At 35.9% G+C, this 72,089-nt stretch overlaps 5 protein-coding genes across 5 annotated transcripts; 3 read left to right on the top strand and 2 right to left on the bottom strand.

The window, feature by feature from the left end:
• Positions 1 to 20,386: 20,386 nt before the first annotated feature.
• On the bottom strand, positions 20,387 to 23,062 carry LOC142621776 (transcription factor BEE 3-like). Its single transcript, XM_075795135.1, has 6 exons — positions 22,621 to 23,062; positions 22,400 to 22,516; positions 22,176 to 22,241; positions 22,000 to 22,068; positions 21,810 to 21,887; positions 20,387 to 20,913 (listed from the first exon to the last, which is right to left on the bottom strand). Exons 1-6 carry the CDS (start codon positions 23,008 to 23,010, stop codon positions 20,818 to 20,820), a joined length of 816 nt encoding a protein of 271 aa, XP_075651250.1. The 5' UTR covers positions 23,011 to 23,062; the 3' UTR covers positions 20,387 to 20,817.
• A 15,091-nt stretch (positions 23,063 to 38,153) lies between these two features.
• Positions 38,154 to 43,694, top strand: LOC142638429 (uncharacterized). The gene is made up of 8 exons (XM_075812468.1): positions 38,154 to 38,558; positions 39,470 to 39,514; positions 39,653 to 39,782; positions 40,332 to 40,401; positions 40,526 to 40,574; positions 41,205 to 41,302; positions 42,852 to 42,990; positions 43,196 to 43,694. The coding sequence occupies exons 1-8, from the start codon at positions 38,202 to 38,204 to the stop codon at positions 43,340 to 43,342; spliced, it is 1,035 nt and encodes a 344-aa protein (XP_075668583.1). The 5' UTR covers positions 38,154 to 38,201; the 3' UTR covers positions 43,343 to 43,694.
• A 3,977-nt stretch (positions 43,695 to 47,671) lies between these two features.
• LOC142628611 (uncharacterized) lies at positions 47,672 to 48,208 on the top strand. Its single transcript, XM_075802673.1, has 2 exons — positions 47,672 to 47,817; positions 48,022 to 48,208. The coding sequence occupies exons 1-2, from the start codon at positions 47,672 to 47,674 to the stop codon at positions 48,206 to 48,208; spliced, it is 333 nt and encodes a 110-aa protein (XP_075658788.1).
• Positions 48,209 to 56,787: 8,579 nt separating this feature from the next.
• On the top strand, positions 56,788 to 59,716 carry LOC142637532 (small ribosomal subunit protein eS7-like). The gene is made up of 6 exons (XM_075811773.1): positions 56,788 to 56,912; positions 58,119 to 58,203; positions 58,300 to 58,373; positions 58,460 to 58,583; positions 58,978 to 59,160; positions 59,363 to 59,716. The coding sequence occupies exons 2-6, from the start codon at positions 58,129 to 58,131 to the stop codon at positions 59,480 to 59,482; spliced, it is 576 nt and encodes a 191-aa protein (XP_075667888.1). The 5' UTR covers positions 56,788 to 56,912; positions 58,119 to 58,128; the 3' UTR covers positions 59,483 to 59,716.
• A 1,428-nt stretch (positions 59,717 to 61,144) lies between these two features.
• On the bottom strand, positions 61,145 to 61,585 carry LOC142628604 (uncharacterized). Its single transcript, XM_075802668.1, has one exon. It carries the CDS (start codon positions 61,583 to 61,585, stop codon positions 61,145 to 61,147), a length of 441 nt encoding a protein of 146 aa, XP_075658783.1.
• Between the last annotated feature and the right edge of the window lie 10,504 nt (positions 61,586 to 72,089).

The following is a 72,089-nucleotide window of genomic DNA, read 5'->3' as shown; positions in this document are numbered from 1 at the left end:
AGGTTTTATTCGCTTATCTTGCCGTGGCTATTCATGCGGTGAGTCTAGTCCTTATAAGGAATGAAGATGGAGTGCGAGAGGCCGATCTACTATGTTAGTAAGTCCTTGAATGAAGCCGAGGTGCGCTATTTGCCCTTAGGAAAAAGCACTTCTGGCTGTAGTCCACGCCACGCGCAAACTTCCTCATTATTTCCAATCTCATCTTGTGGTTGTTTTGACCCGAGTTGCCGCTCAAAGGCTGTGTTGCGTAGTGTGATTATTCGCGAGTGGCAAAATGGGGAACCATTTTGGGAGCCTTTGATGTTAAGTACAAGCCTCGCACCTCGGTGAAAGGTCGAGTCCTCGCGATTTGGTGGCGAGTTTGCCTTGAGCCATTGTTAGAAGAAACTTCAAAGGTAGCGCACATGGGTGAAAAATCGGTTGGTGTGATCACGGCCGTATCGCCCTCGGCTTGGAAAGTTTATGTGGATGGAAATTTTGCTAATCATAAAGGGTCTCGCGTTGGACTTGTTCTAATGTCCCCCGAAGGAATTGTCTTTGAAAAATCTTTGAGATTGGCTTTCTCGGCTACTAATAATGAGGCCGAGTATGAAGCGATCTTGGTAGGCATGCGAATGGTACATAAGATGGGTGGCAAGGAAATCCATGTGTTCTCGGACTCTCGGTGGTGGTCGGCCAAGTCATGGGGACCATGGAGGCTAGAGATTCCGAATGCGGGAATATTTGGCCCAAGGTCAGCGTCGGCGAGTCGAATTCGACTCCTTTGCCTTAGTTCATGTCTCTAGGAGTGGAAATACTCATGCGGATTCTTTGGCTACGTTGGCAACATCCTCGGCTCAAGGTCTACCAAGGGTTATTCTCGTTGAGGATTTGGTAGAACCTTCTCTTATAACATTGCTAACGCACCTCGCGTCCATCTAATAAGGCCTGGTCCTAGTTGGATGGATTCGATCATATCTTTTCTCAAAAATGACATCCTTCCCGAAGACAAAGTTGAAGCGAGAAAGGTACGTCGAAAGGCGCCGCGTTTCGGTTGTCCGAGGACCGGAAGCTATACAAACGATCCTTTTCGGGACCGTATTTGTTGTGTGTACACCACGAATCAGACGAGAATCATTCCTGGAGGAATTGCATGAAGGAATTTGTGGGAGTCATCCTGGGGGAAGGTCCTTAGCTCATAGAGCCCTTACTCGGGGTTATTGGTGGCCCGATATGCAGAGGGAGGCTCGGGACTATGCCGAAAAGTGTGATCGATGTCGGGAGGTTCGCTCCTAATATCCACCGGCTGGAGGGGTTCTTAACCCTCTGTCTAGCCCTTGGCCTTTCGCACAATGGGGCCTGGACATTGTCGGGCCATTTCCGAGAATCTGCGGCAACAAAAGATGGTTGCACGTGGGAACGGACTATTTCACTAAATGGGTTGAAGGCGAGCCATTAGCCAATATCCGAGATGTTGATTCAAGAAATTTATATGGAAAAACATTGTTACTAGATTTGGTATACCGCACACTCTTGTCTCGGACAACGGCGTTCAATTTGACAGCAACGCCTTTAGGCAATATTGTGGTGACATGGGTATCATAAATAGATATTCTACCCCGACTTATCCTCGAGGGAATGGGGCCGAGGCCGTTAACAAAGTCATAGTCAATGGGCTCGAAGAGGTTGGATGATGCGAAAAGGCGGATGGGTAGAAGAGCTCCCTCATGTTCTGTGGACATATCGGACCACACCACGCGGGTCCGTGGAGAGACACCATTTTCTATGACTTATGGAGCCGAGGCGGTGATACCACTAGAATGCGGTTTTCCTACTCTAAAGACAAGTTCTTTTAGCCAGAATAACAGGGACTTTTGGAGAAAGATCTTGATTTACTTGAGGAACGGCGTGAGGCGGCTATGGTCCAATTGGCTTATTATCGGCAAAAGCTAAAACGAGGATATGATGCCCACGTGAAGCTAAGGCCACTTGCACAGTGATCTTGTATTAAGGAAAGTTGTAGGCAACTTCTAAGAACCCAGCATGGGGTAAACTAGGACCTGGCCCCGGGAAGGCCCACATCGCATTGTTTCAATAGCGGGCATAGGGTCGTATAGGCTAGGCTGACCTAGATGAACGAGTTGTACCACGTCCATGGAATGTAAATAACCTTAGAAGGTATTATTATTAATCAAATAAGCTTTTGTCAATTAATATTTTAAAGTTATGGCTAGCTCTTATATTTGGAGTTACAATTATTGAGAATCAAACGAAACTTGGTTAAGTGTAGTCCTCGGACCACAAACCTTGTGGAAATTGATGTCTTGTCATTTGTTAAAACAGAACCTTAGTTATGCCGGGTCTTCGGACCTCACTACTTTGGGAAAATTAGCATTTGAAGTTACAATTTTTGAGAATCAAACGGGAAACTTGGTCAAGTGTAGTCCTCGGACCACAAACCTTGGGGAAATTGATGTCTTGTCATTTGTTAAACGGAACCTTAGTTATGCGGGTCTTCGGACCTCCTACTTTGGGAAAATTAACATTTGAAGTTACAATTTTTGAGAATCAAACGAAACTTGGTTAAGTGTAGTCCTCGGACCACGAAACCTTGTGGAAATTGATGTCTTGTCATTTGTTAAACGGAACCTTAGTTATGCGGGTCTTCGGACCTCCTACTTTGGGAAAATTAACATTTGAAGTTACAATTTTTGAGAATCAAACGAAACTTGGTCAAGTATAGTCCTCGGACCACAAACCTTGTGGAAATTGATGTCTTGTCATTTGTTAAACGAACCTTAGTTATGCCGGGTCTTCGGACCTCCTACTTTGGGAAAATTAACATTTGAAGTTACAATTTTTGAGAATCAAACGGAAACTTGGTTAAGTGTAGTCCTCGGACCACAAACCTTGTGGAAATTGATGTCTTGTCATTTGTTAAACAGAACCTTAGTTATGCCGGGTCTTCGGACCTACTTTGGGAAAATTAACATTTGAAGTTACAATTTTTGAGAATCAAACGAAACTTGGTTAAGTGTAGTCCTCGGACCACAAACCTTGTGGAAATTGATGTCTTGTCATTTGTTAAAAACGGAGACCTTAGTTATGCCGGGTCTTCGGACCTCCTACTTTGGGAAAATTAACATTTGAAGTTACAATTTTTGAGAATCGAAACGGAAACTTGGTTAAGTGTAGTCCTCGGACCAAGCGAAACCTTGTGGAAATTGATGTCTTGTCATTTGTTAAACGAGAACCTTAGTTATGCGGGTCTTCGGACCTCCTACTTTGGGAAAATTAACATTTGAAGTTACAATTTTTGAGAATCAAACGAAACTTGGTTAAGTGTAGTCCTCGGACCACAAACCTTGTGGAAATTGATGTCTTGTCATTTGTTAAACGAACCTTAGTTATGCGGGTCTTCGGACCTCCTACTTTGGGAAAATTAACATTTGAAGTTACAATTTTTGAGAATCAAACGAAACTTGGTTAAGTGTAGTCCTCGGACCACAAACCTTGAGGAAATTGATGTCTTACCATTTACAAGTTACAATTTTGAAGAATTAAACGAAAGATTGCTTAAGATTTATCTTCGGACTATGACTTTGATTAAACTTAACTTCTAGATTATGCCTGGATGTTAATACCTTACTTGTTTATTAACTCGGATCTTACAACCTACTAAAAACGGTGTTATGCATTATAAGGGCTTAATTGTTATATGAAGTCCTCTTTCCTTTTTTAATCGAGGTATTATTCAAAGGAATTAACCATGTCACCTTGTATTAAATCTTTAATAATATACGCATGATTATGTGAAAGTTATGACTATGCAATCCTTGGAGTTAGATTTTTATGCTGCGAGAAACTTCGATATGACTTAATGGGAAAACTTTTGTAATAAGTACATAAAGAATAAAGAAAAAAGCGGACACAATCCAAGTGAAAAGCAAACGAAATTGTTCTTCATTAATCAAGGTGAATATACATTACAATATATAATTCAAAAACAAAAAAAAAATGAAAAAAAAAGAAGCCCCAAAAGCTAAGTCCTAAGTTGTTGGAGGAGGATCTTCTTTGAGAAGTACTAGTGCCCTCGGTCTTTCTCAACTCCGGCTCAAAAGGAGTCATAACTTGCTTTCCTTTATCCGCTGTCTTTGGTGGAAGGACGTTGGGTTCCCTATCTGGTTCAAGTCCCTCTGCATCCACCCCTCCTTCCTTTTCTTTATTGGAACCGAAGAAGGTTCCCGTAGGATCAGGGAATTTCTTTGTGGGACCATCGAGGTAGGACAGGAAGAGTTGTCTCGGGGGTAGGAGTAGCGGCGGGAGCCTCTTCAATCTTGTATTTCTAGGGGAAGCCAAACGTTCTCGGACTTCCTCAAATCCGAAGGCGGGGAACTCTGCTACGTTTAAAGCTTCCCCCATATTTTTTGACCTTATTCGCGGAATAACGCCGCGAACTCCTCTGTCAGCTGCTCCTCGGTAGTGGCTACCCCTTCATCAAAACTTGCCTGCTTCGCAGCTTGAAGAGAGAGTTGGAAGGAGCGGCTTCTTCTTTCATCGGCGCCAATTGCTTCTTCGGAATCAGAGCACTCCTTTTGAGCTTGGGAGAGCTCTTCATCTCTTGCATGAAGGAGCTTGCGTCCTTCTATCTGGGTCTTCATTGTCTTCAAGTTTGACTCGACCCCATTCTTCTCTCTCCTCGGCCCGCTACCTCAGGAGTCGGCTTTTCGTTCTCAGCAAGGGCTGTGCCCAAGGACTTCTCGGTCTCCACCCTAATTTCGAGCTCAGCCCTGGCTACTTTCCGAGCGTCTTCAATAAACTTTTCAGCTACAAAGACCTCCTGAATAGCCTGTAAAAAAGCATGATGGAGTTATGAATAACAAAAACTAATTTACTTATAAATATTGTTAAAAGGAGAAACACTTACCGGTGCTAAGTCTCTTTTAGAGAGAGGAATAGTTGTGGTTGGCCCATCTTTTCCAAGGTCTCCATGTCCTTGGGCGAGAAGAGGGCGTTCTAGGACCTCGGCCGGGTGGTGGGCGTGGCCTTGTTGAGCTGCCCTTATGCGGAGCCCGACGGGGAGATAGGAGCGCCGTCCGGCCTTAGATCGTGGGACCAAGTGGCCGTTGCTCGGTGCACTACGGCCTCATCCTGATTTCCCAAGTTCGAGGTTGAACGGGCTCTACCCTTGCCTTTGTCCGGCTTCGCTGTGGGCCGGTGGGAGTTGTTGGCGTGGTTTCTTGGGGTCTTTAGTAATCGTCCCCTCATTATCTCCCTTCCTCTTCTTCTTGGGATCCTCGGTGGCGGTTTTGGCTCGGCTAGAGGAGGAGGAGGAGGTAAGGGTTTGGGGAACTTGGGACGTCCTCTTTTCTTCTTCTCTGCAACTTTGGCAGCCCTATTAGTGAGAAGACCCTCCATTCGTCCCATGCCTTCTACGGATTCGTCCTCGGGAAGGGCAACTACAAACCTGCGATTCAGGAGGGCCTCGGTGGCTTCTTCCTCCTCGTCGGAAAGTACCACGAACTGGTTTCCGCGAGGTCTCTCGGTGTCTTCAAGATGGAATTGGTCTATCTCGTCGTCAAGAGTGTGTGAAGAAGACACCTCCTCTTGGAATGACAGTTGTTTGTGAGTGTATGGCGAGGGGGATTGCTGCTATCGGCCGGTTGTACAAAATAGTGTCGGAGCGTCGGGAGGTCACGGTCGTCCAAAAAATGGGGCCGAGCTACGTTTATCCTCTTCCGTCTTCGGTCGCGGCAATAATGGCGTCCTCATCTCCTGAAAGTCTTTGGAAAGGGGGGTGTATCCTAGAATGAGATGAGCAGCCGGAGTTGTAGGTCGCACTAACGAATACCTCGGAGCGAAGTACTCGGTTTAGATCGGCAACGTTACGGTGACTTAGACGAGGACGCACGTGTTGCTTATGCAAAAAAGACATCAAACAAACAAACCTGGTCAGATTCACACAAATATTTAACGAATTTAAGTAAATACAAATACGCATTTACTTGTGTGTGTGTTAGGAGAAGTTGTGTTGTGGGGAGATTAATCCTATGGTGTCGCACCTGGATCCCCCAACGGGCGGGCAGTGGAGGCCGTCGTGCCGGTTCCGGACACGATCGGGTAGTCGTCCTTCATGCCTTTGTTTGATTTGGGCGGACGGAGATTAGCCTAACGGTGCTGACCGAGATTTCATATAATAGCCTACCTTAGAGAGTTTGTGGGACTCGTAGGAACACGACATCGTGCCATGTGAGGTTTAAACTCATCTGCTCGTTTAGAGCATCTACACTACCTAAAGCTCTAAAAACATTTGGAAGGCATTGGTCGGGGCACAACCGGTGGTTGCGAAGATACTCCCTCATTACGGGTTTCATTGGTAGGGTCATCCCACCCTCCTATGAAGGCTATCATAGGAATGATAACCTCTCCCTCTTTCCTAGAACCAGCCACGAGCATTGCCGGGCAGTATTCTAACCCTACGTCGCTAGGAATATGGTATTTGGCTCTAAAGCCTTCCATCCCGGCGCGGTATCAACTAGACACTTGAATCTTCCCATTACGGAGAGACGATAGACTAAACTTTAAAAGGGAGAGTGATTGTATTGGTAAGCGAGGAGGTGTCCAGGAGAAAGGTCAAGACTAGAGAGAGCAAGAACTTACAAGGTTGAAGGTACGGGTTTCCACGTTTTCCTGGTGAAGAATGATTGTTGTTGTTTTGATGGGATTGATCCTCGATGACTTAAATGAAGGCGCGGAGTTCCCGAAGCGTCACGACGTGCGAAAAGGCGGCCTCGAAAATTATGTCTGTCCCGCCTAAAATTTCGTGGAGTGGAGAGAACCGTTGGATGCCCATCTCACCGTTGAGCGTGGGGAGACAAAGAGTAACTTACGGTAATAAATGCGCGCGTTTTCGAAAATGAAACCGCCAAGTGTCATCTTACGGGACGCGAAACGATTTCCACACGTGTCGTCACTTATAAAGTGTGTAGAGCGAGGTTCTCGTTTCGGATCAAAACCCTATTTTTCTCCTCGGATGTCGAAAATTAGAGTTTTGAGGGGCTATTGTGTGGGGCAAAAGGATCCTGGTGGGAATGTGGGCCTTTTGGGCCTTGTTAAAGAAGGCCGACTGACCACAGGGTTAGAGATTGTTGGTGCTATGGGTCGGCCTATACGCCGAGGATCCTAGGATCCGGCCGAGGATGGTTTTCCCCTCGGAGCGACATCAAAGAACACGAGACTTCATGGTAAAGATTAGGGAATGATACGGTCAAGACCAACGGTTAAAGGGAGAGAACCCTTGAATGTCCTAGAAGCGCCGATGTTGGAAGAATATCAAAGGTAAAGGCTGCTTTACCTCCACATTAAAGACCACTGCACCTACCACCCTGGCCGCATTAATGAGGAAGTGACACTTAAACGAGTGGAAGGGAAACTTCTAGTTACTATTCAAAGGCACTAAGAAAAGAAATATCTAGGCTAAGGGAGGAATTGGGGGCAACACGTGGATAAAGTATTAAAAAGAGGAGTATTTAAGGAGGGACCGGGAACAGAAACAGGACGGAACTTTTTGTAACCTAAAAAGAAGAAGGAAAAAGAGAGAGATATAATATAAGAACAGCTTTCGGCTTACGTCCGAGGAGGTCTATTTACATTACTCCTTTTTGTCTCTAAGTACTTGGAATCTTTAGTTTGTCATTTCATCCCCATACACTTCTAACCTGGGTTTCAAGCCCACACTCTACAAATTCTTATTGTTTAAGGCTCATTGGGTCTGAGCCCATAACTATTCTTGGGTCCAGGCGCAATTGTGCACTTACACTCCTCCCATTGATCGACATTTCAGATATTTTTTAGCATTTATATATAACAAATATTGCTTGGAAAAGTCAATCACATCGCAACCAAAACAAAAGCAAAAGGAAATAAAAAGAAATAAAACACAATCCGTGGGATCGGCCTATCAGGAGCCTTAAAGAGTTAAAGTCGGTAACTCCAATTTGAAAACTTTAAAATTATATAATCATTCATTATTAAAAGGTTGGTTTAGGTTTTACCATCTCATCATGATTTTCATTTCTTTTATTATGCATTGATAGTTGGGGAATTTGAAATCAGAATTAGGATGTTTCCGTTAGAAACATCAAGAGGTACCAATAAACCTACAAGACTCTTGATATCGTCGCTCTTTTCAGTGTGTTGAGAAATTTAAACCCCGGTTGATAGAATTAACAAGTTTTAGACCCAAGTTGTTAATTAGATTTAGGCGAAAACCATATTTTCGTCCCTACATTTTCAGGCGATTCCCACTTTGGTCCCTAAATTTTATATTCACCGCTTTTAGTCCCTAAAATAAAAAATAAAAAACGATCTCGTTTTTGTCCCTACCGTCATTTCACAAATGGAAATAGTCTACATGGCAAACGAAGTGCATCGCTGGCACACTAAATGCTAACATCAGCATTAAAATAATAATATAATATTTTATTTAGCATTTTAAAATGCCATGTCATCTTTTAAAAACAAAAAATTAATTTATGAATTTTAACTAAATGAAAAAAAGGAAAAAACGGAAATAAAAACAAAAAATCATATAAATTGAGATCTAGCTTTATCTTGAGGAAGAACAGACAAAAACAAAAACTCAAAAAATTCAAAACCCAAAAACATCTAGTGGACTTTAGAATTGTTTGATCTTAATCAATTATTTGTTAATCTGATTGAAGAACACAAAAGTAAGAAAAGAAGAAAAAAAAAACGGTAGCTAAATTCTAAAACACACAGATGCAAACACACATAAGAGACAACTTGCAATATCAAACACAAACACACACGATTAGCCAAAACCCAGAAATACCATAGATTGGTTAAAAAAAGATTTTTAAAAAATCTAATGTGAGATAAGAGAAAAAACCCAGATTGAGTAGAAAAATAAAAACCAAATCAGTATTTTGAACAAACCCACTTCTAAACAACAAACTTTGCAATCGAAACAACATTGTTCTTCCTACTCTCCATCTCTCTAGCTAAACTCTGAGCACCCAAAATTTTCAAAACCCAAAGAATACAAAGCCAGAGAAAATCAAACACAAAAACACAAGAAAATCAAACCCAGAACACACGAGCACAAACCCAATTAGATATGTATGAAAACACAAAGACATTCATCAATTACTCAGTCGATTCTTTCACATTCTCATTACAAACACAAGGACCTTCAAAGATTCAAATCACAAAGACTTTCAACAAACACAAAGACCTTACACACCTTCATCCAAATTAACAGACCCAACAAAGCAAACCCAAATAAAAACCAAATAGCAAAAACCCAATCCTACCCTGTAGCTCGAAGAGAGCGAGAGTCTGAGATGTCATTAGGTTTGGCTTTGTTGTTGTGGTGGCTGTCGTGGCGGTGCTCATGAGGGAGAGACCGAATCTCCATTTAGATCAAAGAGACAAAAAGGGGAAAGATTTTTATCTGTTCAAAGGGGATAGATCTAGCAAAAACTTTACCCAATATGTTTGGGCTTCATCACCCACCACCACTCCATAGTGGTTTCTAGACCTCGATTTCATTGATCCGAAAGAACCGAAGCTTTCAAGCTCCGCCTTCATTGGTCTTGCATCGCATCGTTGCTAACCATACTACCGCCAGCAACTAATCTTAGCATCTCTCTAACTCAGATCAAACTGATCTCAGCCTCTCTCTATCTCTAACCTAGATCAAACCAAGACCCAAAAACCTTAGAGAGAAAACGTTCCAGTTGACAAAGAAAGATACCAAAATTGGAAAATAGAAGTGTGGCTGGGTGGGGTTATTGGATTTAGTTGTGATTAATTTTTTTTTTTTTGAAACAAGTCGTGTTTAATTTTTTTTGTTGATAAGGATCTGATCTATATATGTATAAGATTTTTGGTTTTTATATCTGTTTTTTCCTTTTTTCATTCATTTAAAATTCATTAATTAATTTTTTGTTTTTAAAAGATGACGTAGCATTTTTAAAATGCTAAATAAAATATTATATTATTATTTTAATGCTGATGTCAGCATTTAGTGTGCTAGCGATGCACTCCGTTTGCCACGTAGACTATTTCCATTCGTGAGATGACGGTAGGGACAAAAACGAGATCGCCTTTTTGATTTTAGGGACTAAAAGCAGTGAAAATAAAATTTATGGACCAAAGTGGGAATCGCCTGAAAATGTAAGGTCAAAAATGTGGTTTTCGCCTTAGATTTATTATGAATAAATCTTGTTTAAACAAACAAACATCAATATCATGTCAATATCATACACAACGGGATAGTAAATAAGACAATATATGATGACCTAGAAAAACTAATGAAACAAACTAATTTTACACTAAAAAACCTAGGGAAAGTCTTCTCAAAAAGCAATTCACTATTGTAAGTGCACAATTGCACCTGGACCCAAAGACAATCACGGGCTCAGGCCCAATGAGCCTTAAACAATGAAATTTGTAGAGTGTGGGCTTGAAATCTAGATTAGAAGTACTAAGAACTTGATAACAGGCTAAAAGTTACAAACGCTTATAAATAATAAACGATAATTGCAAATAGACCTCCTCGGACGTGAGCCGAGGACTACTTCTGTATTATTTCTCTTTCTTTCTTAAAGGTTACAATTCTTCTTTTCTCTCTTTGTTTCTTGGAACCACCCCCTTTTCTTTGGCGTTCATCCCCCTTAAATACTTCTTTTCCTGATGCTTTATCCACGTGTTGCTCCAACTCCCTCCCTAGATATTTCTTTTCTTAGTGCCTTTGAATAGTGACCAGAAGTTTCAGTTCTACTATTCAGGGGTCACTTCCCCATTAATGCGGCCAGGGAGGTAGGTGCAGAGTCTTTAATGTGGAGGTAGCAGCCTTTGCTTTTGGTATTTTTCTAACACCGGTGTACCTCGAAGGTTCAGGGTTTCCCCCCTTTAACCAACAGTCTTTCCGGAATATTGCCTTGACCTTCATAGTGAAGTTTCGAGTTCTCCTGGGTCTATCCGAGGAGAAACTTACCCTCGGATGTGTCCTCGGACCCTCGGCGTATGGACCGATTCGCAGTACTAACAGATTCTTAGCTTAAGAGCAGGTCGACCCTCCTTGCTACAGCCCAAAGGCCTATATGCCCACTTGGGTCTTTTTACTCCCCACAACTATAATAAAAAGAAGTTTCAGATTTAGTACAAAACTTTTGTCCCTAAACTCAACAATCTCCGTAGATGAACTTACAGTAGAAACCTTTTATCGCTTTAGAATCTCTGAACTCTTTAATATATGACCAATGATGCACGGATCCCAGTATGTGACTAACTCCAACAACTTGAAGAAGATGTTGTTGGCTACAAAGTTCTTCACTTCATCAATAATGAAGATCAAGAAGTACTTGGTTACAAAACCCTAAAGCTCAAAAGACGCACTTACATAGAGAATAAGGCACTCGGTCACGTTTTCATATGTTCTCTATGTATATTCACTCAATGCATATGTGACGGCCTTTAAAATAAGCCTTATATATGTCTAGAGTTGTGAGAAAAGAAACCCCACACAAATATACATGCATAGGTCGGAAATCAGACCTGAAAATTCTGATTTCACAAGTCTCAATAAATTTAGCTTTTGTCAAACTTCTGTCGAGCTTCCTTCTTTAAGTCTCGATAGATTTTCTATTGAGGTATCTGTCGAGCTTTATTGAACAGCTTTTCTTCACTTGTTTCTTGGTGCAATCTTCATAGTTTTAATACTTGGCTTGAACAACATGTTTCTTGAAGTACTAAACTCATCCTAGATATGCCTAATTACAAGTAAAGTGCATTTTGTCAAAAGATTAACTAATTACATAAAATATGTCCTTAACAATCTCTCCCGTTGGCAATCTGTGACAAAACCACAACAAAACAAATAATCATAAGAGAAGTCTTAAATCACTCAATTCATAACCACTTGTTGTATTACAAAATAAATCTATCCGTACTACAAACTCTTGAAAAACTTTGCAAGAAGAGAGTTCATGGCAAGATAGACTTTCACAACTTGTCTTTCTGAAACACTTAAACAAAACTCATCAAGGCATCATGTGTGAAACAAAAATAAAGATTGCGTTCATAAAGAAACATGTGTATAAAGAGAGAAAAGAAACAACATATGTAGAGGTAGGTGAAGAAGACATACATTATATATATATATATATCAAAGATAAGCACAATGTATGTCAAAATGGTCATAAGACCGGTGTACAAAAAGCTAAAAGAAGCTCTTAAAACAACAAGGAGATAAACACTCCCCTTAACAAGATGAAACACAACTCCCCCTTACAAAGGCATGTATTTTTCCTCTTAATATGTAGAATCTTAAAAAGAAACCACATTTTCTCTCCTTATTTGTCATGATTGACAAATGGTACAAGAAGCTATAAAGTTTCACCCAAGAAACATAAAGATAATTAAGGGGGCACAAGGAATCCATATAAATGCATGAATGTAATGAAACAAAATGCTATAAATGACAAGATAAATGAAAGATGCAAAACATGTGAAAACCAATGCATGCAAGAGGGTCTCGACAGATCAAGAAGCTGTCGAGTTGCTATCGAGTAGAAGTCAACCTCGATGGATCGAGAATCTGTCGAGGATGTGTTGAGCAGACAGAGAGCACAAGATTTTGGCCCGATGGATTGACCTATCTGTCGAGAAGCTGTCTAGGTCAAACCCAGAAATCTCAATAGAAAAGGTAACTGTCAAGATTCTGTTGAGAAGCTATCGAGAATGCAGAAAAAAAGTTTTTTAAGGGAGGAAAAACACACAAGATGAATGCAACATGATAGCAGACTCAAACAAGCATCCAAGCAACATATTGAGCACTCAAACACACCTTAAACACACACACTAAACAAGTCTAACCAATTTTATTTTTCAAAAATAAGTTAAGACAGTTTAACAAGCATATATTAACATATGTATCCCTTGTGATGGCTAAATCACATTGTACCTGCACATGTGTCAAAAGTAGCAAAGAATTTGCGTGTTGTGTGTGAAAACATAGCAAAAGTGCATAAGTGTTTCATATTATGACGATTTGAGATATGAGAAAATCTAATACACTCACACACAATCATAATTGCTTGATGGAGATTATCACCTTCGAGGTACATCCTATAACTCCCACATCTCTTAGAAACACGCTTGCAACCATATTTAAAAGTATTTTGATTCTTTTTGCTTTTATATTCTTTGCATATTTTTCTTTTTCTTTTTCTTTTTCTTTTTGAGCATAGTATGCATGGGCATATAAGGGAGAGAAAAGAAATACCCATATATGTAAGCCAAAACATCACAATTAGGCTATGCCGAAGCACACAAATGTTATACATGATTAGCGGGCTTTGGTGGTGAGATGGTTATTTATGCCTTTCTCTTAGGATTTTCTAGTCCTTCTCGTCAAAAAGAGTGATATAAGTATTAAGTGTAAGAGATTACTTAATCGTACTCATTAAAAACACGAGCCACAAAGCTCACTTACTTAGTTATGCATTGAGATACTCATCTAACATACAAGTAATACAAAGTTTAGAAATTTTGTTTCAATGGCCATCCAAGGTACACAAGTACCAATATACACAAACACACACTGTTTTTGTATTTTTTTTCTTTTTTTTCTTTTTATTTTGAAAAACAAACAAAATAAAGACTAAACAACAAACAAAAACAGATAAACAATATGAAAGCATGAAAGAAAGATGCAGATGCATGAAAGTATGATTCCAAAAACAGATAAAAAATCAAGCAAAAAAGTCCTACTTTAGATAGAAAGAATTAAAGTAGAGGATAGATAGAAAAGACAATTAAGTCTTAGGCTCCTTTCTCACCTACACAGCACGAGTCTTTGGTCGTGAAAATAAAAAGACACGTGTCCTAGTATGTCTACAAAAGGACATAGAAGAATTAGGATTCTCCTGAAATTGAGTTAAAAAGTTTAAAACTTTTAATAACTCTCCAAACAAAGGTGTAGTTCCTTGAGAGGAAACCTGTGACCATTTGGACACTTGCTTTTAAGGATACAACTTAAAGCAATTAGAACGAATGTGTCCAGAAACATCACAATGGTGACAAACATGAGCAGTTTTAGGACTACTCGGCACCCTAGAAGGAGGTCTAACCTTAGAGGTTGATAGAGACCACAACTTAAGACAATTTGGTCTAATATGACCAACAATATGACAATGATGATAGATGGGGACAAATTCAGATTTTTCTTTCATCCTAGGAGGAGTTTTAGACATAGGTTTAGAAATTTTAGCGTTAACATTAGAATTTTTACTTTTGTCTATTCTAGCAAAATTATCTTCAACTCTTCATTATTCCTTTTAAAAGGAGGAATATAAACACCTTTTTCCTTTGAGTTAGGCTCAACAAGAAGTTTGACACTAATTAATTTTTCAATTTCAGTTTTAGATTCAACTAGTTGCTCTTCCAAACTCTTAATTTTGTCCTCTTGAGATGAATTTGTTTTTTAAATTTCTCATTCAAATTATTGGCTTCATCCAATTTTGCAATCAATTCATCTCTTTCAAGTTAGACCTTTTTAAAATTAGCTTTTAATTTTGTAAAACATTTAAGAGATTTTATACAAAAATTATAAAGCTTGCAATAGGCATCTTGAATATCATCGTCATCATTCAACACAAGATCACGCAAATCAACACAATCAAGAGTTTCCATGACAACAGGGGTCAAGGATTACACTTAGGAAATTAATCCAATCAGAGTGTACCCACTCTAATACCACTAGATGAAAAATTTAGACCCCGGTTGATAGAATTAACAAATTTTAGACCCAAGTTGTTTATTATGAATAAACCTTGTTAAAACAAACAAACATCAATATCATGTCAATATCATGCACAGTGGAATAGTAAATAAGACAAGATACGATGACACAAGAAAACTAATGAAACAAACTAGTTTCATAGTAAAAAACCTGGAGAGAAACCTTCCCGAAAAGCAATCCACTATAATAAAGAGAAGTTTTAGATCTAGTACAAAACCTTTGTCCCTAAACTCTACAATTTTCGTAGATGAACTTACAGCAGGAAACCTTCGACCGCTTTAGAACCTCTGAACTTTTCAATATATGAACGTCACCCTTTTGCACGAATCTCAATACGTGACTAACCAATATTGCACGGATCCCAGTATGTGACTAACTCCAACAACTTGAAGAAGATGTTGTTGGCTGCAAAGTTTTTCACTTCATCAACAATAAAAATCAAGAAGTACCTGGTTACAAAACCCTAAGGCGCAAAAGACGCAGTAACTTCTTATAGAGAGAATAAGGCACTTGGTCACTTTTTCATATGTTCTCTATGTATATTCACTCAATGCATATGTGACGGCCTTTAAAATAAGCCTTATATATGTCCAGGGTTATGAGAAAAGAAACCCTACAAAAATATACAAGCATAGGCCAAGAATCAGATCTGGAAATTCTGATTTCGTAAGTCTCGATAGATTCAGCTTCTGTTAAGTTTCTGTCGAGCTTCTTTCATTAAGTCTCGATAGATTTTCTGTCGAGATATCTGTTGAGTTTTAATGCACAGCTTTTCTTCACTTGTTTCTTGGTCTAATCTTCATGATTTTAATATTTGGCTTGAACAACATGTTTCTTGAAGTACTAAATTCATCCTAGATCTACCCAATTACAAGTAAAGTGCATTTTGTCAAAAGATTAGCCAATTATATAAAATATGTCCTTAACACAATGAATACCTATACTAATTTATGTTTTTTTTTTTTTTGAAAGAGTTTCAATTTTTGGCATCTGCTCCTAATGATAACTCTTTTATCATCAAACCAAGACACCAATTGGTTTTTGGTGTAAGCGGGGATTGAACCCCAAATCTCTTATACAAAGACCAAATATTTTACCAATTGAGTTAACTGGAACCCACTTATGTTTATTGGAGTGTTAATAAACTGTCAAAATTGTAACCTTTCATTTAATTTTGAATGTAAATGGAGTTGTATAAATTATAAAAACTCCAAAAGTCAAAAGGATCACAATAGCTTATATGCAAAGAATGGTTAAGGGGCAAACCGTGGAACTATCAACTATTTGACTATTTTCACATTGAATAAATCTCATTACAAATATGAGTTTATCATAGTGTGTTATTAATGCAAGTGAAAGAAAAGATTCTAACTTTTTAAATTTCGCGTGTCGTGGATGTAGGCTATTAAGATATGACTACATTGATACTTGTGTTCTACTTTCTCAAATTTGAGTTTACCTAAATCACCACTGCGTACCCTTGATGCAGTAACCACTCCATAAGTATAAATACTTGTGAGGTGTGGGGAGTAAGGGCCGGGGTTCAAGTTTCCAAGACGGAGCTTCACACACATTTACACTTAGATTAGTTAGAGTAGAAATTCTATCTTGTATTAAAAAAAAAGTTTACTTGAATCTCTTCACACATTTTCCTCTTCTTATATTTAATAAGAATATTAGTTTTTTTATTGGGAAAGATGTCTTGACAACCCCTAAACTTTAGTTTATTTGTATTTACACTCCTAAACTTATATTTTAGCAAATTTAATTAGTACATAAACTTTTGTACTACGCACAGCAAATAGGCCCCCTTAACTTTATCTTTCACCAATGCAGTCCATAAACTTTGATAATGTAATCATAAGATCCTTCAATTTACCCCCCCCCCTCCCAAATTTATCCTATTTTTGTGCCAAATTATTATGGGGTAAGAGAAAATTAAAATGAAGGGGTCTTATTGCAACAACATAAAAGTTTAGGGGGAGCTATTGGTACAGTATCAAAGTTTATGTATTGAATAGCTAAAATAAAATTTAAAGGGGGGGGGGGGGGTCTATTTTGTATGGTACTAAAGTTTATGTATTAAATTGGTAAAAATAAAAGTTCAAGGGGTTTAAGTGCAACAATCCTAAAGTTCAGGGGGTGTTAAGGCATTTTACCCTTAAAAAATTATAACAAAAATAAAATTTCCCATAAATAGCAAATCTAACTAAATGGAAGTTTACATGGAGGAATTTCCCCCAAAAAGTAGTGTAGATCATGACCAAAGGCGATGAATTTTGATCCTTACAACAATTTCCTTCGAGTCACCAAATTTCACATGATTCCGCCATTGGTTTCGATGTTTCTACTAGTACTTTCACTTTGCAAATTTCTTGTGAATTGACTTTTGACGATCTCCCTAATCAAAAAAAGTTTGTGTTGTTTATTCTGCATCAAGTACCTTAGGCTGCGTTTGTTTCGACGGTAAACGGTTTCAAGAAATGATTTTACGCGTTTTCGGATGTTTGGCAGGGGCTGAAAATTTGGTCAAATGGAAAATAGCAATCAGTTGACCGTAAAAAACAGCGTCTGACCCGGAAATCCTTTTCCACTTTTATTTTACCTTCAATTGAATTCAGCCCTCATTTTCCCCTCGCGTTCTCGCTGCCTCAAGTCAAGCTCCAGAAACACAGCTCCAGTCAAGCAACAAACGCAGCCTCAAGCCGGTCCGATCTTCACCCCCGTCCGACGAGCACCGCCACACCCACCGCGAGATCGCGCCGTTGCACCCTGGCACTGCGATCTTGCGCAGTCGCACCCCAGCACCGATCGCGATAGCGCACCCCAGCATCGTGATCGCGCCGACGCACCCAGCCCTCGCGATCGCGCCGACGCACCCAGCCCTCGCGATCGCGCCGACGCACCCAGCCCTCGCGATCGCGCCGACGCACCCCAGCCCTCGCGATTGCGCCGTCGCACCCCAGGATCCTTGATCGCGCTGCCTTCGCGATCCTTGATCGCGCCTCCTCCTTCGCGATCGCGCCTCCTCCTTCGCGATCGCGCCGCTTCTCTCTCGGATTTTAGGATTTTTTTTTTTTGGGTTTTGTTTCTTTTGTGATTTTACTGAGAAATGATGATAAATATTTGATTGGAAGTTGAGAAAATGTGAGCATCAAGTAAAAAATGTATTTTCTATAATATTTTCAAGATCACAACCAAACACCTGAAAATATTTTCCAAAGTATTTTTTTAAAATGCCACCAAACACCTAAAAATATTTTCCTTTCCGGAAAATATTTTCTTTTCTTGAAAACATTTTCCGGAATTGCTTTACTGTCGAAACAAACGCACCCTTAGTTCATAAATCAATTGTTGCCTTTGTTAGTTGTTTTCCTTGCACACGAGCAGTGAAAAGCTAATTTTGAAAACAATTTCAAGCTTTGGACTCATTTTAAACAATGATTTTGTGTACAAATTTGAGAAGATGTGTTGGAAAGTATAATCCACTATCTATAACATGAAGAGTAAATTAAGGTATTGATTGTTATGAGTAAATCATAGAGTGGAGTAGTGGATCAATCAGTCATATTGGTTTAAAATTTATGTTCGAAATGCATGTGATTAATGGATAATTAACTTTCTATTTTCAAATGGCATAGAACTCAATATTAATATGAATTCACTATAATGATCAGTGCAATTGAATGAGAATGAAGTTGCCTTTTATATATATATATATATATATATATATATATATATATATATATGTGTGTGTGTGTGTGTGTGTGTAACCGAAACCTCTGAAATTCTCACAATTTTTCATGTCAGCACAATATTTAAATAAAATTATCATTTTACTTAAATAAAATTATTTTTGTTTCCTCCAAACTTAACAAGAAGTGAAACTCTATCTTTCTAACAAGTCCAACTTAAACTCAAACTCATCATTATCATTTTTTTAAACAAAATTATTTTTGTTTAATCAAAACTTAACAAGGAGTGAAATTTATCTCTCTAGTAAGTCCAAATTAAACTTAAATTCAAACATTGATAATCTATATAAAAACAAAAATTCTGATAGGACTAAAAAAAACAAAGAAAAAAAGAGACTCAAGTTGAAAATAGGACTCAAAAAAAAAAAAAAAAGACTCATGTTAGATTAAGAAAAGAGAGAGAGACACCTGTGTCTCTCCCCTCCTCAAAGTCCTAACAATTACCATCTCAAAGCCCTAAACTTAACTTCACCTTAGGATTTAAAAAAAAAAACTCACATAAAAAAAGTTAGGATTAAGAAAAAAAAAAAAGAGAGAAGGAATCTTGTTAGGAGCCTCTTTTCCCTCCTCAAAACCGTAGCAATTACCACCTTAAAATCCTAAACTTAACTTCACTTTAGAATTTTTTTAAAAAAAAAAGACTAACGTAAAAAAAAATATATAAATAAAAACGCAAGCAATCTAATTCAACTTCCTTCTTTGATAATGAATTTTATGTCGAATTTGTTTATATGGTTATTATTAATAAAATTTCAATTCAACATATGTGGATATTTGTTTATATTTTTATTAATGAATTTTATCTTTTATGTCGAATTTTTTACTTGCTTTCATATGTGCCTGAGATTTTCTTTCTATCTTATTCTTTTGTTATGTTTAGAATTGATTTTCTTTTGAGTATTTGGGTTAATCTCTATATTTATATTGACATTGTTGTCGTGGGTTTGATTTTTGGATTAAAATTTCTACTAATTATTTTTTCATACTGTACATGGCAAATAAAACATTTCTATTTTTTTGGAGAAAAATCAAAACTGCAACCTATGTTTTTTAGACTAAGGAATGATAAATTTTTATTTGGTATGTTATATATAAATTTGTTAAATTTGGTTTGGTTTTGAAGTAGAATTTGAGGACTCTATAAATTTTGAAGTTTTAAGTCTTGGTGTGTCTTCCTCATATCATGGTCTTTGTTTATATATTTTCAATTTATATTAGTTTTGAGTGTGTGTGTGTATATAACTATTGAGACTTTTGCTTTATTAATTTAAGGATTTTAAATTACTTTGTAGGTTTCGGTAACTATACACTTGCAATTCAATAATGTTCAATGTTAGGCAACACTTCTAAACTATAGAAAAGTATAGAAGTTAAATAGTCCTTCATTTTTTTTTAGAGTTAATAGTTTTTCCGTGCATCACACGGATTAGCGACTAGTAACTTGTAATTTCGTGGATATAATGTAAATAGTTAGGGTTGAATTGTAATAATAGCTTCTTCTTCTTCTTCTTCTTCTTCTTCATTTGTCTGCTAAAGTTTTCACAATATATATTTAAGAGTTTAAAGCAACAGCTTATCCAAGGGATGAGGAGAGACATCCAACGAGTGGAAGCATAAATAACTTAACCTGCGCATGCTTAAAATTAAATTGTCAATTAATAATTTATGTGTCCTTAATGATTAGCAAATATCCAAGATTATGTAATCATGCAAGTCCATACAATGATTAGTAGATATTTTGAACACTTGGGAATTTTCTCTCTCCCTTCCACACCAATAAATACCAGATTCAATTGAGTACTATAGGCTCGATCAGTACTAGTTCGCAAAGCTGTCCAAATAATATTATAATAATATCGCCACGTTAACTTGTCAACAAACACAAGACTTACAAGCAATATTTCATTTTCAGGTCCAGGTCCCACCCACCGAAACCAGTTTGTGCTCGACTGGTCTTGCCAACATGGCAACAGTGAGTGATACATAGGATATGCTAAGAACCACAATATATTGTGTATACAGTCAAACTATATGCATATTCAGCCCTTACAAATTGACAAGAAGAGAGAGAGAGAGATATTACAGATTTTTTTTTTTGGGGTAGTTTTGTTCTTAGTCCTATGAAAAAAAGATGCAAAAATCAATAGCATGTTTGCCTAATACATGGGTACAGACTTGATTTGTGGGTGTGAGAGATGGGGAACATATTCATGTGTCTTGTGGCAACTGCTGGAGTAAGGTCCAAAAATGCAGTCAGAGTGGCCATGTTGAGTGCAAGCAATTTTGCTCTCCATATCGGCCCCTCACCAAGTTCTCCATCCCATGTGACTGATTTGAAGAACTGGTCCCCTGCACCATCAAACATTAAACACTACCATCTTAAAGCCAAACACTTTGACATGAACACAGATTTTACATGCCTTCATATCTGTCTACAACTATATGCATATGTACATAAAATAGCTTGGAAATTACATTTAAGTGTGCATTTGGATGCAATTTTTTGCTGATTTCTTATTTGTTAAATGTTTGTTAAAATATATTTGTACCTTAAAAAAAAAACAAGACTTCTAAAAAAAATTGTATCCAAGTAAATAAGTGTTTTTTTTTTTTTTTTTTTTGAGGAAGAAGTAAATAAGTTAAAAGAGAGAAATGGCAAATAGACTCTAAGGGTCTGTTTGGATACCACTTATTTTGCTGAAACTTAAAACTTATTGCTGAAAATACAATAGATAAAGGTAAAAGTTAGTTAAAATAGTACAGTGGGCCTATGAATAGTACCAAAAAATACAGTGAGACTTATAAATAGTAGCAAAAATAAGCTGAATAGTGAAATAATTTTTATTTTTCATTAGTATCCAAACAGAGGCTAAGGGTCTTATTGTGTAGCGGCTACAGCTGCATTTTTTGAGATTGTGTTTTTTTTTTTTTTTTTTGGCTGGTTCATGCCACTGTTCGTCTACCAACCAAGTGATAAAAACGTATGAACAGTAATTTGCAACAATAAAAATTATTTTGCTATAGTATTTTCAGCAAAATAAGCGGTATTCAAACGCAACCTAAATTATTGAAATAGGCAACTTGAAATCACTGTTGACTGTTACATTGAGTAGTGCATTTCCCAGACTTCTACGTTATTCTTGAAACAAAATAAGCACCCGAATAGCAATGTTTTAACTGTTAGTTCCACATAAACCGGTCAAATAAAATGTTGTAACAAATATGTCATTCTGTTGATATAGTACCTGTGCTTTTTCAGTAGCTCCAGTTTCCAAGATCAAGTTATAGGAAGAACATGCGGCCGCAAGCTCCATGGAAAGAAACTGAATTTCAGGAAGAAAAGAGAAAAAAAAAATTAATAGCTAGTGATTTAAACATTAAGACAACAGCATCATCATGGTTGCCCCTTCTTCTCTATATTTTCAACTTAATTACCTCAACTTGATTCTTCAATGAATGGACATAATTGATAATTTCGTCCAACATCACAGCCATGCCCATTGTCTGTGAATTTCCAGGTCATGTTATATAAAGAACACACACAAAGATACGCACATATACTTGCACACACACACACACACAAAATAACAAAAATAATTAAGCGTATGTACCTTATGGCATCCAGGAACAAGTTCTTGTAAACATCTCAACTTGTAACTGATTTTCTGTCTTCTCACCTGATTCAAAAAGAAGGGTAATGTATTTCAACTTCTCAATAACATCTATATATAAATTTATTTATATTGATATGAAGAACAATAGATTATAATCAATATCTATTTATTTAATCAGTAAATATATATATATATATATATTCAATAACATGCAAATATACCCTTTCTGCTAAACTGTGAGTATCAGTAGCTTGACCTCTTTTGGCTCTAACATGAACAACTTCCCCTTGTTTTTCGCGTTCCTTCTCACTGCTTCTTTTCTTTCCTTTTCTTAAGCTCTGCAAACATCAAAAATAAATTATAAAATCAACTTTTTTGTAGGAAGAAAAGGTTTAAAGTTGTATTAGAAAGGAAAGACAATCAAAAAACAAAAATGACAAACATTCTTTTTTGTAGAACTATTGTTATCTTTCAAGTCATCTCCAGAAGCAGCTAAAGAAATGCTTTCTGAGCTGCTTGTTGATAGTTCCATTACTTTTCTCTTCTTGCTTTCATGAAAAACGTCTCTTGTTGAAGTAATAGCATAGACAATTGGCAGTTCATTGAGGCTGTTGGAATGTGAAGTAGCAGGAAGATTTTGAGCCATGCCTGATTGGTATTCAAGTTGTTGGAAACTCAAGAAATCATCCACAGTTAAGTCTGTAATACTGAAATTCCCCATAATGCTTGCATTTGGCTGCACTAACTGGTTCACCATGTTGATATCGCTAGTTATTTCTGAGGAAGGAATAGAGGGCTTAAAATATTGCAACTGCTCTTGAAAATCAGACATGACTCATATAGTCAGACAATAGAATTATTTGAGACCTCAATGGTTTTTAGATTATAGAAGTTTGAGTGTGCAATTTATAGTTATATATTAGGAGTAGCAATTAGTACTGTGTTAAAATGTCTAATTTGGGTCTGGTTTATTACCATGTGGGTATCAGTGTAACTATGTTTTCCTTTACACTTAAGTAATATAAAAAAAATAATAATAAAAAAAGCACATGGGAGTCCAAAGTGGTGGTTTCATTTTCTGAAGCTGATGTCCTCTGGTAGGGACGTCCTGCTAAGGATATACATGTATCCAGCTACGTGATCCAATATAAGTTTTTGGAGTTGGGACGATATATTGGAATATACTATAAAGTGCTTTCTTTTTCTTTCTTTTTAATTTTTCCACACCTCTTTGCCAAAAGAATTTGATAAAGTATGGAAAGTAACGAGGAGGATAAGAATTAATACATGGAGTTGCTCTTTTTGTCCTTAATTTCATTTGTCATGAATTTCTTTCCCCTGGTCTGGCCAGGTTACCTTGGGCTAATATTTTCAGTCAAGATAATCACTATCTAACTAGACTAGGCTACCTCTAATCAGAACTCAAACACATGACCTTTAGGCTTGTTGGTTTCTTGCGAAAGAAGTGCCATTTATAAATTTGAAGGAAAAGAATTTTTCACTTTTGTGTAGGATAATTGGAGCTGAGTTTTTTTGTTTTGTTTTTTCCCTGCACATAATTGTCAAAATTAGGCATTTTCATACAGGTGAGTGGTGACAAGTTGTATAAAGCCATCTTTGCTGATAGTTATGGACCTCATACTAGGCATTCCTAAAAAAGGAGTCATGGTACTGTTTGATCTATGGCCCTCTTCTTTGACTACTAGCACTCAAAAGAAGTAGGCGTACAGAGAATTTAACAGTCTAATATCCATTCTTCATAGATCACAACATCTTCCTGTTGGGGGTATTGGAAACGAACATTTATAAGCCTCCATGTCAATCAACGTCAGAGCCTGATCTAGAGAAATCTATGAATGTTGAAAAAACTGGCATAATGATTAGTACTCAAGTAGGATAATTTTGGTTTGAAATTTTCATGTTACGATTTAGCGTTTTATGATTTTAGTATGTTCTGAGTGATTCTTTCTCATTTTAATGCTTTCTATACGTACAAAACCGTGAAGACAACCATGTTTAGGAAGCATGATGAACTTTCATCAAAACAAGGAAGGGTGATGAACTAACTCAATGGAGCAAAGCTTTCTTTTCTTTCTATTTTCTATTTATATCCAAGAAGGAAAAGCTAATTTATTTTATGTCAATGATAATTCTCATAATTTTCAGAATTTTAAGTCAATCTCCACACATGCTTAGCCAAACTAGAGATTCTGTTAATTAAGACTAAAAGGTATATAAAAAAAAAGGGCTAGAGACTCCCTCCCTGTAATTAGGACTTTGTATATGGCCCAGTGGGCAAAAGTAAGTCTCAATGGACTGTGGTTGTATAATGTACTTAGAAAATGTAACTTTGTGGACTCAGGTAATAATTTGTATTGACATAGAATATGTTCCCTGACAATGAATGAATGATAAATTTGTGATTAATTTCAAGAATGCATGAAGTATAGTTCTTTAGTAAAGTTCTAACTTGATTTTTTAATGGATAAATCTCGTCTGACAATAAACTAGATTTGATTCGACATTATTATAATTGAGAATCAACATTATTATTAGTTAAAAGGACTCAAAAAAAATGAAAAATTATCAGTTAGAAAAGGCTGAAATGAAGATTATCGGATTTATTGACATAAATGTTTCCAAACTAGATGTACCAAGCAATTATAGAGGCCTCATTGTCAATAGAGGCTTTTCTGCAATTCTACCGAGAGTATTATTATTATCAGCTGAATTTTTTTTCATTTTCTTTAATAATTTGGTAGTTGGGAGATGAGGGATTTGAAGCCTAAATATGTCTATATGTCTATTAGAAACTCTAGAAAGTACTAATTGAGTTACAAGGTTTTATACACTCATATTTTAGGTGCAATATTTACTTTTTTTTTATTAATTACACTTTGCCACGTCACAGTTGTGACAAGTAATTGTAAAAAAATTGGTGCTCCTAGAATTTTTCTTCTTTCTTTTAGGGTTTCTTTGTGAGGTGGCCAATTTTTCATGGGCCTTTGTGACCTTCCCTTGATCCTTGCTGGCTTCTTATTCCTTATTCAACGGCCCATGGGCATTGGGCTTTCCTTTTTGTTTTGGGTAGCAACACAAACAACCTTTACATATACTTTTGCCACGTTGACCAATTTTACTAATCTCATTAAAAAGGTTTGTTCAGAATAAAAACCCATTGAAAATTTGAAACATAAGGGAAAAACAAAATCTATATTTATCTATTTGACGATTTTGTATGATTTTAACACATGCTGATGATTTTATACCATTTGATGATTTACGCATTCAATGAGAATTCTCTATAAAATGATTTCAAGTATCTAAATGGTTTGTTGTATTAACTTTTGTCTCTTATCAATAATTTTTACTTATAAAAAAACAAGAGAATTCTCTTCATTTAGACCTTATGCACTATCAAACAATTACAATTTTTTTTTATAGATAATTTTAACTTATGGCGTCTGCTCTTAATGATAAATCTTTATCATCAAACCAAGATAACAATCAGTTTTTTGGCTTAGCGAGAATTGAACCTCGAATTTCTTATTTAACCATCAGAAACTTTCCCAGTTGAGTTAACTAGAACCCACCAAACAATTACATTTACGTTATGTTAAAGTATCAAATCATCATCTTGTATTAAATGGTAGATTAATTTATTTTTATGTCTCTCTCTCATTATCATTTCCAGGGGTGATTTTTTATTAATATTATATCATTCATTTTTTTTTTTACTATTTTATTACACTTTTTTATTGTACTTAACAAGCATGTCGAACTTTGTGTTAAAAGATATTATTTACTATTTAATCAAATACTTTTACATATAAAATAGTAATTAATCATTGTTCATCTTAATATTTTGCAATGTAAATAATATAAAGACACAATATAAATATTTGACCATTAATTTACACTAGCAAGATTCACACAAATATTTAACAATGTAAACTTAAAAATATATTCTCAAGCCATTTTCAAGTTCCAAATACAAATTAATCATCCAAAACAGAAAATATATATAAAGACATGGAAAGAAATAAAAGAGAGACTACAACATAATAATAGTAGACTAGGAAAACTGAAAAGACTCACTACTGAGCTCAAAACCCAAACGCCTCCTCAACTATGACATCCTTTAGCGGTGGTAGGAGTGGGTTGATATCCTCTGGTGGTGGTGGGAGTGGGTTGATGACTAGTCTAACCTGATTGCTCTTCAATTTGTGTCACCCAATAGCAGAGAAAGCACTGAACAATGAAAACAAGGGCAACTCATATGATCAGGATGATGATCTTCTTCTTTTGAGAAAGATTAGAGAGCATGAATGGTCACTACAAGAAAAGAAAAAACTCTATTACAATGAACTTTTTTATTGCAATAAAATCTCATTGCAATGACAATATTTCGATGCACACTTTTGCAATAAACTTTGAAGCAATAGGCTATAGCAACAAAAATTTTGTTGCAATAAAATATTTTTATTATTATTAAAAATACTTAATTGTAACAAAAAATATTATTCCTATAATTTATTGCGACGTCATTAGGCTCCACACTCAAATTTTGATTTTCTAAAGCAAGATGGTGGATTGAGAGAGTAGGAAAAAGAAAGAGGAAAAGTGTGCGAGATAGAAGGGAAATGGGAAATTTTGTAATAACGGGTAATGAAAATTGGGGAAAATAAAACGTGGGAGGGGATTAATCTATTGCAACAAGGTTATTGCAAATTATTGCAACAAATAAAATATTGGTGCAATATATTAGTATTTTTAAGTCCCCATTGCAACAAAAGTTATATACACATATTTATGTTTATTGCTACTATAAATTCTATAATGTCTCTTTGTTGCAAAATAGCTTTTTTCTTGTAGTGGGTATTGACAGAGTTGGGGATGCGATTGGTCCAGAGTGAGAGCCGTTGAAGGTAGGGAAGGTGAAAGACATGTTTTGGGAAGGAGAAGAAGAAACCGGGCCATGGATATGAGGGAGGGTGAGGAGTTGATGGACGTTATATCTAATAATAGTTTTTGCATGGTACAAAGGCAATTATATGTGTCTAATCTCTCTATCCTTTTTTTCTTCTACTTTTTTTCGATGAAATGAGAGGAGATTCTTAGTTGAAGCAAATGTTATGGACCAATAGAAAGTTAGAAATAGATTACGCTGACCTCACTTAAATTAAAGAGTTTAAATTGGGACCGGATTTGGGGTAAAAGCTTATAAGAAAACAAAGAGCTAGAGGATGAAGAAGATCACAAGCTAAAGAGAAAAGATCAAAGTAGAAATTTCTGGAATTGTATTCATTAATCAAAACTAAATGTATAAGAGGAATATATATATCTGACTTAATCCCAAATTGAAACTAACTAACCTCTAACTAACTCCAAACTATACGAGCTTAGTCTCTACAACCTATCACTGCTATACACGTGTTCATACACACAACTGTACAGATGATTTAAGTCTCTAATTAACTTAAGTCTAAGCTACAGGTTGTATGGAACATCACAGTCGTTTAGCTCATGTTTAAAACTAAGTCTTCCAATACTTTGTTCTGCTACTCTGCCTCTCTGCCTGAGCCATTAACTTGAATTGCTTGCACCTATCTTCTTTGTATTTGTCTTTCTTTTCTGTTTGCCATTTGTACAGTCAACTAGACTTTCACAAAGCTTAGTTTACAGTATCCAATATGAGTATGCCACACCAACGTTTTACTAAAAACCAATACAACTTACAACATACAATGACAACTCATTTATATCCTTTCAAAAAAAATTTATAAAAAAAAAAATCAAGACCGCTCTTTAGAACAGTTAGCACTTAGCACCCATCCAGCCACCCCACCACACACTCCGCTAGCCACTGGCCACCCTGCCATTAACATCATCACACATCGTCGAAAATGCTACTATCACCATTGCTCAATTCACTCTCCCACCCACAACAACAAATCTAAAACACAATTCTAAAGCTTCGAATAAGAAACCCAAAGTGCACCAAATCTTAAATATGACTAGGAACCCATAACCACCATATAGGCCAAATTCTTTTCTTCTTAAAAAAAATCATTTTGTTAATGGACTAAAATTTATGCTACAAAAATTTATTTTGTTAATCTAAACTACAAAAAATAACAAACACAACAACATAAATTCATTGAATTTCTACTGAAAAAAAAAAAGATTTTTTTTTTAAAACTTTCTAAGCCACAAGATCGAGTATGAAATTTGCAAAGTGTGCAATCTGAACCATAATCAATGCCAACAACACAGGTATTTTTTGACACCACAAGAATTTGCTCTAGACCTTCATCTCTTGCTGCCAATCCAAATTATATGATATTACTCCTTTCTTAAGAACCTTAGCTCTCTTAGGCGGAGTGTGTGGCACCTTCTAGTTTGTTGTTGATTTTGTAGGGTGGGAGAATAAATCGGGCGGTGGTAACAATAGTGTCTCCACGGTGTGTGACAGGATTGTGGCCGGTGGCATGTAGTGGCGTCTTTGGTGGGTGGAGGGGGTTAAATGAGTTATTATTATATGTGGTAAGTTGTATTGGATTTGCAGTAAAATGCTAATGTGGTGTACTCATATTGGATGCCGTAAACTAAAACTTTTACGCCACATCCAAACCTAATTTAAACTCTTAATTAAAACTATTTTTAAGTCCGCAATCAACACTAAAGGCCGTTAGTACTTTCCATTAATGTTAATTACTGTAGCAAATTCAAATTTTAGATTTCAGATTAACAGTAGAGACAATGACCTTATGCTTTGGCAAAGATATTAACAAAAAAAAAAGTAGAAATCATTGATTAATTTGGTCTCTTCACTAGTAAAAATTCTATCTCCAATTAATTATGAATACTAGTAAGTTGCCCGTGCGTTGCATATATAATTTTGTAATATTTTATGTAAGGCAATTTTGGAGAATGTTGTACATATATTATAAATAAAAAAATAAACTAAATTAAAGCATTAAAGCAAAGAAAAATATACATTTTCATATATTAAAAATAAGTTTAATAACTTCACTACACATTTGTGTCCTTCTCAAGCTAAAATTAATTTATTTTTTAGAAATCATGAAATAAAAGATAAATGCAAAAGAGTAACAGGATCATGGAAATCAATTAATTTGTATTGTGTTAACAGATTGCATACCATGAAATGAAAATATGCCCAACTCTCTCATCGACTTCCACTCATTGATAGTGCGACAATAAGATATGGTATAGGCAAGTGTGTATGCATATGTCTTATAGATAATTTAAAATCATGGTAGAATATGGCTTGCATCAAATATTTTCTCTACTTATATACCAAAAAAAAAAAATATATATATATATATATATATATATATATATATATATATATATCCAACCAAATTACCTAAACCTAAATCATATTTAAATACCTAATTATAAAAGAAAAAATTACTTGTAGGGGTTTTGGTAGCTCGATGGTGGTGGGAGGCCAATATGAAGGAGGTAGTGGCGCTTCATATTCCTCTTTCTCTCTCTTACAAATGCTTTGTCAATTTCATGTTTTTTATTTTGGTAATAGTGAAACAATGTGTCTTATTTAACAATCCACAATATTTTTGTGTCTCTCTATCTCTTCCTAGTGCCTTATCTGGTTTTTTTTTTTTTTAAGAAACACACACACACACACACACATATATATATAGGGGAAGGGGAATGAGATAAGGGAATACACTTGCATGCCAATACCAAGGCAGTTAGTGTCGCAGAGCAAGTGACCCCTTCTCAATATCACACCTTACCGATGTAGGACAACTCAACAAAACTAAGTATTTTTTTTTAGAAACACACAAACACACACACCCACATATATATATATATATAAGGAAAGGGGGATGAAATAAGGGAATACACTCACACGCTAACACCAAGGCAGTTAGTGTCGCGAAGCAAGTGATAAATCCTTTCTCAATATCACATCTTACCGATGTGGGACTACTCAACAACACTATATATCTTTTTTTTTTAGAAACACACACACACACACACACATATATAGTGGGTATGCTAAAAGACATGAAAAAGAGAGAAATTTGTAGTGTAAACTTAGGCAATTAATGAGAGATTAATGAGGTAACAGTAAAAATAAGTGAATGTGAACTTTTGGGTAACAATATAAAAAACTTAATGAAAATAGGTAAAAAAGAAGAATAATTGACCTAGATATAATACTTATTTTGTTGTATAATATTTATGTTTGCCCACAATATTGTTGAATATTTTGAAACTTGATTTTCTTAATTCATGTTCTATTAAAAAAATTGCATAAGACTATAACATATTATATTATTTACCATTAAAAGTAGAATTTATTTTCTTAAACTAATTAAATAATTTTGAAATCTATAAATAAGAATTTAAAGCATAAAATACTTTTATATTATAAACTTACATAAATTTAAGCAACCTCTCAAACACTTCCTCAACCACTCTATTCTCGCAACCAAATATGGAGACCACAATAAAAAACAGCCAATTTATTACCTCAATGAAATTAAAGAAATCATTTGTAAGTATCAACATAAAGAGAACATGATTAAACAAAGAAAAATTGGCTAAAAACACATCCATTTATCCAAAAAAAAAATTCTAGTTGGGCTTCCGTATCCTTAAAAAAATGAAAAATACTTTGAAATCATCATCGATTTTTTATTTTTATCATTATGGCTCATACTGCACAGAATAGCAATAAAAAAACCTACAAATTATGAGTTCTAACACAATTTTTTTCTAAAACAAATTGATAATTTCATAAATAATCAATTAGAATTTTTCTTTTTATTTTTCTTTAGTTCTAAAACAAAATACATTTATAACTTTCCCAAACCAAAATACCAAACACCCAAAGACTCAAAGCAAATAATAACTTTTACAAAATTCACAATGTTCGACTTCAATATCGAAATCTAAGCTACCATCACTGAATAAAAAACGCAAACCCCATTTCTTGGTCATATCCTAGTCATATAGGTTAGAATCAAATAGTACCATAATGTTGGAGTTATGTACGTGTTATTGAAATGTTGAAGGTAAATGACATCGTTTTTTTTTTTTTCCTGAATGTATTTGAGATGAGATGGCATGAAGGGTTGTGAGCATGTGCATATAAAGGAGTAGAAGTGAAAAGATTGAATAGAAATGCAAAATGTTTTTTGTGTGTGAGGGAGAGAAAAAGTCTTGAAACATTGAACCAAATGAAAAAAATAGTAGTTTTAAAACATTGAATAAAAAATGTAACACAAAGTAGTCTTGATCTTGAAATATTGAAGGAAAAGAAATAAGGAGTCCCTATTTTTAAATTTGTTTATATCTTTAATGTGGCTTAAGAGTATTTCAATTCTCTTCATAGAGTTATGCGGACACCCAATTTTTTTCCTTTAGGGGTTTAGTCTCACATTAGGTCCTTGGAGACGTGACTCTTATGTGCTTGTGTCTCTAGAGTAAGGTGTGTGTATGTGAGTCCCTTTTTCTTATTTTCATTTTAAAAGTCACTTCCAACCATTAGTTTTGTATTAGGTGTGATTGGCCACCTAGAGGTCTAATTCATTTTAGGTTACCTAATTAACTAAACCAAATTTTAAGGGTTCATTAATTGAGTTAAACCAAAAAGTCTTGAACCAAAGATCATAGATTCGGAAGTTTCGTTACTTGTGGGGAAGGTGTTAGGCACCCTCGTAACATCTATCCGAAAATAATACCTCATTTTAATTTGCTTTAAACATTATATTTTTAGGAAGAAATAAAATACTTGGCATTTTGATTTTTGTAAAGGTTATGCAAACAATATACATATATACATGTGAGTAAATATTTACATATAACTAACATGTGAATATAACTCCAAAGAATATTTACAATTAAAACATGTGAGGTATATACATAAGTAGCATGTGAGAGAACATTTAAAACATGTGAATAGAATACTTAATATATACATAGCATGTGAGTACTAGCTATCATAAGCATAGTTTTAAAAACCGAACCGAGAATAAAACCGTTTTTTTCAAAATTTCCGGTTTTTGACCGGTTTTAAGGTATTTAACCGAACCGGACTGCACCGATTTTCCCGGTTGAACCGGTCGGACCGGCCGGTCCGGTCCGGTTTTTAAAACTATGATCATAAGTAGGCAAACTAATAACACAAAAAAAAGGGAGTTGAGAACAGCACCTTGTTGTCATCCACATTTTTTCTTATTTTCATCATGCAAAAAAAGATGACAAATGAAGCTCATTATAGCCAAAGAAAATGATAGGGACAATGTAAGCTTATAGGGTGTTCAAAAACTCAAGAGAAATGAGCCGTGAACATAAATCCTTAACTACAACTATTCTAAGAAAAGGCTTAAAATTGAAATGTATGAAGAAAATTACAACGACAACTTTTATCAGTTTAGAAAAGCACATTTTTTTAGAAAAGGTTTTATTGGGAAGTTTTGAGAAAAGTTGTTAGAGAAAGGGACCCAAGCACAGTATAAAGCCCATGGGTTTTGTCCACGAATGAGTAAAGGCCCATCCATGTGCCAATCCAGATTCAACATGTGGACAAAGTCCAAGGAGGGAAGACATGAAGACCACTTTAATTCAAACTAAGCCTATGAACAGAGGTCCGAGGAAGGGAGGCTAATAGATCCGTCGTCCAAGGAGCCCAAGGAACAAACGTATCTTGGGATTGCCTTAGTTGGCTTCCTGCACCAAAAAGTAAGCCACCGTGGAGGACACTAGAGATGTATAAGCAAAGAAGAAAGGAAACATCTAGGAAGATGGCCATCGCCTCCACATTCAATGCACTGCACCAATTGAGCTAACCACATTTATGAGGAAAAGACACCTGAACAGTAGCTCCACGACTCACAACACTCTCTACCACCTCTAGAAGGGTTTTGATCGGACAAACATCCTAATTATTCCCTAGTTACAAGCTATTGAGTTGTATATAAGTGTCAAGCCTCATACAGAAGTTGGTAATGAAGATGTGTAACAAACAACTTTGGAGAGTGGTGGAGGGGAAGAATTACAATCATTACATGCAGATGGTCATCCTGCTCTTACCCCATGCACCATAGTTAAGGGTTATACACTATCATGTCACAAGACACCAACTCCAATGGAGGTTTGTAGATCTAGTTATCAACATGAATATATTCAATCTCTAGGGGGGGAAGACAAAGTCAATGTTGATCATAGTAGAGATGAGTATGAAGAGTTGATTGGGAGAGATGACTTCCACAAGTATGTTGATCACTATGAAAATGTTGACAATGTTCATAATGATGCTGTGGATGATCATGCTTATGGAGTTCCATGATGATGATGATGATGTAGGTGATGATATAGGTAATGATATATGTGAGCAACATGTTACAACTATAGTCTCTACCTACAAAACTTATGGCCCGTCATTCCTTGCAAACACTTGGGATAATATATTTGATCCTTCAAATGTTGAGATATCATTTTCATCAAGTTGGGTGTGGGGAATGAATTTTAGCAAAGGGTTTATTTTTCCCAATAAAGAGGCAGTGAGGCAAGCATTAATAGTTTACTCTATGAACAATAACAAGAGTTATATAACTGAGTGGTGCAACCAGCAGAGATTGTGTGTGAAGTGTGTGAATAAGTCATGCGAATGGAAAGTCTGAGCATTCTCACAATGGAAACTTAACGGACTATGGGCGATCACAGTATATACCAGTCCTCAAACTTATCCATTAGTTGGGGAGAACAAAGATGGTAGAATGATGGATTTAAATTTTATTGTAGGAGAACTTCATAAAGTTGTGCTTGAAGATCACGCTTGCAAAATAAAGGATATCCAAAGCTTGACGAAGGACATGTTTCATCTTGAAATATCTTACTATAAGATATTGGATGCAAAACAAAAGACCATTGCAAACATACATGGGAATTGGGAAGAGTCGTACCAAAAGTTGCAGAAGTTATTGTTGGCATATAAGGATTCGGATCCAGGTACACATGTGTCTCTTCACTCGATCAACAAGGACATACTAGGGGCCTATTTGGGATCCACTTATTTTGCTGAAACTGAAATTTTTTTGTTGAAAGTACTGTAAATAAAGGTAAAAATTAGCGAAAATAGTACAATGAGACTCATGAATAGTACCAAAAAGTGCAGTGGAGCCCATGAATAGTAGCAAAAATAAGCTAAATAGTAACATAAGTTAGCAAAAATAATTTTTGCCAAATACACAATAGGTACTATTATATTCAAGCATGTGTTTTGGGCTTTCGCTCCTTCCATTGTTGGATTCGCGCATTGTAGGCCAGTAATTAGTATTGATGGAACTCATCTTTATGGAAAATATAAAGGAAAGTTGTTGATTATTATAGCTACTGATGCTAATAATGAGATTTTCCTGCTTGCCCTTATGGTTGTGGATGATGAGACAGGGGCTAGTTAGAGATGGTTTTTATCTTACCTAAGGACTGTGATACAAGATGTAGTATCCCGTTCTAGCATTTGCATAATATTTGACCCACATAGAGGCAAGGGCGGAGTTGGGGGGTCAAGGGGGGGCAGCTGCCCCCCCTGACTGTTCCCAAAAAAATCCTTCATATATTTATAAAGTTGAGTTGTACTCCTACAGTTAGAAAATAAACATCTTCTCTCAAACCGTACCCTTGACATGAAATGGAAAATAAATAAAATACATATTTCTATTTGAGAAAGTCTAGAGACACAATAAAATTTCATAACATTTTCACAATAATCTTATTTTTGGTTGGAATAGATCCCAGAATAAATATATTTTATTTTGACCAATAATGTACTGACACTTCAATTTATCGTAAAAATATTGTGGACGCCATTATGGGGAAATTACTACCAATATTTTAGAGTGTTTCAATGTTGTATTGAAAGGCACACGTGGACTACCAATATTTGCTTTAGTTGACTACATTTGGTGCAAACTTGTCGCCTATTTCAATAATTGATGCACAAAGATTTTAGGTGATCTTGCACATGGTTAAGAGTTTAGCAGGTATGCCAAGGGTACCTATAAAGTGAATTATGAAAAAGGGAAAAGACATCATGTGAGGCTATTTCACTAGGAAAATGGTATATATTAAGTTTTCATATCCTATAATCCACACAGCTCTGAAGGGGGAGACCATAGTCATGAAGTAAAGTTATAGGATAATACGTGCACTTGTGGTAAATGAGAAATCTATAAGATCCCTTATTCACATGTAATTGCAGTTTGTATAAGGGAACGTATCAATGCAATAATGTATATTGACCCATGTTATAGTTTCAGCAACGACTTGACACATACTCACATGATTTTCATGTGCCTAAGGATAAGTCATTGTGGCAGGAGGTTGCCGGCCCAAAGTTGTACCCTAACCCCGAGATGTTGCAAGACAAAGGTCAACCTATGTCAACAAAAATAAGGAATGCGATGGATTGAAGGGAGACTCAACTCAGGCCAAAATGTGGAATGTGTCATCAAGAGGGTTATAACCACAGAAGATGTCCAAATGTGATTCTCGCATCAACAAGTAGTCATGTTCCAAACTAGGTAAGTAATGCATGAATTCAATTATTCTAGATAAAGCCTTTGCTTGGTATATTTAGCTCTTAACATATTTTGGGTCTTTGTTTGGAGTGCATGAGCTTCCATGATATTCAGGCTACTTCATTTTTCTTTTCTACATTTAAGGTTCGTGAACTTTCATGATATTTTGGCTACCCGCTTAAATCTAACTTCCTGTTTTCCACAATATTATTCTGGAAACAGATGCAAATGTTATAGTGGGTAAGGTTGTAAGTAATAGTTTGGATGTTAGAGCTACTTTACGGGAAACAAAGGTATTATAATCCTATTCTTCTCACTCACTCTCTTCCTTATATCCTTCCATTGCTCTCGCAATTAGAAAATGTGCAAAAGAACATGTGGTTAAACTAAATGATGCCATATTTATGTTGTATATGTGTTTTCATAATTTTTGTAGGTAGGCATTGGACACCGCATCTGAACATCTGGATGAATATGCAATATTGAATGTAGAGGACCAAGGAGGGAACATCTTTTTGTATTTTACAGTTCCTTTGAACTTTTTGGCATAGTTTATAAGTATCAAATTTTGTTATCCCTTGCATCCGTAGTTTATTTTATTTCCATGTCAATAATTTATTTTATTTCCATGTCAAAGTGTTGGTAACTTGTTGAATTTACATTTTTTCTTGTAAACTTGATTAATTTGGACATCCAATGTCATTGAAGGTGGTCTAGATGAATTTTTGTTAAAGGTTTTGCCTATTCGATATGAAGTTACCACTAGAATTCATTAACATGTTCTTACAAGTTTTGCGTTAACATATGCCCACTTGCACACCTTTTGACATGATAAAAAAGAGAGAGTTTGGTTTCTTTCTACTAGACTGTAGCACATGCCCCAGTTCCATTCAACTCTATTTAAATTGCTGTTGGTGTGAAAAATCCTTTTAAATTTAGACGATTCGATAATCAAAATAATAACTGAAAGAATGCATATGACTGACATTGCATAATCTTTTAAGGATCCATAGCTGACCCAAAAAAAAAAATTGGGACTAAAAAGCCTGGTTGTTGTTGTCAAAATAATCAAAGTCATCCAAACACTTTAGACTTTATACTACCCAAATATTAATTTTCTACACTAAAAAACCACATATTTTTTCTAACAGAATAGTGTACCCAAATATCTAGTCCATAACCCATTCAATCAATTATATCCTAAACAAACTTAAAGGAATTCATCAAAAAACCTTAACAAATTTAAACAAATTATTCAGAATCCAAAACATATTTACAACAACACCCTAACAAAATTTCACAAATAAGTACAGTAAAAAAGATCAAGCTTGCCTTTTGGAGTGCTGCTGCTTTTCACTGTCGTTGAGAGGTTGTCGTTTGTTGAGCAAAAGGTCAGGGATGACATGGTGGCAGAGCAAATAAAAGAGACGAAGAGAGGAGGCACCAAGAATAACGAGAGACTGACGAAGATGAAGGACTGAGGAAGAAAAGTCAGAGTGAGGGAGGAGAGCATGAGTGAGAAACATCGGTACTATGAGAGAGAGAGAGAGAGAGAGAGAGAGAGAGAGAGGGACATTATTATGTGACTTGGGAAAAATAAAAAATTACAAGATGTAGGTTTACTGGCTTGGAACTCAAGTTCCATTTAAAATTTTTTTAACCGATTGGAACTTGAGTTTACTAAACTTGAGTTTCATTTGGGTAATTTTTTTTAATTGCTTGAAACTCAAGTTTAGCAAAATTGAGTTCCGCATTTTTTTTATAAATCCACCTCAGACAACTAAACTATTTGGAATTCGAGTTTGACAAACTCGAGTCCTAGAAAGAGTATTCTTTTAACTAAATAATTTCAGCAATATGCTATTTAGAGTCTGTTTAGATATCGCTTATTACTGAAAACTGAAAACACTGCAACAAAATAATTTTTAAATGTGTGAATAATGCCGTGAGACCCATTTTTAATGAAAATTTTGTTGAAAAAAGAGATTTGTGGATCCCGTGAACAGTGCACGAGATCCACATTTAAAACGCCAAACGCAAAGCAACGCAAAACGCGCCGTAATCGAAACACACACTTAGTGAGCATTTGGGAAGCGTTGCGTTTGTGCATTTTGCTTAAAAAATGTGGGTACCACGGCACTGTTCATGGGCTTACAAAAGTTATCCAAGCACAAATTTCAATATAAATTTAGGTCCTACAACACTATTCACACATTTAAAAATTATTTTACTACAATATTTTTAATTTTTAGTAAATAAGCACTATCCAAATACAACCTTCAAATTTACCCAGATTTTAGAAAAAAAAGAAAAGAAAAGGGAAGTGTGTTCTGGTCGAGACATTTTAAAAATAATAATAATTTAATTAAAGTCTATCTACTCTGAAATATGATAAAATTTAGGGTGGAAGTGGGTGAGTGAATGTTGAGATCAAACGGCAATGGCTACTCTTCTGCTATCTTCTCACACCATCTCTCTTTCTCAGCCAAACTTTTGCTTCCCCAGAAGGACCAAGAAGCCCCGGGCTGTCCTCAACAGAACTCAGAAAATGCAAGCCCCCTACGAGTTGAAGCAGGGACAGACCCGTCTTTTCCATAAGCTCCCTTCTGGCCTAAACATGGAGGTCATTGTGCAGAAGGGTGTTGCAGACAAGGACCCATATGACAGAAACAGTGAAAACCCACCTTTAGTATTTGTCCATGGAAGCTACCATGCTGCTTGGTGCTGGGCTGAGCACTGGCTTCCCTTCTTTTCAGCTTGTGGGTTTGATTGCTATGCTCTAAGCTTGTTGGGTCAGGTAGCTTCTCTTTCTCTCTCTCTCTCTCTCATTATATTTTTTTCCATTCTTGAAGCTCAAATTTGTGTAGATTTGTATATAATATGATGATGTTAGCTTCATCTTATTCCTGATGTTGGTTTGAATTTCTGTGGTGCTATGTAGTAAGTTGGTCTTCATTTATATGTCTCTTTTTAAAAATATTTACTAACAATCTTGATGTATTCAAATCTACACATAATATGTGGAACAGGTGTTAATGTATTTGATGATCCATGTTTGTTGTTGCTTTTTTTTTTTCGTTGAGAGTTGAGACAGTGTGGGAAAAGGAAGGAGACTGAATTTGAAATGTTCATTATTGGGGAAGTAAAGGATCCTAAAACTTTATGATTATTTAGAGATTTGAAAATTTTATAGAAGGGTCAAATTCCAAACCAATTTGTTGTTTCTCTCTGTGATCATCAACCCATGATGTCTGAAAATATTTTGACGCAGATCTGCAGTTGACAAAAACCTAGAGAAATTGACCTTATTGGAAATCTTATGCTGTCCAGATTGACAATTGGAATTAGGCATCATACATCTTCATTTTTTCTCAGTGATGAAGTACTAATATTAGGGAGATATACACTGAATTCTGTTTATTGCAAGCCTTTTTATCTTCATTCACTAAATTTTACCTCTACGCTAGGTGCAATATTTGCATGTTGTGTCTCCCAAGTGTCATGATGGTGTGTGTATGGCCATTACCTCTATACATCATTTCCTAAATTTTAATTACAGTTGCAAATCTTTTGGGTATGGCAATTAGACCTTCTTGCACTAATTATATCTATGTATATGTATACTATTGAACCTATCAAACTACTGGATTTATGTTCTTGTTTGTATGCTGTGGGACTAATTTGGCATATCCTATTCTTCATGGTCAGGGTGAGAGTGATGCTCCTTCTGGTTCTGTTGCTGGTACTCTCCAGGTATTTTAGATCTCCATTGGAAAAATGGCTCCTTTGAAAAGATAATTTTGACGGTCGTAATTCTTTGTTTTGTATGATCCATGGTTTCCATACTAGATATGGTGTTCTTATTTCTATTCACTTCAAATTCTGCAGTAGACACATGCAAGTGATGTTGCTGACTTCATACAGAAGAAAGTATTGTTACCACCAGTGTTGCTTGGACATTCATTCGGGGGGCTTATTATTCAGTATTACATTACAAATGTGAAGAATAACCAAGCTATAGGTAACCTTAGAATTGGTTCATAATCATTTGAAGAAGTTGAAGCAATACTCTTTGGATGAGGCATGAAATAAATTTGTAGAATTGGAAACTGCATTTCAGATCTAACTCAATTCTAATCTGCTTGAAAATATTTAAGTCAAATACAGCAAAAACCTTTTATAAATAAACTGTAGTGTCATTTCTTATAATTGATAATCAATGAAAATGTTGATATCTCATCTCACTATGGAAAGAGTTGTCATCCATAAGGTCATTAAGGTGCACAACATATCAAAGATGTAATGTGAAATTCAAGAAACATTGCTCGCACCTGAGACAACTTCTAGAAATTGATTTGTGATCTTCGTATTATTTTAATTAAAAGCATCTAAAATTGTGCTTGAAGGAGTTATCTAATATCGTTCCTGAAACTGGAATGTGCTCTGAACCACAAGCACATTTTAAGGAATCAGATACTATTTCATTAAAATGCTTCTGGTTGGTCTATTGAATTCATATTCCTTAATATTTTTCCCTGTTTTTTTTTGTGCTGATTGGGCTTGATTCTAGAAATGGGAAATTTTTACCCCAAGCTTACAGGAGCTGCTCTTGTCTGCTCTGTACCTCCTTCGGGTAATAGGTGATTTTTTCTATTTCCTCTTTTTTATGATATTCTACTTATCAAAAAGAAAATATTTATGATGATCTATTATTCTTTTACTTGAACCTATCCCTGACTGACTTTCTTCAATTGCTTTCTTTAGTGGGTTGGTGTGGCGGTATCTCTTTTCCAAGCCTATTGCTGCTTTTAAGGTGTCTACTTTCCCTTTTTGAAGAAGATTATATATGTACATTGTTTGTCATTTACACTCACAAAACATCATGTATTCACAAAAACCATGATTAATTGTTTAATATCTTAACTCATCTAACTGGTTACAGTTTTTGACTTAGCAGTTCATAAACTCGCATGTCATAGTTCATTATCTCGAAAAAATGCTGCCTAATTACATTTTTTCGTTTTCTTGAAAAAATGCTGCCTAATTATGTGCAGAATGTTCAAAGAAAAACTTATATTGCTTTATGTTTACTAGTAAAGCTATTAATACTTATGACATCATTGCTCGATCATACAGAAGGTATGAAAACCTTGTCAATTTTTGTCCTCTATTTACTTTGTGTGAGTTTGTACACTAAAAATGGGAGTAATGCTATGGATACATAAAAATGCACAACTTTGTGACACAACTTGCCACGTGGCATGTTGTGAGTGGTGGAGGTTTGTCTCCACATGGCCCACCATCACACCTCCACCACTCACAACTCGCCACGAGGTGAGTTGTGGCACAAGTTGTGTGCACTCTTATGTGTCCCTAGCATTACTCCTAAAAATGGAAGTGAGTCATTATTGTGACTTGGATACATCTTTATGAACTTGTGCAGGTAACACGCAGCTTAGCAGCGAAAGCTTTCCAAACTTCTCTTCCACTTTGTAAGGAAACATTTTTCTCTTCAACAATGGATGATCAACTGGTTCTACGGTTTGTTTGCAATCACTTCTCTTCAAGTCTATTAGCATTTTGATTACCATGGCATTGAAGACGATATTTGTATCTCTAAATTTGAACATCAGTTTGTGTGTGGACATACATATATTTCCTTGCTAAACAGTTTAGCAAGGAAAGTTAAGTAATGGCTTGTACCTTGAGTCAATGTCTGGCAAAATCATGCTTGTGAAGCTGATAGTTAAACCCTGCTTGGAAGTTTTACAAAAATGCACGTTTTTGCAAAGAACCTCATTAATAACATAACCTCAAAAAAAAAAAAATTAAGTTAGTAAAAAAAAATGGTGTGATGTTTTCTGTATAACAATCAAAAAGGTTCTGATGCAAAGCTTGTCCCAAATGGAAAATGTGGAAAATGCAATTCCTAGTAGATATCAAGATAAAATATATATGATTTCTAGTATATTAAAAAATGATGAAACTCAAATTATAGTATATAAAATGCGATGAAAAGAACATTTTTTAACACCTCCATGGGCTCCTTTCTTGATTTCAAGATCGATCTTGCAGAGTAACGCCTTCTTGTTGGATTATTGATTGATTGTTGGCAGCCATGGTTCCAGGTCCAGAGATCCTAGAGAACTAGGTTTTTGTGTTTGATGTTGGAGGATGGTTGGGCATTATTTTGGGACGGTGTTAAGGGCTTCAAGAGCGATGTGACTGATGAAAAAAAACAGTAGGATTGCTGGAGTAAAAAATTGACTCTTAAAAACTCTAGCCAATTTTGATACAAGTAATTGAAAGAAAAATCAAGGTCTTAACTTTAATTATTATTTCTTCATATCCTTTGTTCACTTAATGCAATTGTGAATTATCAGTTAAAATTAATTGGTTTTGTTTGTTATTAGGATGAAGTTCTGAAAACTGCTGATATTGGGTGCACTAGGATAAATATGAATATATTGCTTTTTAGTCCAATGCTTTTGATTTTAAACATTCGCTTAAAAATAAATATTCCTTCAAGTAGCCATATTGAAAATTTAAAGTCATATCCAATTCCGCAGACATTTATCCATCTTATATTCTTAAGAAATCTTGCTGATAAAGTTTTTAATTAGTACTTACAAAAAATAATAATAAGAGAATCGTTAATTAGTTTTGTTCTAAGCGTCCCAATGATCTTCGCTTCTGACTTCAGTTCCAAAATTTCTCAACTTCAGGGTTTTCCCTGAATTATGTGGTTTCCATCAATTACCTGAGTTATTAATTTATAATTAAATGTACATCTTGGTGCCTACCTATCTTATAAATTTTGTTCAAATGTGAAGACCTTATGGATTCTGTCCAGTCTCAATTTTGAAAACCTTGGTTTACGTTGAAAATAGAGGACAAAAAGAGACCTCTCAAATATGAATAGTTTAATTTTCATTATATTCCATACATATGGCTACTTTTGGAGTCAATTGATCATACACTGATTTAGCATGCCTATGCCTAAGAATTTTATATCTTTTCTGTTCTACAAATATTTATATTTTTTGTTCAATAGTGGAACTTAACCTTCAATTTATTTACTTCTCATCAGTTACCAGGAACTAATGCGAGAAAGTTCAAGGATGCCATTGTTTGATTTGCGGAAGCTGAATGCATCACTTCCAGTTCCTTCAATCCCAAAAGGGTCTGTTGAGCTTCTTGTGTTGGGTGCAAATGATGACTTTATTGTGGTAAACACAAGTTTAACTCTTATTTATAATGTCTGCTATATTGCTGATATTACATAACATCAAATCTACTGATTCACTAATGCCTGTTTACCAAACCCCACCATTTCTTCTTCTACACCTTTGATTCTACTTTGCAATTGATATTGCTTTTGACCTGCTATGATTAAGGTTTTTTTTTTTTTTGGTTGTAAATTGTTATTATTAGGATGCAGAAGGTCTCAGAGAAACAGGCCGGTTTTATGGCGTGTCACCAGTCAATGTTGAACGGGTTGCCCATGATATGATGTTGGATTGTTCATGGGAGAAAGGTGCAAAAGTTATCCTATCATGGTTAACTGCTTTGAATAAGTAGGACCCATATGACTTGAAACAAAAATTTCCAAGCTCAGCACAAAATTTAACTCAAAACTATGGTATCTGGCTTGCTACCTCGAGTAGCTCATGTCAAGGGCCACACAGGTACAGTGGTGTGGATACAAGGTACAAACCTCCAATTATACGCATGTATGGGAGGAAGAGCAAAAAGAAGACGGTCCAACTTGTGGCCTTATGGATGGAGACTTAGTAATTGGGCTTGAGATTAAGCAAGCCCGAATGCATCTTATTGTTAGCTATTTAAGCACTTTTATTATTATTATTATTATTATTATTATTATTATTGTAAGACAGTTTTGAGAATTATAAAAAAACTTGTGTTTCTTTTACACTGATGCCGACTCTAGTTTTGCTTGGTGCTGACTTTAAGCAACTCTTAGGTGTTAACTCCTAGGATTTATTCTCCATTCTATTGTTGTTTAATTGTTCCATTGATATAGTGTGATTGTCCTACGTTAGTTTTGGTATCAAAGCTAGGTTTCCAGTCCATACAACACAACTGTAGACAACCACTTGAAAGCAAAACCATCAAAGAAAAAGCCAACCAAATATGACATTACCTTTCAAGTTTTTACCCCATGAGATCTTGAACAAGTCCAAACCAGTCCCTGCAGTCTGTACATACCCCCTTTGGCTACATGAGTTTTTCATCCCTAAACCAACAGAGAAGCTAACGACCCCTTCTAAGCCTATGACTATCATTCGTGCCCACCTGCCTTTGATCACGGGATCAACAAACTTAAAAAAAAAAAAAAAAAAGTGACCCATCAGCCACCAGCCACCAAAACCTATTATCACCCTCGACCGTCGCCACTGAGGACATTGAACCACTACCGATGCCAAGACTTGAGACAAGCAGCCACAGCTCTTCCATGTTTTCATGCCGCCGCGGTCTTCCCTATCTTCGCGCAGCCGCCAATCGTCAATCCCTAACACCAGTCAAGTACGTAGCAAAGAAATTTTTTTTTTTTTTTTCAATTTTGAGATTCTATTGTTTCTTTAAGTTTCTATAGTTCCTTTTAAGTCTGTAGTTTCTTTTAAGTCCATCGTAGTGTAGTGTATTTTATTATTTTGCATAAAAAAAAAAATCTAACCAAGCAGTAGAAGAGCCTAAGAGCATGTCATCCAGTGGGCTTCCATTACAAGGATCAGGTTTCCTTTCTTTATTTCATTCGTAGACTTAACTTGTCATTTTTAATACATCTCTAGTTTCTCAACGTGCATACCCCACCATTAGCTTATTTAATTTACCTTAGTAGCTGTATTGGCCATCTGTGTCTTTCAACACCCATAAAAAAAAAAAAAAAATTTTAAAAAGAAAAAAGAAAAAGAAAAAAGGCCTTTGAAATATTTGATTCTCTTTATTAACTGTTGAGCTTTTATTTTGTGGAAGTTTCAATTCATTTGAGCTATCTCTCAATATTGTGAACATTGTCATTACTTGATTGCAATTTATTCCTTTGATTCATTGATATAGTCTCTAAATGCACTCTTGCTTGACCTTGATTTTACATTGAGGATTGGTTATTTGAATTTTTGGGAATCTCAATTGTATTCATAAATATAGTGTTACGCATCTATGTAGTGGTCGCATCATGTCAAACCTTGAACATCAATCCACTTCTGAGCCTAAGTCCTCCCTAGAGCAAACCATGGAAAGCCTAGCAAAAACTATCCATGCTTTACTGGAAAGGGTAGAGCGAGTTGAAGCATCTCAAAAAGAGACTATTAACCATGAAGGAGATAACATGCTTAGGCAAAATCACCATGGTTACTTTAATAGGACTCTAAACTTTGAACATGATCACTATAATCACAATGGCCACAAGGATTATGATGATAGGATGTATAAGGAAAAGATAGAAGCACCACCTTTGATGATTGCCTAGACTCATGGGTTTTCACTGATTGGTTACGTCAAATAGAGAAATTGTTTGACTATTACCATTGGGCTGAGAATAAGAAAGTGAGGTATGCTAGGATGAAGTTAATTGGGAGAGCTGACCTTTTCTGGGAGGACCTTAAGGATACCCTTAGGCAATGGCTTGAACCCCCCATTACTGATTGGCTTGAGATGAATGATGCACTCTCGATGAATTATCTTCCTCCAACTTATAGGAGCTTCCTCCTTGAAGAATGGGATCGCCTAAAGCAAGGCACTACTTTTGTTGCTGAATATATAGAAAAATTCAAGGAATTCAAGAGGCAAATTCGAATAGTCGAGGAAGAGGTTGTCACACTCAATAGGTTCAAGAAAGGTTTAAATACTAACCTACTAGGCGAGATTATCAACCAAGGAGCCATTACCTTAGGCCAAACATATGACCTTGCTAAGAATTGTGAATTAGCATACAAATCTATCTTTTGGCGACGTTTTGAGCTCTGGAGTATCTCTACCAACCCTCAACCTTTTGGTAGCAAATCTAGAATTTGCCTTACCCCCTCCTAAGGTCAACCCTAATAGCACCCCAATAGAAAAAGAGGACAAGGAAAAATGTGTGGTCAATGAGCCTTTAAGATTAGGCTCTCGCCTCCAATGTTTCAAATGCAATGAGATTGGACATATTGCAGCTAAATGTCCCTTTAGACCCCTTGTCATTTAAGAGGATGATGAAAAGGAAGAAGATGTTGAGGAGCTTGTGTATGACTCAAATGTTGAAGAAATCCAAGATGTTGAAGCAGAATGGGAAGATGGTCCTACCTACCTTGCGCGCATTAAAGCCATCTCTCCCCAGGTTGATGATTTCAAGGACATCTTTGGTGTCCCTAGAGTGAATGTGGTAAGGGTGCATTGGTAGAACAGGGAGACACTGATGATTGGCAAAGGAGTGCCATCTTCCAAACTTGCACCAAGTGTGGGGACAAAACTTGTAAAGTTATTATAGATAGTGGGAGTTGTATTATGCGGTGTCCTCTAACGTTGTTTCTTGCCTAGGCTTGAAATCAATCTCACACCCTAACCCATATAAAGTTTCTTGGGTAGATATCTCATCCATAGCCATAAAAGAAATATGTGTTGTCCCACTTCAATTCCTCACCTACAAGGCTAAACTATGGTGTGACGTAATTCCCATGGATGTATGGCATATTATCTTAAGTAGACCTTGGCTTTATGATGTGGATGTCACCCTTCATGGGCAATCCAATTCTTGTTCATTTGTGTTTGAAGGTAAGAAAATTGTGCTCAATCCTTTGAAACCCAAGCCCATCGACATAAGCAATAAGAAAGAAGTACCAAAGGCGAAATGTTTGAACATCATAAGCTCAAAGACATTTGAAAGGGTAGCAATTCAAGAATCCATTGTGTTTTTCTTAGTTGTCAGGGAACTTCATGGAAAGGCCTGTGAGGAGCAACCTGAAGAAGTGAAGTCAGTGCTCTAGGAATTTAAAGATGTTTTCCCTGAGGAACTTCTCGATCATTTATCGCCTATGCGTGACATACAACAAGCCATAGATTTTGTGGTTGGAGCGACCCTACCAAACTTGCCTCACTATAGGATGAACCCTACAGAGTATCTCAAGTTGCAAAGGCAAGTAGAAGAACTACTTAGAAAGGGTTTTGTTCGTGAAAGTATGAGTCCTTGTGTAGTCCCTGCACTCTTGATTCCAAAGAAAGATGGAACTTGGAGGATGTGTGTTGATAGTCGTGTCATCAACAAGATCACTATGAAATATCGTTTCCCTATCCCTCGGTTAGATGACATGTTGGATATGATGGCTGGAGCAATTATCTTCTCAAAGATAGACTTGAAAAGTGGATATCATCAAATTAGGGTTCATCCTAGTGATGAGTGGAATACTGCCTTCAAGACGAAAGATGGTTTATATGAGTGGATGGTCATGCCTTTTGGATTGTACAATGCTCCTAATACCTTTATGAGAGTGATGACTCAAGTGCTCAAGCCTTTTATGGGGAAATTCTTGGTTGTACTTTGATGACATTCTCATCTATAGCAAATCTAAGGAGCAACACTTAGACTACCTAACTCAAGTTTGTACTACCCTTAGGAAGGAGAGTTTATATGGCAACCTCAAGAAGTGCTCTTTCTTTCGATAAAGTCATCTTCCTAGGTTTCATAGTATCCTCAGAGGTTCTGCCGACCCCCAAAAGGTTCAAGTGATTGTGGATTGGCCTAAACCCAAAAATATCCTTCAAATTCAAAGCTTTCATGGGCTCGCTTCCTTTTATCGCCGATTCATCAAAGGGTTTAGTACCATTATGCCCCCCATCATTGACTGCATGAAACAAGGGGAGTTTATTTGGACAAAAGTTGCAGCTAAGGTTTTCAATGAAGTCAAATAAAAGATGACTGAGGTACCTGTCATGCGTCTCCTTGATTTTACCAAGCCTTTTGAAGTGGAATGTGATGCCTTAAGTCTTGGTATAGGGGGAGAACTTAGTCAAAAGCGCCACCCAATTGCTTATTTTAGTGAGAAATTGAATGATGCTAAGTAAAAGTACTTCACATATGAAAAAAAAATTTATGCCATTATTCGAGCTCTTTGGCATTGGCGTCATTACTGGTTGTCTCTAGAATTTGTTATCTACTTTGATCATGAAGCTTTGCGCTATCTCCATTCCCAAAAGAAGCTAAATTTTAGGCATGGTAGTTTGGTTGAATTTCTGCAACGCTAATCCTTTGTGGTGAAACATAGGACAGGAGTTGAAAATAAGGCTGCTGATGCGCTAAGTCGAAGGGTATCTTTGCTGTCAGTCATGAGCGTTAAGGTTACTGGGTTTGAACAATTCAAGGATGACTATAAGTCATGCCTAGATTTTGGGGAACTCTACACTAGCCTAAGTAATGCCTCACAGCCAATCCTGAATGATTATACCCTTTAAGATGATTACTTGTTCAAAGCCAATAAGTTATGTATCCCTCGGTCTTCAATGAGAGATTTCCTAGTTTGGGAGATACATGCGGGAGGCCTTGCAAGTCATTTTGGCGAAGACAAAACAATTAAGGAAGTGGAACGTCAATTCTAGTTGGTCAGTGTCATACATGTCAACTAGCCAAACATTGCAAGCAAAACACTGGCTTGTATACGCCTCTACCTGTGCCAAATTGCCCGTGGCAGGATGTGAGTATGGACTTTGTGTTAGGTTTGCCCTACACCTTTAGGAAGCATGATTCTATTCTAATAGTTGTTGATCGCTTCTCTAAGATGGCTTATTTCCTACCATGTTCTAAGACCTCTGATGATTCTAAGATTGCAAAGCTCTACTTTGATGAGATTCTCAAACTTTATATTCGCTTCATGAGTTATTTTTGAAAGACTTTGTGGCATTTAGTAGGCACCAAATTGAAATTTTCCACGGCATTTCATCCTCAAACTGAGGTGGTTAATGGTAGTCTAGGCAACCTCCTTCGGTGTCTAGTGGGTGAAGCCAATCGGAATTGTGATTTAATTCTTCCTACAACCCAACTTGCATATAATAGCTTTGTCAATAGGTCTATAGGCGCTAGTCCTTTTGAGGTTGTGCATAGGTATACACCTAGGAATCCTTTAGATCTTTTGCCCATGTCCCCACATATTAGAATTTCTAAATCTGCTGAGATATTTGCACGACATATTCATGATTTGCATAATGAGATTGGCAAAAAAATTCAAGTAAGTAATTCTCAATAAAAAATTCATGCTGATACTCATTTGCGTCAAGCAGAGTTTTAGGTAGGGAATTATGTCCTGATTTGGATTCGACCTGAACGGTGTCCCTCTGGGACCGTTAAGAAATTGCAGGCTCGTAGTGTTGGACCATTCAAGATATTGAAACGAATGGGTCCAAATGCATATGTCATTGACTTTCCTCATGATTATGGCATTAACTACTCCTTTAATATAGAGGATCTAGTTGCTTATAAAAGCCCCACAGTTATTCATGATACTCCTTTTGATGCGCCTTTGCTTGATCCTATTGATGCCCCTATCCCTACCCCTTTACCCTTAAATCTGTCTTATGCACATAAAGAATCTATTGATGCTATTTTAGATGAACAAATTGTTTCTACAAGGGATGGAGGAGTTCACCGTTTCCTAGTTTGTTAGCGAGGGTGACCAGATTCCGATTGCACATGGATTACTCGAGATGAGCTACATCGACTGGATCTTGACTTGCTTGAGTACTATCAGAGCTCTTCAGATTTCCACTCGACAGGGTCGAGTTCTTCTCACCTGAAGGGAGTTGGTGTGGACACAAGGTACAAGTCTCCAATCATACAGATGTATGGGAGGAAGAGCAAAAAAGAAGGCTGTCCAACCTGTGGCCTTATGGATGAAGCCTTTTAGTAATTGGGCTTGAGATTAAGTAAGCCCAAACATTTAATATTTAGGGTTTTTTTTATGCATCTTATTGTTAGCTATTTAAGCACTTTTTTTATTATTGTAAGACAGTTTTGAGAATTATAAAAAAACGTGTGTTTCTTTTACACTGGTGCCGACTCCAGTTTTTTTTGGCACTGACTCCAAGCAACCCTTAGATGCTGACTCTTAGGGTTTATTCTTCATTCTATTGTTGTTTAATTTTTCTATTGAAATAGTGTGGTTGTCCTACGTCATGCAGGATTAAGCTGTATAGTATTCTTTCATGTGTTCCAATTTTCAGGCGTTTGTCCCTTTGAGGACATCGGAAAATTTTGGAATTTTTGGGTGTTCGGGTGTGCTGCAACATTATTAGATTTTTTTTAATTAGCATTATGAAAGAATTGAGCACACTGAAATCTTACCCCTCAAGGCAGTGTTTGTATAATAATATTAAGAGCAAGTATGGATTTATGTATGTATGGTTATCTTCGAATTCTATGTATGGATTTATGTATGTTTATCTTAGAATTCTATGTTCAAAAAATGAAATGTCTTCCTTGGTCATTTTCATGATTCGACTCCCTTTGAGTGGCATAAAAGAATATTTTAATTTCACCATTAGTCATGTTAGCTTTTTTCATCAATCGCATAGTGGTAAGGACTATTTTAACACAATACCAAGATTTTAGAGACTAAAATGACACATTTGGTTTGTGTTTGGCAAAAATTATTTTTACCAACTTATTTTATTATTCAGCTTATTTTTGTTACTATTTATGAGTCTTATTGCACTTTTTGATACTATTCATGGGTCCCACTGTACTATTCCAGCTAACTTTTACCTTTATGTACAGTACTTTTAGTAAAAAGTTTTCAATTTTAGCAAAATAAGCGGATCCCAAACAAATCCTTGAAATGTTAAAAACTAAATTAACACATAGTGTAAAGGTTAAGGACCAAACATGTAATTTACCAAAAATAAATAAATAAATAAGGAAAAGAAACAAATAAAGAAAAAGTTTTGGCTTCATGAGTTGTGTTAAAATGGGTCCTAATAATTTCAGCAAAAATGAAAATTACAATGCAAAATGAGAATCCTTAATTGTAGCTCTAGAAAATTAAAAATGCGAAATGAATTCTTCATAAAATGCATTTAATGGGAATCTTGCTTTTTTGTGTGATACATTTTTAAAAATAGTATTTGGCAAAATAGCATTGTTTGAAACTTATTTGGAGAAATATTCTCTTTTGGATTTCATCTCTTAGACCAAGATGCACATTGGCTAATGGATTCCAGTTAGCTCAACTGGTAAAGTCTCTGATAGTTATATAAGAGATTTGGGGGTTAATCCTCGTCTATATCAAAAACTGATTGGTGTCTTGGTCTGATGATAATGAGCTATTATCAGGAGCGGATGCTATAAGTTAAAACTCTATATATAAAAAAAAAAGGATGCACATTGGCTAAAGCTAATGTGGCCATTTAACATTTTTTAGTCCACCTAGATCGCATCTCTTCAAGACACAATGTCTCACTAAACACATTTCATCCCACCTTTCTTTTCCCTTTCACTCTACTTCAACAAACACCATCTCCTTCTCTCTCAACCATTAACAATGTTACTGTGGTTTCAATTTGCTGGAGCTTGAGATTTATGTAAATATATAATTTGGCAGTGGAGATAGATAGCGCTTAAACCACAAGTGACAATGCCACCAATTGTCAGTTCATAGATCCCTAGTGTTCCAAGTCATAAGTAGGGACAATGGAATCGGTGGCCTTGTTGAGAAGATCGACTCTAGTATTTGCAAATCTCAAATTTTATTTTTTTATTCTGAATTTTTGGATTGAAAATTTTGTGACGAAGGGTGTTCGACTTAGGTGCAGGCAAAAAGGTCTAATTGTGAACACTCTAATTATGACTCTTTTTTTTTTGTGTGGAGAAACCAAACTATCAGTAGCCTGGGCTTTTATTCAAGGCAAAACAAACTTCAATGAATGTCAAATTCTACAAGGGGGCCAATGTCCTCAGGAAGGGAATCAATCCACACCCGAGTCTCCCTAAAATTCTTGACTTTTTTAGCTAAAGCATCTGCTACAACGTTGCAGTGTCTAGTATTAAGAATAAAACTAGAAGAAGAAAGAGAAGCAACTTGGTTTTGGATGTCTTCAATAATGTGGCCATAAGTCAAGTGGTCCGAATATTCTTGAGAAATAGTTTGGATCATCTGGAAAGAATCCTTCGAAAACAACGTCTTGTAGTCCTAGCTTCATTGCAAACTGCACCACACGGCGACAAGCAAGTGCTTCTAACTCCACAACGGACTGGGCTGCGAGAACTGGCCTGGATAATGCACCAATGGCCTCACCACGCCAGTCCCAAATGATCACATCTATCCCTGCTTGGTTGCAAGACTTGAAAATCACAGCGTTGAAATTAGCTTTGAACTTACTTTCATCAAGTGGATGCTATTGTTGAGGCAGAGGAGGGGCTGCGGCAACTGGTTTCTGTTCTATTGTGTCCAAATATTCTTGTAAGTAGCTTCCAGCCAAAGCACTAATTCAATTAAGAGGTTGGACTGGAAGATTACGTCTCAAAGCATTACCGCGATTCCACAGCATCCATGCCATGGTGATGAAGATCTCGGCTCTGTAATCCTCCTTAAACTGCATCTGTTTGTCAAGAAGACCTTGGAAGCTTGTCGTGTGGGCCTTGGCAGAGGACTGGGACCAAGAAAGTGAACTCCAGACCGATTCTAATTTTGTGCAAGACCAAAGAGCGTGGAGAGTGTCCTCGGGCTGGGCTTGACAGGCCTTGCATATTTCTAATGTGGCAATGTGTCTCCGAACCAGGTTGGACATAGTGGGTAGGGCCTCGTTGCACGCACGTCAGGCAAAGTGCTTGAGTTTGTTTGGCACTCTCAACTGCCACAAACTTCTCCAGAACAGCCTTTGATTCTCAGATGAAGATGTACCTGCATGGTTAGTGGAATTACAAGACATAAGAAGCTTATAAGCACTCATAGTTGTGAACTTACCTGAGGGAGTGAGGCCCCATATAATTCGGTCAGGGGGAAGTCTTATGCTTATGGGCATGCCACAAATGACAGTAGCTTCATGGGGTAGGAAGAGAAAATAAATAATAATTATGACTAAAAACAATTGCCGAAAAACCCATTTTAGTCCCTACATTTTCATGCAATTCCCACTTTGGCCCCTAACTTTTTTATCCACTGATTTTAGTCCCTATTTTAGAAAACGTGTCTCGTTTTTATCCCTGACGTTACATCAGAGATGGAAATTGCACAGCTGGCAAATGGAATAAATTAAAAATATTAAAATAATACCCACAAATGTCACACCATTTTTAAAAAACAAAAAATTAATTTATAAATTTTAACTAAATGAAAAAAAGGAAAAAACTGAAATAAAAATAAAAACCCAAAAAAGTTAGAAAATTCAAAAACCCAGAAAATTCAAAACCCAGAACAAGAACAAGAACAAGAACAAACCCAAAAAACCTAAAGAATACAAACCCTGAAAATTAAACTCTGAGCACCCAAAATTTTCAAAACCTAAAGAATACAAACCTAGAAAATTAATACAAACCCAAAAAAATTTATTTTTATTTATCTCTCTCTCTCTCATCGTTACCTAAATTGATGTTCCAGAGCTTAGCCACGTCATCTACAACGATGAGATCAAAATCAAAGTAGATGATTCGGCGAACGGCGGAAAGAACCAGATCCGCTAGGTAGATTCGAGTGTAGTTGAGAGGTTGATCGAGAGCACGTAGAATGGAGTAGGAGATCTTGCCTTTGACTACGTTGGAGTCGAAGAGGTAGAGGTGGAAACTCAGGTATGGAAACGTTGAAGTGATGACATGGCAAAGGTTGTTGGTGTGGCTGTATAGGCGAGAGGCGATGAAGTGGAAGACGATGTTTTCCGGACATGAGGTGTGTTTGAGGACAGAGAATACTCCGGCGACGGAGCCACGTAAGTAGGTCTCGTCTCGTCATAGTGATGTTGATCATCGAAGGGCTGTCTAGTGAGGGAGGTCTCTGGCAGATATGGCGGTGGCGGTGAGAAAGAGTGGAAGACGATGTTTTCTAAACAAGAGGCGTGTATGAGGACGGAGAATACTTAGGCGACGGAGCCATTTAGGTAGGTCTCGTCTAGTGTCATCGCGATGTGGATCATCGAAGGGCTGTCCAACGAGGGAGGTCTCTGGTGGTGAGAAAGAGTAGTAGATGAAAGAGCAGCGGCATGGTTGAATTTGATGATGAATAAGTGTGTTAGATCTGGGTTTGATGATGAAGAAGTGTGTTAGATCTGTGTGTTTAGAATTTAGCTACCGTTTTTTTTTTCTTCTTTTCTTACTTTTGTGTTCTTCAATCAGATTAACAAATAATTGAATAAGATCAAACGATTCTAAAATCCACTAGATGTTTTTGGGTTTTGAATTTTCTAGGTTTTTGTTCTTGTTCTTGTTCTTGTTCTTTCTTCTGGGTTTTGATTTTTCTAGGTTTTTGAAATTTCTTACTTTTCTGGGTTTTTATTTTTATTTCAGTTTTTTCCTTTTTTCATTTAGTTAAAATTTACAAATTAATTTTTTGTTTTTAAAAAATGATCTGGCATTTGTGGGTATTATTTTAATATTTTTAATTTATTCCGTTTGCCAATTGTGCAATTTCCGTCTTTGATGTAACGTCAGAGACAAAAATGAGACTGGTTTTCTAGAATATGGACTAAAATTGGTGGAAAAAGAAGTTAGGGACCAAAATGGGAATCGCGTGAAAATGTAGGTACTAAAATAAGTTTTTCGCCAAAATAATTTTTAAATTTGTAACTATCCTTAAAAAAAAAAATCATAAAATCAAGCTAAAATTGTGCGAAAATCAAAATTGCTAGGACATAAGTGTTCGTCTACCCTCAGTCACAAAATCACAGTGTCGATAGGCATTGGTGTCCAATATTCCACCAAATTTAAATTTTTTATCCTCTTATCAACTCGTAACTTTGTTCCAAAGTGTATAAAGCTAAACATGAGCTAAACATGAGTTCAAAAACTTAGGGAGGATGGAAATAAGGGTAATTTTAACTTTCTAATCACTAAATACAACCCCTTCAGCAATGAAATAAATTTCAACCCATATTTTTAGATTGGTGAATTGCTGGAGAAAAAGTTAAAGAAACTTAGGCTTTGTTTGAGAGTTTATAAGGAAATGGAAATGAATGATCGCAAAGAAATAGAAAGGAATGAAATGTATTTAAGTGAGGGAAATAAATGGAAAAGAAAGGAATGAAATAGAATTAAGTAATCTTGTTTGGATGATTTAAAATAAATGATTGGAAAGGAATGCAAATGAATGAAATATAAATAATCTTGTTTGAAATTAACATAGAGGGAAAAGAATTAAATCATTTTATGACAATATTACTATTAAACCCCTATATTAAAATAAAGAATGATTGAATATACAGGGGTACTTTGGGAGTTCTAGGAACAAATTCATTAAATCTAATTTCATTTCCTCTCATTCCTCCCAATTTTAGGGGAATGAAAATTTGAGGTTTTAAGGAAATAGAGAGGAATGAGTGTTCTCTCCTATTCATTCCATTCTCTCCTATTTAAATTCTCAAACAAAGGAATGAACTTTCCATTCCCTCCATTAAGGGTCTATGTGGTAAGAGTATTTAAATATAGTTTTTTTTTGCAATCTCTAAAATAGTGGGTCTCACATTTGAATTTATTGTTTGACTAATATTTTCTAAATATAGTTTTCAAAAAACTGTATCCTATTTTCCTAGTTTAGAATAGGATTTTGAAAACGGCTAAGGGGGTATTTTCAGGATACATAAAATGTTTTTAATGAAATAGTTGTAAATAAATTGAAAATAGTGGACCCCATAAATTTGTCCAATCTTAAATTAGGAAGCTTATCTTTATCACAAAAAGAATTTTCACACTTCAAATTTGAAACGTATCATAAAAAAAAAGTATATGATGAACTTTATTCCCTCATCATTATCCACAAAAAGAAAAAAAAAAAAATTCTACAGATTCTATATGTTACTTTTTGTAAATATATTTTTTAAAATCTCAAAAATAAAAATGGTCTCACAAACAATTATTTTTTTTTGTTTTTAGTATTTTGAAAATTGTTCTTAAAAGTGTGAACCAAACATGTATAACATAAAAACTATTACTAGAAAACTAGTTTCAAGTTCAAATTTTTGAAAATTGTTTTTATATTATTTTGAAAATAAAAACAAAAATTCTCCTACCAATCAGGCCCCTAATCATTGTTTTGAATTTCTTTCTTAGTGGATCTTGTGAGTTCTATGTCAAGACTCATCTTTCGAGAGACGAGATAAAAAAAAAAATGTTATTTCTTCAAATAAGTTTAAAACAATGTTATTTTGCCATTTGAAATTCAAAAATGTTAATAATAAGCACAAAATAAAAAGGAAATCGAAAAACACTTTTAAATAAGAAGTTTATAAAATGTAAATTATTGCTGAGAAATTTATAAAATGTGTCTTTGGTACAATTACCAAACCCATGATAAATGGTTGACTAGAAAAACACTTTTAAATAAGAAATATATTTTAATCAAGTATTTAAAAAAACAAAATATTTGGACATCACTTTTATTTTTTTAGAATCATTATATATATATATATATATATATATATATATATATATATATATATATATAAATAGTAAACCAAGAACTCGATTATATTTTTATTTGTTTTGTTTTAATAAATAGGGATTTAAATTCAATTTTATTTCTATTTCATAGAAGATTAAACCATAGTATTAAGTCACAATGCTATTGGTGTCCAATTAAAATTTTTTTACTTATTAAAAAATCAATTTTTAATTTAAATTTGACATAAAAAAGAAGCAATCTTAAATAAGTAATTAAAGAAAAAAAAAGAAGAAGAAGAAAGGAGAAGAGATGAGAATGAAGATTGAGTCAGCGGCTCCAAGGATTATGAGTTCTGGACAAACAGCCCCCAACTATTCGTGTAACCAAACACGGTTAACGAAAAATAGATCAAACGGTATAGAAGCGCCTTTAAAACCCTTGAACCAATCTTTACCGTCCATTATTAGGTCGACCCCCTTATAAAACCCTACAATACACATTTTCTTCCTCCTCTGTCTCATTGCCGAAGTCTAGGGTTTTCACTCTCTCAGCGCAGCACAGCTTAGCTCGGCCTCCACTTCTCGGTACGTAACCAAAACACCGAATGGGTAGCCTTGTTTTTCATTTCTCTCATCTGGGTTTTCGTTGTTTTCTCCTATTTCGGTTCTGAATCTGAGATTCAAAGATCGTGCTGTTTTTGAATGTGTGAAAATGGTAGTGTGGGTTTTATAATATATATGTGTTCTCTCAAAAGCTAAAGGGATGTGGGATGAAAGAAATTGAATGGTTTTGATAAATGAGTTTGCTTTATCTCACTTATGCTCTTTTTTGCTACAATCATTTGTGTTGTGTGGTTGTTTTTTGACTAGTTTATGCGTATTGGGTTATTGTGGTGCATAAGATATTGATTGGACAATGTAAATGCCAGTAGATGCTTCGTAGATATCAATTTAGAGGCTGGTACTACGAGATTCGTTAAAATAAATGTGTGGAAAGGCTTTTGTATGCTTAGAATGAAACCAAACAATTAGTTGTGCAAATGGAGTCTGTTTTTTTTGGATCCCATTAGACTGTCGTCTGAAATTTTGGTTGCTGAGTAAATTGACGAAAAGTAAATAAAAAACGCAAGTAGGCCAACGAATGTTAATAGGTTGACAGGAAAATTTTATTCTCAGGTGTCTGTTGTTTTGACTTTGGAGACTGAAAGTTTTAATTAGTTCTATTCATGTGTCCTTGGATTGCTCGCTGCCACGAGCATAGATTATGAATTTTGATGATTGAATTGCCTATTAAAGGGTTGTCATGTCCGTGTGATTGGAGTAAATAGTGCTCAGTTTTAATTTTTTTTAGCAAATGCGCTCTCTATTTTGTTGGAGTTGAAATTTTAATTGGGCTACCTTTTGTAATTTATTTACCAAGATGTTAGGAACATTTTATGGGCTTTCTTTGTGAAAAAAGAAAAAGCTGTAGACAATGTTCCACTTTCTGAATGAGATCTAATGTCATCAAAGGATAACCCTGATTTGGAAGCTGTTTATGGTATGGATGTGATTACATGTAAAGAAATGTATAGGGATAATGATTACTATTCTACTACTGGACAGTGAGTTCTAGCTTATATGGCTCCCTTCCCCTTGTAAGAGCAAGGTTGAGTAAGGTGTACATGGGTTCAAGACCACTGGGTGTGCTAACTACCATTTAAAAAATGATTCTATTCAATGGTTTGTTTATTTTATGTCATAATACTTCCCTGAATTAGCATAAAATTTTGAGTCTTGCCCTTGCACCAGATCCGCCAAGATGTACTCCTCAAGGAAGAAGATCCAAAAGGACAAGGATGTTGAGCCCACTGAATTTGAGGATACAGTTGCACAGGTTACTTTTTAGTCTTTTTATGCTGCTCTCTGGCAGCTTGTGTTTCATAATATCTGCCAGTTCAATATATTAAATGTTTGCTTGATTTTGATGCAGTACCTCTTTGATTTGGAGAATACTAATCAAGAGCTAAAAAGTGACTTGAAGGATCTCTACATCAATTCAGCAGCGTGTGTATTTTGACTAGTTCTCTCTTTTTCTTTTATGGGTTAGAATTTTTTTTACTAATAATGATGACAACCTATTAATTCAACAGTCAAATGGATGTTTCTGGAAATCGCAAGGCTGTTGTTGTCTATGTTCCCTTCAGATTGAGGAAGGCTTTCCGCAAGATTCATCTTCGCCTTGTTCGGGAGCTGGAGAAAAAATTCAGTGGCAAGGTAGTGTGTCATTTTATTCTATTCCAAGTGAAAACTTGCTTTGTTGTCAAATTTTGGGTCCTTGCTTGGCAGTGATTCACCATAATACAATTATTTGTATTTTTCCTGTGACTTACATTACAATGCAGAATAATTAGTAAGTTGTGTTCTTGTGATGTAACAAACATCTTAAATGTCATAAGATGTACTGTGGTGTATGAAATATGTTTGGTGAATTTAGTGAGTTTTTATTTTTTATATTCTTAGATTTGAACTTCCATGCATAATGTACCACATTAGTTTTTGATCTCTGCAATATCAAACTGCCATCCTCTGCTCTAATATCGAATTTTGTTTTGTATTCTTACTTAACGCCCTTTGTAATCTTTAATTGATCCTTGTTACTGTTTGGCAGGATGTTGTTTTGATTGCTTCCCGCAGGATCGTTCGCCCTCCAAAGAAAGGATCTGCTGCTCAGCGACCCCGCACCCGCACACTAACATCCGTCCATGAAAATATGCTAGAGGATATTGTGCATCCTGCTGAGATTGTTGGGAAACGTGTCAGATACCGAATTGATGGATCCAAAATAATGAAGGTAATTGCAAACCTTGGTCTGTTGGTCATTGTTTTATCAATGGGCTTTAGTTCTCACAAAAATGGGAAGTAGGGTCAGGCTGTAGGTCCATGACCCAATGAGTTATCATACCATTACCAAGAAAACTTATATTTTTGTTGGTGGTATGTCTCACCTTATGCTGTTGGCAATTGGTTAATGGTGTCTGTTGTCCTGGTGTCAGGTATATTTGGACCCTAAGGAGAGGAACAACACAGAATATAAGCTGGAAACATTTGCTGGAGTTTACAGGAAGCTTACTGGCAAAGATGTAGTCTTCGAATATCCAATTGCCGAGGCTTGATTGTGCTGCATTCATCAGCTTTTGTTTTGGCACTGTTATTTTATTTTATTTTAGAGTTCTATAATTTCATTGAATAGGATTATGTTTAAAAATTTTGACTGAGATTTGGTTTGATGTCTTTACATAGGACCAATGAGACTCTTGTGTTGAATTATGCTTTTTCCATGTGCCTAATTTCTGCGAACTCAGCTCGGTGAAACTTATTATATCAAATGTTTGTTGGGTTACGGTTAATCTGCCTTTTTCGAATTCTACTTTCGAAAAGAAAAAGGAGTTTTCTTCTATTATTCCTAATTTATATTTTAGTTTATCTAAAGGGGTCATAGTCAGGAACTGATATCCCTTATTGGTTTTATTAATGTGTGTCTATATTTGTGTTGCATGGGGATCAAACTAATCGCTGCAGCGAGTGTTGGTTGGTAAATATGGGCTTTAATTACTGGGTGAACTTTAGGTTCATTTCCTTATATGTGGTACGTTAGGTTCTTCAACACAACCGATAATTTATCCTTTTTTCCCAAGGAAAATTAAATGCAATCTTTGAATTTAATTGAGGGACCTTCTTTGACTCATTGTGTCCGAGCGCTTGTCGTTACTCATCCCCAGTGTTGTATGCATCATTATACCCTCTAGTTCCATTTTTGGACTAATCTAGAATCAAGTTAGGCATCATTTGCATGATCTTATTTTTGAGCACTTGCTTTTTCAAATTTATATGAATCATTTTCATATGTATTCTGTTGCTTTGTAAATGACTTGGCCTATTGGCATATTGAACTAATTGGTACATACATGTAGGTTGAATCATAATTGGCTCTAATTTGTTAAAGTTTAAGAATATAGACCCAAAATCTTCGTCGGCCCTATTTCTAAGTTCTAATCACCCTTTGACACTCTGGGTCGATACTAAAACCATTTGGGTAGAAAATCCCAAAAATTGTTCAATCCCTGGATTTTGCTTCTTGTTCGGTGATTCTCTCTTTTGCTATAACAAAAAAGTAGTTCGGTTGCAAGATCAAACCCATGAGTATAGTGGTTGCCGGCACTACTACTTCAGAACAAGAGGAAGGGAAAAAAGATGAAGAAAAAAAGGGTGGTTTATGTAAGATCGAATGAAGCCGTAATGAAAGGGTTACTTTCTTTGTCACAAAATTCGGTATCCTCCATAAAAATTTTTTTTAAAAAAAAGCTAAAAATTTGAAACTCAATTTCTAATTTTATTTAGAAATTATTTTAGCCTTCTAAGTTTTATACTTTTATATTTATTCGATTAAGACATTTCTATTAATTTTTTATTAAAATGTTTTTAAAAAAATTAGAAAATATTTTTTAATAATTAATTGAATTTTTTAATTAAAAAAATTTATAGAAAAATTAATCACAACATGTAACAAAAATTAATAGAAAAACTTTTTTTTTTTTTTAGAATGAACTTGGATACTTTTATTAATGTAAAAGAGTTACATCCGAATGTAAAATCGAAACAATATGAAAAGGTACATCTTCCATCCATACTTGAAAATCTGGTATGCTTATAGTATGTTTTGCCAGATTATGAGCTACACTATTACCGTTTCTCTTTACATTAGAATACAACACTCTTTGAAAATGACTCGAGTAAATTTTTACACCCTCCACTAGCAGACTCAATGGGCATAGGTATTACTTTTGTGATTTCAGAGCTTGAATCACGCTTAATGCATCGCCTTCGGGTATTACATTTTGGAACCCCAGCTCATATGCAAATGACAAGGCTTTCCGAGCAGCCAACACTTCTGTCTCCTCTGCCTTATATGCTTGAGAAATCTGTTCTGAACATGAGGCTAAAACAGCACCATTACTATCCTTTATTACAACTCCAACACCTAACTTATTTGAGTCCTCAAATATCGTTCCATCAAAATTCACTTTCACAAAACCCGCTTGCGGTGCTCTCCACCTATTTCCTCCAATTCCGTGGCTCCTCACCTGCATATCTGATGCTTCGGTGCTGGCTTTGTACTGCGCCAACAATTCAGCAGTCTGTTCAGCAACTTGGTGCAACGGATAAGCTTGCAAACTGAGCCTTACCTTGTTCCTTTGGTTCCAAACCTTCCAGGCCATGAATGCTAACAGCTCCAATGACTTTCCCTCCTCTATCATCCATGAGAACAACTCTCATACACATGTGAATTTGATTTCGCACCTAAACCCCCATTTTTTCTCATCAGCCCATACTATATCCAGCTCCGGACATGATTGAATAAATTTGAAAGTTTGAGTTCCAAATAAACAAAAGCAAATTTAAAGGACCGGGAAAATTTTGTATTTTTGTCAAATAAATATTTTTTATGGTCTAGTTTTTAAGTCAACCAATATTAAATCCAATATGCATTCGAAGTTCAAAGTCTTCTTCTTGGTCAAAATTTTCCCATTTACTTATTTAGTGCTATGAATCTTCGCTGTTTTCCATATTTTCACCCAGTATTTCATTACCTCCTTCACTTCCCCCACCAAAAATAAATTCTGGGTTTATTTCCGTATCCCCCTCTTGTTATTTTCTTCATCACAATCTTGGTTTTAGTCCAAGTTCCTGCGTTCTTATGCTATGATTAAATTAAATAAAATTTAATAAAAAGGGAACTTGAATATATCAAGTTATTGACTAAAAATAAAAAAAATGCAAATACATGAAATTTTACAATTTCTAACTACAAGTTTTGATATTTTGACACCGTTACATGATAATTCATTATTAGTCGTCATTATTTATTGTCAATGTGGGTAGGTGTAACTATTTTATTTTGTTAAATTTGTATAATATTTTTATTTTTATGTGATCATTATCTATTTGTCATTGTTTATATAAAAATATTTTAAAGTAAATGACAAAATTCAACCCACAAACACTGTATTAATTATTTACCCATACACCGTCACTCATTTCCATTTCTTATATCTTTCCTCCAACAACCCAAACTCACATTAGGTAAAAGGAATCCTTTCTCCTCCACCCTCTTGACTGGAAATGAATTTTAGCTTCACTCTTCGTTTGCCATTTTGTTCTTTTATGCTGTGTTGTTGGTTTCGATCAAGATTCATCCAGCATCATTCTACAAGTTGTAGTGTGTGTATGTATATATATATCTATATTCAAAGCTAAGAAAATCCAATTAAATTTCTAAATTGGATTTCAAAGCATCTCTAATTTTGTGACATGTGTTAATTCAATTTCTTAATTTTAGTGAAGATATTTATAACTCATTTAGACAAAAAAAAAAAAAGTTTGTTCATTTTTATATTAAAGGTAACACCATATTCGAGGATAATTATCAAGGTTCCTTTTGTACTTAAAAATTAAAATGATCTTTGAAAAATGCCCAACAAAGTAGTATTGCCAAAGGTGTTAGATAAAAAAAAAAAAAATTTAAGGTGGCCAAGGTTCTTGCAAATATGGATGTGCAAAGTACAAGGTTCTTGTGGTAAGTGTATGAGATTGACACGTGATTCCATGGATGACATCCAAGAGACCCATGGATGACGTGTTGGTGAAGGAGAAAGCACATACAAAAAGGAGAGCTAGTATGACTTGTTTGTAACTCACAGAGAGATCTTGAAACCCAAAAAGACAATGACTCACACTTGAGAGGAAAACTATTGTGAATACACGTGTAATTGAATTCTCACATTGAATAATATTGAGAAGAGTGAGTGGTTAATGATACATTGTTGGGACCAAACACATATTTTTAAGCTTTTGGTTAAATAGATCCTTTGAGTTTTGTACCGTATTGTAAATCTTTAAAAATCTCCTTGCCTCTATCCTTGTTTATTTGAGTTTATCAAAAATAAATAAATAAATAAATAAATAATTTGGGTTAAATAGTGTCTTTATATATTATATTAACCACTTAATTAGAGTCTCCCATAGAAAAAAATCTCCCATGCTCCAGGCGCATGAGATACCAACTCCTTCCCCAAACATTATCTCTTCAACCAAGAAAGTGGAATAGTCTGGCCAAAAAACTAGGACACTATTCTTATGTATCAAAAATATATATATAAACACACACATTTATTTATTTATTAATTTCCTTGTACTTATTAGTTTGTAGTATCACTTTAGTCAGCTGTATTTTGATACTATCTAATAAATTTTCAAACCTTGTAGGGTGTTCGGGATAAGAAAATTTTCAACCTGTCAATGTCAATTTGATTATTGAATTCTTCTTAAAAGCCACCCAAAATTGAGCCATGTGTGGTCTTATTAAATACGATATAGTCAATTTATTTATATATATATTTTTTTGTTGAGAATGCAATATAGTCACTTTAGTTACACAAACTTGCAAAGGATCGTATATAAATAATATCAAGTCTATATTTGGCACTTACCACCGAACATCTTTAGTGCGATAGTTACTCCACAAATATAAGTATTTGTGAGACGTGGAGATAAGAGCCGGAGGTTTAAGTCTCCAAAAAAGAGTTTTACATACATACATATATATATATATATATATATATATATATATATATACTTATATTACTCTAAAATAGAATTGCTATCTTCTTAAAAAAAAAAAAAAGTCTACAAAGAATAGACCAATGGTCTGTGCTTGTAGTGAGAGTCGGGTTTCTCTTTTGTCACAACATAAAGCGTAGCCCACGGTTTGTCACAACATAGAGCGTATCCCCCGGAAGCCATAGGCTACAGATACCGGAGAATATGTTTCAATTGTGTAGCTTTCAAGTCAACTATCAAATTCAAACTTCAAAGTCTTCGTCTTCGTAAAAAAAATTTCTTCTATGTTTTCCTTATTTTCCTTCAAACTACCAAACTCGAGTAATTCATTTCATCCATCACTTCTCCCCACCAAAAATGAATTCTGGGCTTTTATTTCCGTATCCCCCTCTTGTTATTTTCTTCATCACAATCTTGGTTTTTGCCCAAATTCCTGTGTGATTATGCTATGATTTGTATATGTGTTGTAGCAGCAAGTATCATTATGGGTTGTGTCAAATTTTGCCACTTTTAATCTTACAAGCAATAGAGTTTATCTTAAGTCTTAATCAAACTACTTGCTTCTCCGCACCACCTACCAAAGTCCTCCAAAAGCATCCAGGACCAGGTACGTACAAATTCCCTTCCCAGTCATGAATAGTGGTCCTAATTTCTAGGTTAATGTTTGCTCCACGTATCCGGATTCCGGACATAAGTACACACAAATTTTTAAAATGTTTGAAACACAATTTTAATTATAATTTTGATAAAATCATGTCTTAAAATTCACATACTCCATACACACGGTATAATAATCAACTCTATAATTTTTAACCTTAAACTTGCTACCCATTGAAGTTGCAACCTTAAACAATACCGTATATTCTACCATTAGTCAGACTAGAAACAAGCCATATTGATGGAAATAATCCTTTTAAACTGGAAAAACGACAGATTTTCAATAGTATATTAGCACTAGAAGTACTTTTAGATAAGTTCGGCTCAACAACTTTGGATCTTTAGGTGAAAATTGTAAGTGAGTCCTTTTTTATATTTAAATATTAATTAAATAATATCTATTGATTTTTTAAAAATCTATTTTTCTTTTTGTGATGCAAAATTATTAATTAAGTTTTTGTATTTAAGTTCTTCTAACATTTATTTTTCAATTGATAATATGACTAATCCACTTAATCTTTCTTGTGACATAGTAGACCTCAAATAAGATTTTATTAATTTTAATTTTGAAAAACTTCTTTCTGCAGATGAGTTGATACAAATTTTATTAACTAGTATCACTATAATACAAATGAATTGATATAATATACATGAAATTATTAATTGATGTGATAACTTATAATAATTGATAAAATAAAAGTTTGCATAAACTTAGAAAAAATATCTTTGCATGTTACCTTTTGCCTAATGAAATAGTAATCCACCTTAACATGCTTGATGAGTGCATGAAACACTGGATTACTAGCGAGAGACAAGACACCAAGGTTATCACACCAAAGAGTAGGAGGGCGAGAAAGAGCAATACCAAGGCCTTTGAGCAACATTCTAAGCCAATATAATTCAACTGCCACGGTGCCACCATAGCCATGGCCCATGGATCAGTACTTGGATTCTATACTCGATTGAGACACAACCGCTTGCTTCTTTGCACTCCAAGAGATTAAACATGGTCCAAGGAAACCTACAAAACCAGTACTAGACCTTTTTTCATCAACATCCCGCTGCCCAATCTAAGTCACATAATGCATTTAGTGTCAAAGAACCTTTTCCAAAGTAGAGACCACGATGAAGTGAGCCTTTGAGACATCTCAAAACTCGCTTGGCTGCTAACCAATGAACCCTACACGGATAGTGCATAAACTAGTAGAGCTTGTTAACAATGAAGTTGATTTTTGGTTGAGTTAAGGTACAGTATTGAGGTGCACCAACAATGCTTCTATACTCAGTTGGATCCGAGAGGGGATCACCTGATTTTTGTGACAATTTAGAACTAAAGGTCATCGGTGTAGCACTGGGTTTAGCTCCATCCATCTTGCAACAATGGAGAAAATCAACAATATATTTGGTTTCAGAAATATAAAAATTGGATGCATCACAATCAACCTTGATTCCCAAAAAATAATGCAAAGAAACTAAATCCTTCATAGTAAAATCACAAATCATGCAACGTATCAGATAATGAATGAATTGTAGACTAGTTCCCGTCCCTATGATATCATCTACATGAATTAAAACGAAAATCTTGATACTTGATTTACATAAATGAGCAAAGAATAATCAACATAAGATTCAGTGAAACCAAGACTTGAGTAAAGATTATGTGAGTCGATTAAACTAGTCATGTGGAGCTTGCTTGAGAGTTGAGACCATAGATCACTTTCTTCAATTTGCACACATAATTTGGAAACGTTGAATAAAAAAATCACAAAAGTTGCTTCATAAAAACCTCTTCATTTTGAAGTCCCAAGGAGGAAATCATTTTAGACATTTAATTGTCTAAGTGGCCAATTAAAATGAACTGCAAGGGCAAGAACCACTCTGATGGTTGCTGGTTTTTTTGATAACAAGACTAACGTTTTTTTTTGGGTAATCCAAACCATCTTGCTGTTGGAATCCCTTAACCACCTATTAAGCCTTGACCTCTCAAAAGAACCATCAAGACATTGCTTCACTTAATAAACTCATTTGCTGTGGATTACATTCTTGTTGGCTGGGTGTGGACGTAGACTAAGTATCATTAGCATGTAATTCTTGAGAATTCATCCTGCATTGCTTTCTGCCATTCCTTGAACTTGACAGCATAAATTTAAGAAGAGGGTTTAGTAGGTATTGCAAGAGTATGTAGTGCACACAAAGGATGTTTAGTGAAGTAATAAACTTCATAAACTGGAAAAGTTTTTGGGCAATGAATACGAGTAACCATAGGTTGATCATTGTGAGGTGGAGAAGCTGTAGAGCCTGATACAACATGTGTTAAAAGGAGAATTTGGTCCAAGACTCGTAGTTGTTGTTGTATGTGAATTAGGCAAGGTAGTAATAAATTGTGAAATTGTAGTTGAAGGAAAAGAGGTTACCTAATGTATAAAGTTGGAGTTGCAGGGAAATTCTCACACTTGGTCAGAATCTGTTGTAGCAGGATGAAAGACGCTGGGACTCTCTTTTCGATCAGGAAATTGAAGTTCATCAAACACCAAAGTCCTCAAATACACTCTATTGGTGATTGGGTCAAGACACCTATATCCTCTATGATTAGCACTATACCCCAAGAATATACACCTTTTGGAATGAAGTATCAGTTTGTGATTCTTGTAAGGCCTTAGCATTAATGGGTAGCAAACACAACCAAAATTTCTAATAAGAATGGAATAATTAGCTGCTTGATTGAGTAGCACTTGAAAAGCTGACTGATAATTCAAAACTGTTAAAGAACCCATAAACCCGGTTCTCAATGTATATAAGTTTTACCTTAAAATCTAATAAAATAAATTTTTTTTTTTTTAAAAGCTCACTTTCTAAGCAACATGGAAATTAAAGATAAACAACATGGATGCAATGCAACCATAATTTCGGACTCTCAGGCTAGTATAAACTTCAAATGGCTTTAGCCTTTGCCAGTAAAACCTCTGGTCACTGTGTGTAAATTTTAATCACATTTCATAGTGCATTTTTGATTTATCAGCTTTAGTGATTGATAAAATCTAATAAAATTAAATAATGCTATCCTTTTAGGTTTTGTTATGAAAATTTCGTGAACATAGCATCATTCTAAGATTAAATCCACAAATCTTATAAAGAAAAATCCACTCCATTAGTAGACTGGTGACACCACACCCGCTCATATTTTCTCCAACCAATTAAGTTTCATGCTTTTTAATTTTCTCCTTTTATCTCTTCCAATTTCCATACACACGTACGGGCAATACCAACTACTAATAGAAAACAAAATAAATAAAAATAAAAGAGGAGGAAGAAAGGGAAACAGATCCAGAGCAGCAGCACAATGAGATTTCCCAAATTTTTGTGAAGACGTGTACATCTGTGAGATTGGGAAAGGGAAATGAATCACTAGCTTATTTTGTCATTGGAGGGGTAAAATTGGATTTTTGAAAAAAATTTGAGGGTAAATTAAGGAGTATGCAACACCATTCCTTTTTTTTTGGTAAAGAGGAATGACATTAAAAGAAACAACTAATGGGAATACAACAAAACAGGACACAGCCTGTTAATAACCATCCCTTGACAATCAGCCTCAACAAGAGGAAATAAGTCCACAGGAGGACAGTAGTGGACAACAAAATTCATATCTTGGCTAAGACCTAAACTAGCTAACTGATCAGCACATCTATTGCCTTCCCGGTAGCAGTGCTTGACGCTTACATGGGGAATTTGAGCAATTAGCTGTTTGCAGTCCTCAAACAGAGGAGAAATAATAGAATTAGAGAACAGAGGATTGTTGAGCGCATCAACTAGCGCCTTGGCATCAAGCTCAACGATGACAGCATTTAGTTTTAAGTGATGGCAGAGCAGGAGTCCATCTCTAAGAGCCCAAGTTTCAGCCATGAAGCTATTTGCCTTTCCAATCTTTCTAGAAAACCCCAGAATCCAGTTACCCCATTCATCTCTAATCAGACCTCCTCCCCCTACCGAGCCCAAGGAAGTATTTGCAGCCCCGTCCATGTTGAGTTTCACCCACCCCGAGTAGGGATGGCAATTTAGATCCGGCCCGCGGATACCCGGCCCGGCCCGACCCTAATGGGCCAGATTTTACCCGGCCCGATAAAGAATAGGGTCGGGTATGGGTTTTAAAAAAAAAAAAAACCCGAAGCGGGTTCGGGTCGGGTCCGGGTTTTATAAAAAAAAATCCGAAACCCGACCCGAAACCCGCCCCGGATAAAAACCCGGTTATGGAGGATAAGACATTTTGTAAGAATTTCTTAGTCTTTTTCATTTGTTAGTTGGAGGATAAGACATTTTGTAATTTCTTAGACTTGTGGGATTTATTTTGTAGCTTTTTAAGTGATTTGTTGATTTAAAATCTTAGTTCTGATTTATTGATTTATGATTAACTTATAATTTGGTTTGATTTGGTTGCCCTATAATGTGGCCTAAATGCCAAATTTTGGCATATGGGCCATGTTAAATGGCTTGAATAGGCTTGAATCTAGGGAAAAAATTTAATGGGCTTAAAAAAAAAAATTTGTTGGGCTAGATTTGGGCCCAAGAAGATAAACGGGGCTCGCGGGGCCCGTGAGGCCCGGCGGGGCGGGTATGGGCCCCGGGAAAAAAACCCGATTAATAATCGGGCCGGGTCCGGGTTCCGGGTCTTGGCCCGCGGGTCGGGTCCGGGTATACAAAAACCCGGCCCGAACTCGACCCATTGCCATTCCTAACCCCGAGATAGGCTTTTCCCATCTAACTTGTCTGATAGCCATACGGTTAGTACCTTTTGGTTGAGTAACACATAACATATATTCCCTGGCTTGGGATAGAATCATCTTAGCTAGACTTGGATTAACTCCTTTGTTGTTGAAAACAATTAGAGTCCTCTGTTTCCATAAGGACCAGACAGCAAAAGGGAATAGGATGTGCCAAGGAATACCTTTATAGAATAGGTTGCTCTTCCCATTAGAGTTAGAGATCAACCAAGTTCTGCAGTCTTGAGAGAAGAAGAGGGGGTCTGAATTTTGGATGCCCAATTGAAACCAAACATGCTTAACTACCTGGCAATCTCGGATAGCATGGGAAATAGGCTCAGTTTGAACATGACATATAGGGTAGGAAGCATCTATAGGAATACCTCTTCTTGCAAGACAGCTCTTAACCCCAATGCTGTTATGCATGCATTTCCATAAGAACATCTCAATTTTAGGAAGGGTCTGGAGTTCCCAAATCCATGAACTTGGAAAGGACTCAGCCTCCCTCAGATTTGCAGCTAGAAGATAAGCACTTTTTAACTCAAAATCACCCTTGGTAGAATATTTCTAAGCCAGCTTGTCCTTGCTCCTTGCCACAAAAGGGACAGGTACTGCTTGAACATCTGCTTTGATCTCAGTAGGCAGCTCAAAGGGAAGTTTGGACCAGTTCCACCCGTAAGGGGTAGTCAAATCCTTGATGGTAAAGTTGACTGAATCTTGGGGAAGGGGGCCCTGAATCCTTGATCTGATGGGGCCGTGATCAGACCAGCAATCAGCCCAGAAGTTGAGCTTGCTCTCATGACCCAGAATCCATTTGATCCCTTCCCTAAAAATAGCTTCACTTTTCTTCAACCCTTTCCAGGTGGTAGAGCTTGAAAGCTTAGTCTCATTTCTAGAATTAACCCTCTGCCTGGTACAGTACTTGAACCTGAGAACTTTCGCCCATTGAGCTTCCTTTTCAGTGTGAAATCTCCAATTTAGCTTAGCTAGCAACGCCGAATTTCTTCCTTTTGCAGTTTGAAGACCCAACCCCCCCATTTCTTTGGGTTTAGTCACTTCACCCCAGTTGACCCAATGCATTTTCTTTTTATGATATGAGGAACCCCACAGAAAATTTCTATTGACTCTATCAATACCTTCCAAAACCTTACTAGGCAGCAAGTTACTTTGCATTACATAGCTGGGGATGGCCGAGGTTGAAGCTTGGATGAGAACCATTCTACCAGCCATGGAGAGTAAGTTGGCTTTCCAACCTGCCAATTTTTCCTTGACTCTATCTAACACAAATCTGAAATCTTGTCTTTGCCTCCCTACGTGCTTTAAAGGGAAACCTAGGTAGTTGCCAAGGTTGGAGGTGGAGTTAAACCCCAGGATATCAGTGAGGGCTTCTCTTTGGTCTGGGTCAACATTGGGGGAGAAGTAAACCCGGGATTTGGCTTCACTCACTTTTTGCCCTGATCTTGCACAGAACTCTTGAAGCACAGATTTATAGTAGCACAATTTTCCGGGTCTGCATTAGCAAAGAGAACTAGGTCATCCGCAAAAAAGAGGTGGGAGAAGGCCGGACCACTTCTAGATGCTTTGACGGGAATCCAAAGATTGGCAGCACATTTTTTCTCTATTAAATAACCCAAAAACTCCATGAAAAGAATGAAGAGATAGGGGGAGAGGGGATCACCTTGTCTAATGCCTCTTGAGGGCTTAAAAGCTTCAAGGCAGCCCCCGTTGAACAGGAGGGAGGTGGACACCGAGGTCACACAACTCATGATAATGTCAATGAGGTTTTTAGGGAAATTAAAGTTGATGAGAATTTCTCTAATAAAGCTCCACTCAATTCTGTCATAAGCCTTTTCCAGGTCTATTTTGATGGCCATGAAACCTTTTTTCCCCTTAGCTCTTCCAATTGTGTGAATTAGCTCCTGGACTACGATGACATTGTCAACTCCTCTCCTACCAGGGATAAAAGTTGTTTGCTAACGTGAAACAAGGCTGTCCAAATGTGGTCTGATTTTGGCAACTATGATTTTTGTAATGACCTTATAGACTGAGTTGCAAAGACTAATAGGTCTATAGTTCCCGATAGTTTCCGGACCTTGGATCTTCGGAATAAGAACGATGTGAGTGTTGTTGAGGTACTCCGGAATTTTCCTCTCAATGAAAGCTCTTTCCACTGCCTCCTTTACCGAGTCCCCCACAATTAACCAAAATCTTTGGTAAAAGCCAACATGGAGCCCATCCGGACGCGGAGCTTTAAAAGGTTTCATAGACCATAAAGCCTCTTTAATTTCCTCTATAGAGACCATAGCATCCAAGGATTATTTTTCTTCATTCGAGAGCTGCACATGCCATTGATCAAATAAAGGAGGTTTCCAATAGATTACCTCCTGAGTGGTAGTGTAGTAATCCTTAAACCCTTTCCTAAAATACTCCATAACTTCCCTTTCCTCTGTTATCCATGTCTCCCTATCATCTTTAACTGAGGCAATGTGGTTTCTTTTCCTTCGGGCAAGAGTCGACATATGGTAGAAGGAGGTATTCTTGTCTCCCTGGATCATCCAGTTTAGTCTAGATTTCAACATCCAAAGATCACGCTCTTGGTCCAAAATGCTTTCAAGCTCTTGTTGGAGAAGGTTTTCCAAGTTAATTAAAGAGTTGATCGGATTATTAGATAGAGCCTTCTGCACACCGTAAA

This window comes from Castanea sativa, chromosome 1, assembly GCF_040712315.1.
Source record: "Castanea sativa cultivar Marrone di Chiusa Pesio chromosome 1, ASM4071231v1".
Classification (NCBI taxonomy): domain Eukaryota; kingdom Viridiplantae; phylum Streptophyta; class Magnoliopsida; order Fagales; family Fagaceae; genus Castanea; species Castanea sativa.
This window is presented reverse-complemented; position numbering and strand designations above follow the sequence as displayed.

Coding starts and splice junctions, on each gene's coding strand:
- LOC142621776 (XM_075795135.1), bottom strand. CDS start 23,010: ATGTCTGATTTTCAAGAGCAGTTGCAATATTTTAAGCCCTCTATTCCT. Junction 22,069..22,175: donor TTGTTCCTGGATGCCATAAG/GTACATACGCTT, acceptor GGAAATTCACAG/ACAATGGGCATGGCTGTGAT. Junction 20,914..21,809: donor GAGCTACTGAAAAAGCACAG/GTACTATATCAA, acceptor TTGATGGTGCAG/GGGACCAGTTCTTCAAATCA.
- LOC142638429 (XM_075812468.1), top strand. CDS start 38,202: ATGGCTACTCTTCTGCTATCTTCTCACACCATCTCTCTTTCTCAGCCA. Junction 40,575..41,204: donor AGCCTATTGCTGCTTTTAAG/GTGTCTACTTTC, acceptor GAACTTGTGCAG/GTAACACGCAGCTTAGCAGC. Junction 41,303..42,851: donor GATGATCAACTGGTTCTACG/GTTTGTTTGCAA, acceptor ACTTCTCATCAG/TTACCAGGAACTAATGCGAG.
- LOC142628611 (XM_075802673.1), top strand. CDS start 47,672: ATGACTGAGGTACCTGTCATGCGTCTCCTTGATTTTACCAAGCCTTTT. Junction 47,818..48,021: donor GAGAAATTGAATGATGCTAA/GTAAAAGTACTT, acceptor GGTGAAACATAG/GACAGGAGTTGAAAATAAGG.
- LOC142637532 (XM_075811773.1), top strand. CDS start 58,129: ATGTACTCCTCAAGGAAGAAGATCCAAAAGGACAAGGATGTTGAGCCC. Junction 58,204..58,299: donor TTGAGGATACAGTTGCACAG/GTTACTTTTTAG, acceptor ATTTTGATGCAG/TACCTCTTTGATTTGGAGAA. Junction 59,161..59,362: donor ATGGATCCAAAATAATGAAG/GTAATTGCAAAC, acceptor TCCTGGTGTCAG/GTATATTTGGACCCTAAGGA.
- LOC142628604 (XM_075802668.1), bottom strand. CDS start 61,585: ATGGCCTGGAAGGTTTGGAACCAAAGGAACAAGGTAAGGCTCAGTTTG.